Raw genomic sequence first — 69,589 nt, 5'->3', positions numbered from 1 at the left:
TGCACTTGCAAAAAAGAAGGGGGGGCTTTCATGCATATAGGAGGAAGGCAGCAAATCTGCCCGGCTCCGTTCCATCCGGCTGATAGTGACCCACACTTGCCATGAAACTGACTAAGCAGCCTCACTTGCAAATGCCATCCAGGGAAGGGGTTGGATGAGGGGGACAAAGAAGCGGGAGAGAGAAACGAGAATGGGCTTGGGAAGAAAAACCCAAAGTGACAAGTATGCACAGGACCGGCTTTCGATTTGGGACTGAGGCAGACTTTAAATCTGTGGTAAAAGGGCATCCTGAAAAACATGGGGGAATTGTGAGGGGAGAGCAAAGTGACTTCTGAAGGTCAGAAAATGCATGCATAATTCCAACAAAGCCCCCAAAGCCTAGCTTGAAACGTTCCGCAAACTGTTCCGGATCCCGCCCTATGCCGCCGGGAAGCACAGAACGCTGCCGCCAGGACAGTCCTGGTTCCTGTGGATTTCACTCCGACCACGGCGACGTCGGCCGACGTCGAGAAGATACTAACTCCTGAATTCGGTCCTGCCTCTGCGGATCTGGCTCAACAGGTCCAACCGCTGTTGGCCAGCACAAGAAAATCCAAATACTCTTGGAGCAAGCGGCCGAACCAATTGTGACAGCTGCCACCGCCGCCAAACTCAAGGCGGACCGAGCGCTCGCTGACCGGAGGCGGGCGGAGGAGCAACTGTTGGCGGATATGGCTGCCACTCGGGCGCAGGCAATGGCAGGAACTGTAGCGTGGTCGAAAAATAGCGGGGGACTGGACTGGTCTTTCCCCTCGTTTTCTTTGGGCTTCCCGGAACCTGGCCTGCCCCGGGAAGTGGCGCGCAGGCAATGGCTCACCTTTGCTCCTGATGTTCAAGAGTATTCGGAGGAGGAGGACTTGTATGCAGAGGAGGGCGACTGGAATATGAACTACCAAGTCAGCCAAGCCCGACGGACTGGGGGGGCTGAGGAGGAGATCCATGCCTTGAGGTTTCAAAACCGAGAGCTGTTGGATCATATGGCCCATATGCAGGACCAAATGGACATGTTGATGTGTGAGTACGGTCACCTACAGCGAGCTCAAGGGGCGCCTGCTCAGGCACTGGTCCCAGGCCAACAACCCCTGGGCCAGCAGCCTCCAATGCAGCCAGCTCTGGCGCAGCTGGCTCCAGGGCAACCTCCACCACAACCTCCTCCGACGGCAGGCCAGGGAGGGGGGAAGCCAGAGAAACCCTCCCAAACCTGCCGCTCCTCAGGCCCCGCGGAGGCCGGCTCTACCTCCGCAAGACCGAGCGTTGCGGTTTCAAAGGGGAGCCTGCCTCGTTTGAGGTGCCATGGGTCACTTCACTGCCACTTATCCGTCACGTCCGGGACTGCCGAGTCCCACTCCCCAGCCAGAGGGGACTCCTCGCGAGAGAGGACGCGCTCAGGGGAGAGGCACCGCAGCCAAGCGGAGCATCGTTCCAAGATGAAAAGTGCCCCCAGCTCTGCACGCCGGAGAAGTGAAAACGGACCTTTCGCCAGCGGACCCGTTGGGGTCCAGGATTACAGTTACTACTCCTGGGGAGGGTAGCTCCGCTTCTTCAGAGGAGGGTGACCACTGGAACTCCCCAGTCCTTAACTTGGAGTCTTCCCTGGAACAGCCAAAAAATGGACTGGGTCTGCGGAAGAAGGAGCAATACCGCAGACCTCTGCAGGTGTTCCTGCGAAACCCGAGGCTCCTTTCATGGTGAGTGAAGTAGAAGAGACTGTGTATGTAGATGTGATATTACGACATTATAGAAAAGGTCCTCAATTACAAGTTAAGGCCTTAATAGACTCTGGATGTGCCTGCTCGTTAATTAATGAAACCACCTTTAAGGCGCTCCAAGTGAAATCAGTCCCTTTGCCGGCACCTGTTCAATTTGCTCAAATGGATGGCAGTGATTTCAGGGGGGGCAGTAGACCGTCACACTGACGGAGTGGCGATGGGAATTGGCCACCATTGGGAACAAATCAACTTTACTATTGTGCCCAATGTTTGATATGCTGTGGTGTTAGGAGCAAATTGGCTCAAAGGACACAGTCCCACCATAGACTGGGAAGATGAGACTTTAATGTTCAATAGCCCGCTGTGTGAGTTACACCGATATGAAGTGGCCATTAAAACCATAATCAGACCAACTCCTGCCCTGGCCTTGGACACTTCCAGTACGACCCAAGTGCCGCCCGAATATCAGGACTTTGCAGACGTGTTTAATGTGCAGGAGTGTGATGTGTTACCCCACCACCACCACCGGACGGACTGTGCTATTGAAGTGGTGGGGAATGGAAAACTGCCAAAGAGTAAGATCTACCCAATGAGTCCTACGGAACGGACTGTGCTCCACGAATTCTTAGACAAGAACTTGGCTCGCGGTTTCATCCGACCCTCCACCGTGCCCTATTCGGCACCGGCTTTCTTCATGCGTAAGAAAACAGGAGATTTACGTTGATGCAGCTGTGAGGGCCAGAGGGCCCAGCATTCTGCTCGCCTTCACTACTAGTTTCTTCAGCTTGCTGCTTATAGGAATCTTCAGTTGGAGTGACATCCCTTTCAAATCTGGGTTCAGGTGCAGCTACCCATATCCCTCGATCTAGCCCTGATGCAGTCCAAGAACAGGCAGCCAGAAATAGTCCCTTAGGTTTATGTCCATTAGCCCTTTTGTGGAGTGGTGCCAGACAACAGTGACTTGGGGCAGAAGAGCCATGAGACAACACACCTTTCAAGCACGCCTGACTGTTTTGAATGGAAGTTGTTACTGAATCTCCTTGCTCTTCAACACATCTCCTGTTCCTCAGGGTTGGACTGTAGCACTTCAGGCACCTCCTTTATTTTCCACAGAGCAGTGCAGGAAGTGGATCTTGTTTCAAAGCCTTGCTCCTGATAGCCAGGCATCAAAAGGGGCCTTTGGCAGAAAGCTGATTCTCCTTTATTATATCTAGTGCCAGTTCACCACCTGTCAGGTTGCTATCTCGGTTTCGTTATTGCCTCTGTCTCTGCGCTGTACTGTCTGGCCCTCAAGGTCGCATACCTAGGCCTGGGAACTCAGCTCCTGGGAAACTGTGTTCAGCCTATGCTTGTAATCTCCCGCCTTTTCTGCTTTATATTATCTCCCAGCTAGTGAGTCTCTCATAGCTGTCATTTTATTCGTTTGCACTGTATGCCTATTTGACCAGTAAAAGCCATCTGCTTGGACTCTATATGACTTTGTGGTGATTTCTGGTTCTGTGGGCCAAGGGCTGACATTATGACAGCTATCTCTTCACCATTCTACTAGCCAGGCTGGAGCCCAGGAGGGTTCGCCTGCCACTTGGATGGGAGCTGTGCAGCTCTCCAAGTGATCTACTACCCTGGAGCCCTTCTCTGAGGATCCTACTCTGTTACAAGACTTAATCGCTGAACTTTTCCGGACTACCCTAGAGGTTTGCCGCTTGCGGAGACTGGTGCAGACACAGTGGCAGTCTCTAAAGGGGGTTCTCTGGATGTTAACTTTGGAAGCTACTGATACTCGTTTAGACCTTCAGGATTTTGATCAATTACTGGATGATGCCCGGTTGGCAACCGAGGATTTACAAGTACTGACCGAACTTTTGGACAATCTCATCTCTCGGGAGTCTCTCCCATCCAGGAGAGCTACGATGGCAGGAGCCGCGCCGGCAGGTTCTTCCCTGGTACCTAATGCAGCCGATTGTCAGGCTGAAGCCAAGCGGCTTGCCGTTCACACAGCTCTCCTCCTTGTGGACTGTACAAAGGACACCCCGGTGGCCACCTTGGCCCAACTTTTGACTTCAACATTCGAGGCAGACGCGCCCGCAATTGCAGTTCGGCTACAGCCACTACTGGGCGGGGGACCCGATCCCATACTTACACTTCTGGAAACGGAGCTATTGCCGCGCGTTACTGCAGCTATAGCCCAGAGACTTGAGGACGCCAAGGTCCTTGCGGAAAAGGACGCTGCTGCAGCAGCTAAGGCGGAGGCCGAGGCTCAGGCTGCCAGGGCTAGGGAACGGGCACTAATGGACACCCGTCCTAAAGACAGAACAGGGGGCCCGTTAGGTCTCTCTTTTTCCCCAATTTTTGCTCCGTCGCGCACAACCCAACGCACACGCCGTCTTGCTGACCGACGTCAGGACCCAGAGGAGTCTGAGGAAGAGAACCTTTACGAAGACACCTCTCAATGGGCCACGAGTTTTCGGACAAGTAAACCTCAACGCACTGGCGGCCCAGGTGAGGACGTTTACCTCTTACGTGCCCAAAACCGGGAGCTCTCCGACCGTGTCGATCAGCTCCAAGAACTAATGGAGCGTATGCTTCAGGACAATAGACAGTTACAACAAGCTCTCTTAGCCCAGGCGCAGCCCGCTCCACTCCCGGGGCCAGGGGTTCCCGGCCAGCCACCCGCTAATGTGCCTGTTCTGCCTCCACCTCCCGGAGCTCCCGTTGTACCGCCACCTGGACCGCCTGTTCAACCGGTTCAGCCTGCACCCGGACCTTGGAAGCAACTCAAATTGAGAACTACTTATGACGGGTCCCTCGAGACTCTACCTTGTTTTTTGCATCAAGTGGACAGCTATATGCGGGAACAAGGACAATTATTCCCCACAGAGGATAGCAGGGTGTGCTACGTGGCTTCCCTTCTAACGGGTAAAGCAGCAGAATGGATGGTCCTCCAATTCGACACCCGTTCCCGCTCTATCCGCACCCTCAACAACTTTATGACTGCTTTGCGAAGGAGGTTTGAGGACCCCTTTCTGGGGGAACGAGCCAAAGCGGAACTGTTACAACTCAGGCAAGGCTCCACTCCGGTTCGAGAGTTTGCCGATGAGTTTCAGAGACTGGCGAGTAAAATTGTGGGTTGGCCCGAGGCCACCCTAATTCACCATTTCAGGGAATCCCTACACCCTGATATTCTGAACTGGTCATACATGCGAGGGGATCCGGATACTCTTGAGGGATGGATCCTATTAGCCGAGGAAGTGGAAAGCCGCCGACGCTATATTTCCCTTGTCCGCCAAAAGCACAGGGAAAAAGGCACCCAGAAGCCTCAGCCCAAGGCGCCACCACCCATTCCATGGAATCCCACACGCACGCCCCAGGAACGGGAAGACCGATTTCTGAGGGGGGCCTGTCTTAACTGCGGAGGAATGGGTCACTTTGCAGCGGTCTGCCCGTATCGCCCGGAAGCATCTCGCCCCAGCACGACAACCCGAGCCAGAGGTCGTCCACCACGCAGAGGCACCGCGGCCACCCGCAGCGCAGCGCCGGGAAGACCCACACCCTCTGCACTTCACGTTGGAGACCCGACCTCCCTGCCTGCTACTGACGACCCTGCCGGGTCTCGGATTACAAGTGCCCCATTGGGGGACAATCCTTCCTCGGATGAAGGAGACCCATGGAATTCTCCAGCCTTAAACCTAGAATCTCCCCTCGACTTGTCAAAAAACGGCTTCGGTCTGTGGTGAATGGAGCATCTCCACAGACCTCTGCAGATTCCCCTGCTAAACCGAATGCTCCCACTAAAATCAAGGAAGTGGACACCACTGTCTACGTGGACGCAGTTCTACAACACCATAAAGGTGGTCCCCAATTGCCCGTCAAAGCACTCATTGACTCCGGTTGCTGTCGCACTCTCATAAGCGAGGCCACTTTTGCTGCTCTCAAAGCCGAATCTGAGGCTTTGCCAAACCCTGTCCAATTTGCCCAAATGGACGGGAGCGATTTCCAGGGGGGTCCAGTTGATCACCGAACCGTAGGGGTAGCGATGGGAATTGGTTCCCACTGGGAACAAATAGACTTCACTATAGCCCCTATCCGATTCGAAGTGGTCTTGGGAATTAACTGGATTAAAGGACATAGTCCCAGTATTGATTGGGAAACAAACACTATCTCCTTCGCTAGTCCCACCTGCGACCAGCATCGGCAGAACTTTGCTCTGCTATATCCGCCCGTTCCAGCATTAACCTCTACTGCCCCAGCACCACCGGTTCTACCTGCTGTATACCGGGACTTTGAAGATGTCTTCGACCTTAGGGAATGTGATGCCTTACCCCCCCACCGGGCCTCAGACTGTGCGATTGAAGTGGTAAAGGACTGCACATTAACCAAGAGTAAGATTTACCCTATGAGCGCTTCCGAGCGCACTGTCCTCCGGGACTTTTTGGACAAAAACCTCGCCAGAGGGTTCATTCGCCCTTCGAATGCCCCAAACTCGGCCCCCGCGTTTTTCGTCCGGAAAAAAGAGGGCGACCTTCGCCTGTGCATTGACTTCAGAAAGCTCAATGCGGTTACCCAGACCAACGCCTATCCTATCCCATTAATATCGGATATTTTGGGACAATTACAGGAAGGCCGTGTGTTCTCTAAGTTAGACTTGGTGGAAGCCTACTACCGAGTCCGTATCCGCGAAGGGGATGAGCACCTCACTGCCTTCTCTAGCTGTTTCGGAATGTATGAATTCCTTGTAATGCCGTTCGGATTAAAAGGGGCCCCGGGGGTCTTCATGCAACTCATCAATGAAATCCTACATGACCTTCTATATCGTGGGGTGGTGGTCTATTTAGATGACATTCTCATTTATTCGAAAACTATGAACGAGCATGTAGCTCTGGTCCGGGAAGTTCTGCAACGCCTGCGTGACCATCAACTTTTCGCAAAACTAGCTAAATGCGAATTTCATCAAAGCAAACTCACGTTTTTGGGATACATCATCTCCCACCAAGGTCTTCGCATGGACCCCGCCAAAGTCCAAGCCGTCCTCGATTGGACTCCCCCCACCAACCGTAAGCAAGTACAACAATTTCTGGGATTTGCAAACTTCTATCGGGGATTCATCCCTAACTTCGCCCAGGTGGCTCTACCCATTACGGACCTACTGAAAACTAAGGGAAAAGTAAGCTCGGCTGCCTTGCCCTCCGCAAAAATCCTGTGGACTGAGCAATGCCAAGCCGCTTTTCTGGCCCTCAAACGCCTCTTCACTTCGGAGCCGGTGCTACGGCACCCAGACCCAAATCAAATGTTCATTGTGCAAGTTGATGCTTCCGATGTAGCCATGGGAGGGGCCCTCCTCCAGCAAGGACCGGATGGTCTTCTTCACCCTTGCGCTTACTTTTCAAAAAAAATTGCGCACGCTCAATTAAACTGGCCCATCTGGGAGAAAGAGGCCTCAGCGGTTCATCATGCACTGACTCTATGGCGGCAATTCTTGGAAGGGTCTAAAGTCCCCTTTGAGGTTTGGACCGATCACAAAAATCTAGCTGCCCTCACGGGGTCCCATAAGCTGTCAGCGAAACAACAACGGTGGGCGGAGTTCTTTGCTCAGTTCCGTTTCACCCTGAAGCACGTCCCTGGGAAGCAGAACGTTCTCGCGGATGCCCTCTCCCGTTTACCACAATATCCGGTAAAACTCGAGAGACCCACCAACTCTCTGTTCACCCCTATGCAACGTGGGGCCCTACCTGTGCTGGCTGTGCAAACTCGATCCCAGCATCAGCACGCCGTACCCAACTTACAAGCTCCGCCAGCCCAACCGGCTGCCCAGCCGCCACCGCAACAGACCGGCGTTCCCGCCCTTCCTACCCCTCCGGCCGCCCAGCCGCCTGCAGTCTGCGCGCCGCCGCACGTAAGCACTAGCCCCATAACTGTTTCTAAGATCACCATGACCGACGGGGGGGCCCCCTCCAAAATCCCCATCTCCGAGTCCTTTTTAAATGTCCTTCGGGACCAGTGCCTTTTAGAACGCTCCGCTCATACCCTACCTCCTGGTGTTTTGGAACAGGGAGGGTCCTGGTACAAGGACTCTAAATTGTATGTACCCAAAGCTCTCCGGAAGGACGTTTTGCATTTAGCTCATGGAGCCAAAACAGCTGGGCACTTTGGGTTTCTGAAAACCCTTCACTTATTGCGCAGACAGTTCTGGTGGGGGGGAATGTGTTCCGACATTGACTCTTTCATCCGCAGCTGTCCCGTTTGTGCCGCTGCGAAACGATCGCAGGGCAAACCCCCGGGACTGCTACAACCTCTTGAAACGCCCAGCAAACCTTGGGAAGTGATTGCTATGGACTTTATGACTGATCTCCCTCTCAGTGGGGGTAAAACTGTGTTGTGGGTTGTTACTGATTTGTTTTCTAAACAAATACATTTGATTCCATGCGCAGGGATCCCCTCTGCTCAGAAACTGGCCCGCCTCTTCGTGACGCATATCTTTCGTTTACATTCGTTTCCGCGTAAGATAATTTGTGACCGCGGAAGTGGTTTCGTTTCTAAGTTTTGGAAAGCTTTCCTCAAGTTGGTGGGAGTGGAACAAGGGTTGTCTAGTGCATACCATCCCCAAACTGATGGTCAAACTGAACGTGTCAATGCTGTACTTGAATGTTATTTACGCTGTTATGTTAACTACCACCAGGATGACTGGGTGGAACTGTTACCTTTAGCAGAATATGCCTACAATAATGCCATGCATCAATCCACAGGTTTTAGCCCATTTTTTGCTGTGTATGGACAAGATTTCAGTCCTATTGCTCCTGCAGATGATGTAGAGGGGGAAGGGAACCCCGACATTGCCTCCTGGGCACACGTCCTCCGTACCACTTGGCCCTGGCTCGTTAGCAACCTCGACCGGGCCAAGCGTAAATACAAAGCACAAGCTGACAAACATCGCTCCCCCGGGGGTGATCTGCAAGTGGGTGCTTTGGTTTACCTTTCCACCAAAAATCTCCGTTCCACCCGTCCGTGCCATAAGCTCAGTGCTAAATTCATTGGCCCTTTCCCCATCACCCGGGTCATAAACCCTGTCACGGTGGAACTGGCTCTCCCCAAATCCTTGAGGCGTGTGCATCCTGTTTTCCACATTAGCCTCCTCAAACCCCATGTTGCTTCTCCACAGTGGCATCCGGATCCACCTCCTGCGCAACCCATCATGGTGGGGGGGGAGGAACACTTCGAAGTCTCCAAGATCCTTGACTCCCGTGTTCACCATGGCAACCTGCAGTATTTAGTCCGTTGGAAACATTTCCCCCCTGCCTATGACGAATGGGTGCGCGCACGGGATGTCTCCGCCCCCGACCTCGTCAACGCCTTTCACATTGCTTACCCGGATAGGCCTGCCCCCTTGCGGACTGGGAGGGGGCCTTGAGGGGAGCAGAATGTCAGGTTGCTATCTCGGTTTCGTTATTGCCTCTGTCTCTGCGCTGTACTGTCTGGCCCTCAAGGTCACATACCTAGGCCTGGGAACTCAGCTCCTGGGAAACTGTGTTCAGCCTATGCTTGTAATCTCCCGCCTTTTCTGCTTTATATTATCTCCCAGCTAGTGAGACTCTCATAGCTGTCATTTTATTCGTTTGCACTGTATGCCTATTTGACCAGTAAAAGCCATCTGCTTGGACTCTATATGACTTTGTGGTGATTTCTGGTTCTGTGGGCCAAGGGCTGACACCACCCCCTTGGGGTCTCGCATTCTACTAAGGGCACCAATGGGCCACTGGGGCTTCTTGAGCTCCTCTGTGAAGGAGGCGGCAGGGCATGGCCGGCACCGCTTGTGCCCTCCCAGCAAGCACTGCTACCACACAGGCCTGTTTTGGACCCTGCTGGCCATGGCGTAGACAGAGGGACCGTAGCCCTCTTATCAGAGTGTCCTGTCTCTTTATTAGGAGTCCCCAGGGATAGAGAAACCCCATGGCAAAGGTTGCTCAAACATGAGCAGAGCACAGATTCTGGAGGATGAGAACAAAGTTAAAGCTGCATTTCTGGGGTAAAAAGAAGGTCAAAGAAAAAGGCTTTGGAAAAGCCTGAATCAGGAACAGCTTTTAGCAAGCAGGTACCACTGCCTTCTCCGACTTCAACCAGCGATGGATCATATTACAGCATCTGGCCGGAAACCCCATCAAACAGAGTTTCCTCTGAGGGTCTGCACCTCATCTGGGTGTTGCCTTTCCCACAGAGGTCCACCACTCTGGGCCAAAAGCAGGGCTGGCGGTTAAGTGGATACGTAGCTAGTCTGAGAGAGAGAAAGAAAAGCTTCCTTTTATGGCTCGCTGCAAACCCCTGAGGTATTCCAGCGCAGTTCCCTCCTCCAATGTGGCTCTCAGCCATCACCAGGCTGTCTGTTTCCCAGGCTGTTTGCAGTCAGGAAATCAAAACCAGAGTTGTTTGAGGAGTCTCTGCTCCTATCGCCTTCGCTGCCACTGCTATGAACATGAAAACGGTTGTTATTCTCCTGGTCTTGGCTCTGGCCACCGTTTTTGCTTTAGTTTGTGTTTTGTTGACTAAGAAGGAGAAGGTCACGACTTGCGTCTGCTCAGAGCCAAAGAGTTCCCCAGAAGGTATAAATGATGAAAAGAGCAAGATATTTGCTGACTTGACAGCAGAAGAGATGACTCAAGTGGTAACATACCTCAAGGACAATCTTGGTGTCCATCTACAAGATGCCTTTCATGCAGAACCAGCCGATAACTGCATTTACTATCTGGATGTTTACCTCCCTGTGAAAGCAGAGGCATTGGGCTTCCTGGACCATGGAAGGATTCGACCCCCTCGGCAGGCATTGGCTGTGGTTTTCTTTGGAGGCCAGCCAGATCCAAATGTTACAGAATTCCTGGTAGGTCCTCTCCCAAATCCTACATACCATCGGGACATTACACTCACAAAGTTCGGCAAAAAAGTGCCATATCACAGCAGACCAGTGACTGAGAAGGAATACCGGGACATTGACTTGCTTATTTTCCTCGAGTTCTCCAAGGCCCCCACCTTCCTCAAAGAATGCTGTGAGTATCCTGAGACGAACTTGGCTACTCTGACTACAGCCCCCCGAGGTCTTGAGTCTGGAGATAGAGCTACTTGGTTTGTCCTTTTCCAGAATGTGTTTGGCAGCGGCTATTTTATCTACCCTGTTGGCTTGGAGATCCTGGTGGATCATAGCAGCTTGAACCGCTCTCAGTGGAAAGTGAAGAGCGTGTTCTACAATGGCCAGTATTATCAGGGCCTTGCACAACTGGAAAAAGACTACAAAGACAGGCTTGTAAAGGAGGTCAGAGTGAAGAGAGTCCAGACAGAGAATGATTTTGCATCCATGAAGCGGCCACCGCCACCGCCTCTTGCTCCTGCCAGCCCTCTGCAGTTTGAGCCCCAAGGGAAGCGCTACAGTGTAATGGGCAGCCATGTGGTCTATCAGTCGTGGAGCTTTGCCTTTGGGATGAACGTGAACACCGGGCCACGTCTCTTTGACATCAGGTTCGGCACAGAGAGAATAGTCTATGAGCTGAGTTTGCAGGAAGCCCTGGCCACGTATGGGTCTGACTGTCCGGGTGGAATGGTGACCAGGTACATGGACGGCAGCCTTGGCATTGGGAAGTTCTCTTTTGAACTGGTGCGGGGTGTGGACTGCCCCTATACCGCCACCTATGTGGACCGACACTACTTGATAGAGTCTGATACCCCCAAACTAAACAAGAACTCTTTCTGCATCTTTGAGCATGACATGGGGGTGCCTCTGCGTCGTCATTTCTCCAACATGGGCTCTTTTTATTATGGGGGTTTAGCCAAATATGCTTTGGTCTTAAGGGCGGTTTCCACCCTCATCAACTACGATTATGTCTGGGATTTTGTTTTCTACCAAAATGGTGCTATTGAAGTCAAGGTCCACGCCACAGGATACATCAGCTCCTCCTTCTTCACTGGCCAGGGAAAGGCGTATGGGAACAGGGTTGGGGAGCACACGCTTGGGACCATGCACAGCCATCTCATGAACTACAAAGTAGACTTGGATGTTGCAGGTAGGTCCTCCTTACACTTTTCAAAATTCCACAAGAACCACTTTGAATATGGCTGCATGCCCCCCTCTTAGCGTACCTCCCATTCTAAATATCATCCCAGGGAATCCAAATTTTGTATTTGAAATAAATATTGGGCATTCTTTGTATTTGCATAAATTTGCATGAATAATTAGACATCTCATAACAAGGCCAGAGTTGGTAGACGATGATGATGTGTGAGTGAGGCAGGCGATACAGAGATGATCAGGCAGGCGCTCCCTGCCCCCACTCAAGCTGACTCTTGAAAGCTCTGCCTGAGGCCCACTTCCAGGATTCCGGGGTGGGGGGTGGGGATCCAAAGTCAGGAGAGAGATCCATTAACAATAGATGTCTCTAAAATAGCCTTTAAAAAAAAAGTCCAAACAACCAGTCCCAAGACAGCTACAAAAGTAGAGAACTGTGTTTTTGGAAATCCCATTATGATTTGCAAGTAATCTGAGCCTGTCTATTACTGTCTGTTTTCACCAATAATTCCCCAATTCACCCCACAAAATCTAGACCCCCTCCTTCATGTGCCAAAAGCAGAAAACAGGCACCAACAGCGTGACTGTGGAGCAGCAGCTCCAGATGACTCGAGCAAATGAGCCAAGCCTGGTGCTGCAGGGGAAGTCCCAGTTCTGGAATCATAAAGGATATGTCCTTTCAAGAAGACAGCAAGTGGTGTCAGCAGTGAAGAGTTCGAAAGATCCAAGTTCTGGGGCAAGAGGTAGCATCCACGTGTAAATTCCGCGAACAAGAAATGTTCTGAAACCAAATTCTAGAAGCTTTACACTGACATAGTCCAAAAAGAAAGGCTGAGGCAGCAATGGTGACGTTGCTCTGGATAGTTTCCACAGAAATCCGCTGGTAGATGAGGCGAGCTCCGTCCCTCGTGAGCTCAGTCTCCAGTCTCCCCCTTGCCTGGCCACACCACCACTTTCTTGTCTCGTGGAAATGAAGAGCTGTGATGGAGTTGATGCATTCATTGCCTAGGATTGCCAGCTCCCCCACCCCCCACGGCCACTGACAGGGGATGGGGGTAGGGTTGCCAACCTCCAGGTATTTGTAAAAATAGCAGCATGAAGGCTCCAGGTATTAGCTGGAGATCTCCTGCTATTACAGCTGATCAGCTGACAGAGATCCGTTCACCTGGAGAAAATGGCCGCTTTGGCAATTGGACTCTACAGCATTGAAGTCCCTCTCCTCCCCAAACCCCACCCCCTCAGGCTCTGCCCCAAAAACCTCCCGCCAGTGGCGAAGAGGGACCCTGGCCACCCTATTGTCAGATCCAGGCTGGGAAACTCCTGGAGATTTAGAGATGGAGCCTGGGGAAGACAGGGACCCCAGAGGGGTACAATGACATAGAATTCACCCTCCAAAACATCCCTTTTCTCCACGGAACTGATCTTTGTAGTCTGGAGATGAGCTGTCATTCCAGGGAGTCCCCAGGTCCCACCTGGAGGCTGCTGGCATCCCTATTTCCTAGGTGCTTAGGAGAGGAACCAACAAGCCAATTGCCCCTAGGCTTAGGGTAGGGAACTGGTAGGAGCCACCAAGGTGCCAGGCAGACTGTGTAGGTTGAGTTGCTGCTTGTCATCTGCACAGTAATAATGCTTTCTATCCTGCAAGCTAGTGTGGCTCATTGGATAGGTGTCAGATTTTGGAAACCTGCAGCTAAGTTTCATTTCTGCCTTGTACCTGTGTCCTTGGGTAAGTCACACTCTAATTCCCCAGCTCCACATCAGTACACAATGACCTACTCTGCTGGACCATTGTAAAAGACAACACAACAATGGTCATAAAGCATTAATTTAAGGAGAAAAATTATAGGTCCTCCTACATAGTGGCTGCATGTGAAAAAATAAGCAAACCACAACAGTGCAATGAAGTTCAAACAACACAGATGTAAAGAGAGTTTCAGAGTTATTGGGCAGTCACTAAAAATGCTCTCTTGTTGCTTGAACGTAACACACGCCAAGAAGGTGCTCTGGGCTCATCTTAAGGCTTTCCACAAAGCCTAAGAAAGAAGAAGGTGGTCCCTAAGGTAGGCAGGGTGAACTACTATGACAGCACAGCAAGTAGGCCACTGTTACTCCCATGTAGCAGACCAGGAACTGAAGCTGAGGGGTGGCATCTTGACCAAGGCCAGCTGGTGATGGCAGAGATGGCGCTTGAACCCACCTCTTCCAGATGCGAGGTGATCTTCCTGTCAAGGGCCCATGGAGGCAGAGGTATGGATCCACTTGCATTGGTGAGGGCCTGTCCCCCAAGGTAGTATGCACAAAGCACGCTTTCTTGGTTTTTGCTTTTTAGGAACCAAGAACTCCTTGGTGGCCCTTGATATGGCATTTGAGACGGTGCAGGTGCCCTGGAGCCCAGAATACCAGATCCAGCGCCCCGTGCTCACAAGCCAAGACCTGGACAAGGAGGAAAAAGCCGCCTTCCCACTTGATGGCAAAGTCCCACGGTATCTGCACTTCACCTCCAGCCAGGAGAACCAGTGGGGCCATCAGCGTAGCTACCGCATCCAGATTGTCAGCTTTGCAGGCGAGCACCTGCCTGAAGCAAGCACCATGGAGAAGTCCATCAGCTGGGGCAGGTGAGTGGTGGCCGCTGACCTCTTCGCTCCTTCACTGAGGAGGAGTGTAATCCTGCTCAGTGTCAAGAACTGTTCTTGGAAGATTATCATGAAAGCCTAAAAAGAAAAATAGCAGGGGAGGAGGAAAGTTTTAAAAGGTCATCTCAAAACCAAAACCTCTCAAAGCCTCTGTCATGAATGGCTTTGCTACCTAGGGATGCCAGCAGCCTCCAGGTGGGACGTGAGGATCCCCTGGAATTACAGCTCATCTCCAGGCTACAGAGATTGGTTCCCCTGGAGAAAATGGATGCTTTGGAGGGTGGACTCTGTGGCATCGAACCCCACTGAGGTCGCTGTCCTCCCCAGGCTCCACCCCCAAATTTCCAGGAGTTTCCCAACCTGGATCTGGCAACCCTACCCCCCCCCCCAATCCCCTGCCGGTGGCCAGGGGGGCCTGGGCAACTCTACTGCTGCCCCTTCAATATGCCATATTAGTCAAAACTTTGGCTACAATTAAACAAAAACCAAACAGAAAGATATTTTAATTGCTAATCAGAAACATGTCACAAACTTCTTCACTGACAATATAGCAGTCATACTAGAAAACCCTTCAGGAATGATACCAGATCTATTAAACATTGAGCAAATATGGAGAGGTAGCAGGCCTCAGTGTTATTTACTTCCTTTATTTATAGCCTGCCTTTCTCACTGAAACAGAATATAAACGAATGCAATCAGATAGCGTAAAAAATCAATGAACAATAGAATAGGACTGAGATTACAGAATTAGAAAGCAATGCAAGTAACAAACTGCCTAAAGCAAGGTATAAGACAAACAATGGAGAATGTGGAATTATAAAGATAGAAGACAATGCAATAAAAGCAGGATGCTACATATAATAAATATTACAATAGACTCTAATCTTATTCCTTTTAAAAAGAGCCCTCCTATTTTTGTGCATTCTGTAGAATCATAAAAGTATGGGAACCTTTCTTATCTCTTGTGGCCATTCCACAAGAGAATGTGGATGAACAGGCAGCTGCCAATCTTACCCATTTGCAAGGTGGCACCTTCAGAAACTTTGCTTACATGAGTGAGGCTGTCACAGTGGAGCATGGTGAGGGGAGTCCTGCAGCGATATGGGTACAAAGCCATCGAGAGATTTGTAGGTAACATCCAGTACCTTGAATTGAGCCTGGTAATGGATAAGTAACCAATGGGGTGCTCGTAAAATGGGTGTGACAAGCAGGTGATAGTAACCAGGTTGTGGGTTTCCATACCAATTGGAGTTTCCAAGTTGATTTCAAGGGCAGAATCATGTAGAGTGCATTACAACAGTCTAATCTCGAGGTCACCGTGGCATGGATCCACATGGCTGAGTCAAGGTAGGGGCCTTCTTCTGAGCTAAATGAAGAAGGAAGATGACTACGGCACATCAGAAATACGTGTACTTAACAACATGGAAAGAGAAGCACACAATGTGCTGGAGAAACGTACCCGCTTAGGAAACGCACCATCAAGCATCAGAGGGCTTAGGCATCCCAAATCTACAACTGTATTTTGATGCATACCAGTTCAGACAGATGAAATCTTATCCGAAAAATCTAAAGAAAAATCTTGGGTTTCAATGGAATTATCTTCACTGAGATTCCCACCAGCATGTATACTAGGGTTGCCAGGTTCCTCTTTGCCACTGGCGGGAGGTTTTTGGGGTGGAGCCTGAGGAGGGTGGGGTTTGGGGAGGGACTTCAATGCCATTGGCCATTTATTCATGGTAATTAGCAGCGCATTCCAGGCTGAATTACCCTGCATATTTTTTTGAATTTTACATGCTGAACCGTCATTCCGGAAGTGACTGCGAAGCTGGAGCATGCCTGCTTTGCATTACTAAAGAGCTCACTTAACCAGATCTTTGGCGTTTGCTGGGAAGAATCCTCAAAGAACCATGCAAAACAACAGCGCACGTTAGCTATGCACATGCTAATGACTATGCTAAAAGGAACAAAGGAGCAGGCGAGTGGTGGGGGTGGAATTTCTCCTTTTGCTTCGGGACTGTGAATAGGCATTTTTAAAGTCACATTTTAAAAAAGAGCTTTGAGTGAGCATCAAAATTGACCATGGATAGAGTTTTTGCCAAGATGAGGGAGTTCCCATAGAGATGGCACTTCACAACTTTTGTGTAAATATAATGCTGGAGCTGCTATAATAATATAGGTTCATGTTTCCTTATAGAGTGTAGATGCAAAAAATAAATAACTGTTGAAAACTGATATATGATTTTTATATATACACATATATATGTGTGTGTGTGTGTGTGTACACACACATACACATATATGTTTGAAATCCATTTCTGTCTCTTGCCATCTCACATTCAACAAGTCATCTTCCATCAAGTGCCAAGAACCGATGGAAAGATGCTTGCTATAGTATAACCAATGCTCATACTTTGATTTGGAATGCTAAGCTGTAAGCCAAACTGTATAATTTTCATTACTTTTCCTTTCTCCCTCTCCTCTCCTTGGTGTTATATTTGGTTGGTCTGTTGCTATATGCATTTAATAGAGAATGAAAACAAGTAGATATGCAGAGGAAGGCACTGGCAAACCATCTCTGTTAGTCTCTTGCCTTGAAAACCCCATAAGGGATCACCATAAGTCAGCTGCGACTTGACGGCACTTTACACACACACACATAATTAAAAAAAAAAAACAATTGCTCTTGGGAAGTGGGATATGGAGCTGGTGGTGACTGCCTTGCTGTAAGGTCCGGCTCACCTTTAGAGCTAAATTCATTCAAGCAGAAGCTTGCTTGATTCAGAGTCTTTTTCATCAGACGTGTGACTTGTTCATCCATTAAGCTGAAGTATTTACTGTATACAAAGAGCTGCAAACAAGAGACAGCTGGGGAGGAGGGAGAAATGCTACAGAGAGCCAGCAAGCACTTCTATAGGAAGCTGATCTCGGTTTGTACCTGTGCAAGTTTTTTTCATGCGCTTGATGGATTTCGTTTTATGCTGTGTGGCTCAGAGCAGTGCCTTCTGTGACGATGACCTTCCAGTGACATTCGGAGCAGAGAAGTGTGTCCAAGCAGAGTCCCCTTTGCATGGCTTTGTGCAGAGATTCTGCTTCCTTTCTCCCTTCAGCCACTCTCCCACTTTTCTCACTGCCAATATTCTTCAGGTACAAGGTGGCTGTCACCAAGCGGAAAGAGGAGGAGATGACCAGCACCTCCATCTATAACCAGAATGACCCTTGGGATCCCTTGGTGGCCTTTGCCGACTTCATAGACAACGAGACTATCAGCAATGAGGTGAGTGCTGGCTACTCTCTGCAACTGATTACATGCCCCCCCCCCAAAAAAAAAGCAAGAGGAAAGAAGGCCAACTCATCTAGTGAGCAAAGCCAGGGCGGGGGCCACCTGGGGGAGGAAATCATGAAATGTTTTTCTGGTTGTGGTGCCAGATGAAGAACTGGATTATCAAGCCACTCCCCAGATTTGTTGAGCATGGGGCAAGGGGAGGCAGACATCCCTTAAAGATAGATAGCCAAGGTCCTTCTGAAGAACCAGTCTGAAAGCAATGATGGAGGGAGAGCTCTTCTGGACAAGATGGGGACCAGAAACAGAGACCCACAGAAAGCTTTCTCCCCTTAGGCCTCCTGGAGATGCTGTTCTTGACACACTCTTCTTATCAGGGTCTACATTGTCGTTTACAAGAAGTAGGGTCTTGTCAGTGGTGGCTTCACCTCTGTGGAACTTCTTGGCTTGGTTCCTCCAGGCCTTTAGGAAGCTAGCCAAGATTTCCTCATTCAGAAAGCATTTAAGGCACACTGTGTTTATGTGTGTGTGTGTGTGGGGGGGTATATTGCTTGGTTTGAAAGTGCTCCTTTCAGATATACCGTGCGCAACATAAGCCACATTGTGGGAAGAGACCAGAAGGCACTGTTCCAATGCCTTGCACACATCCCAGCGGGCACTGCTGCACACATGACCTACAGTGTGGCTCAGATCATAGAATCATAGAGCTGGAAGGGGTCACACAGACCATCTTGCCCAACCCCCTGCTCAATGCAGGATCAACCTAAAGCAAGAGAGCTGGCTGAGCAGTGCAACTATGCAGGATACGCTCAACTGATCCAGCCACAGTTGAGTCATCTGCTCCACTGCAAGAGAGCTGGGAGTATCTTCCACACCTCTTTGACCCAGGAAAATGTCACTTGTGACAAGATAAAGAGCCCTTTAACTGGCTGATTCCCACCTCTGTTTTCCCCTCCAGGATCTCGTGGCTTGGATCTCAGTTGGCTTCTTCCATGTGCCTCATGCAGAGGATATCCCCACTACAGTGACTGTGGGCAATGCGGTAGGCTTTTTCCTTCGGCCTTACAACTACTTTGGTGTCGACCCCTCAGTCAAGTCCCCGGATAGTGTCTACTTCACCATTGGCCAAGATGTTGACAAGTGTGACTTCAACCAGGCTGCCTGCTTGCCGAAGACAGGCTCCTGTTCACCCAGCCTCCCGAGTTTTGCTTTCACAGGCTTCCAGAACCTGACAGGCCCCTGACCAGAAGGAGACTGCACACTGGCCAAAACATGCCTCTGTTTAGCTAAGGAATGATATTGCTGAGCTTGAGCTGGGCCTAGCCTGCCCCCTCCCACAAACTGTCCCTTCTTCCCCTTCCCTTCCTTGCTGCCCCTTCTGTGTTCTCAACTGGAGTGGGGGTGACCAAGCAAACAGGACCCATGGGAGGTTCCAGCAACCATTTTGGATGTGATAAGTTGTCACATGATGAAACCACACTGTGGAGTATCTGGCATGTATGGAGGGTGCATCTTACCACCTCCCCCTCTTGGGAAATATTACCAGTGTGGGTTGAGGCAGGAGGTGGTGATGCTCTCTATGCATATTGGAGAAGGGCTAGAACCGGCTTGCCATGCGCTTAAAGCTAAACCTCTGATGGTCTCTCCTGCCACTCCCCCTCCCACAATTTTTTTTTTATTGGGAGGCCGTGACTGCATTCGCACACTCCGTTCCTTTGCTGGTTTCCTACTGGGCAACAGCTGTCATTCGGGGCTCAGAGAATGCTTGACAATGTGGCTGGTGCTGCAATAGTTGGGACTGAATATGCCCTTGTTCAAAGTTACACACTCATTGTGCACCACAAGGGGATATGAGATATGAACCACTACTTTTATTATTTTGGGGGGGGGGCAAAGAGGAAGTGGCAGTAATCGTTTAAGCTCAGAGCCCAGCGCTGAAAGAAAAGGGAGTCCGGAGGTTCCTTCTTCATGGCAAAAGCTTTCCTGGACCAGTGTGTGCTTCATCACACGCTGCATGCGGTGTATCCTCATGGACATATTGATGCAGCGTCTGAGGACGTGCGCTGTGGTCTGTGAAAGCTTTTGCCACAACAAATCCATTCACTCTTATGGTGCCACAAGAATACATCCTGTTGTCTTGTGTGTTTGATTTTCCACCCAGCTCTCCTACGGGAATCTCCTGCTGGGGGTGGGGGCACAACAGCTTAACAGAAGTGTGACACAACAGACTGGTGCCTCCCCAGTTTCAGCTGCCTGCAATATGAGTGTATCCTTGAGATCAGAGATCTGCAGGAGGAGAAACGGGCCCATCTTCCCCAGCAGTCTATACAGTGGTGGAGGGGAGCGTCAGGAAAAGGGCCACGGATGGAGAGGGCGGTTAAGCAAGAGGCGCAGGGCAAAATCAGGCCGGCCTCTCCTTCTGCACAGAAGGGGAATGCTGCGTGCTGAATTACTCTGCTCCGTTTTTTTAAAGCTCCTCCTCCTCCCCCCTACCCCAGTGGCACAAACTATGCACATTGTCCCTTTGAAGGCAGTGGATGAGGGAGGAAAGGGAAGGGCCCACATGTTGGGACTTTGGGGCCACCTGGGTCTTTGTTGTGGCACACCTGCAAGTACTCGGTGAGAGGCGGCTCCTTGCGCAGCCAGGCCAAAACAGGAGGAGGGTTAATATGTAACAACTGTATTGATCGAGAGGTTGGAAGGGGGTGAAGAGGGATCAATTGCCCTTGGCTTCGGGCACCTCTTGCCTGGCACAGCCTGCCTCATTGTCTGTGGTCAACAACGCCCCGTATCTGAGTGAACGTCAGGGAGCGCTGCCCTCTTCAACTTTGGACGGAGGCTTCTGTTACAAACTGTTCTGAGCAGCCCTGTAACAGCTGAGGCCGATGGCTCCCCAGAGCCTGTTCACGTGAGCGCCTGCTTGCTCTCACGGAGACTCTGACCCGAGGCACTCAGGGGCACAAGCACCCGCCTGGCCTCTCTTCCCAGGCAAACATGCCAGTGTTCACTGCCTCTCCAATTGACAGCCCACCTTACTCTAGTGCCCTTGGTGCCAGTTATACCAAACCCAAGATGATGAAATCATTGGGTAGAAGATAACCGCTGGCCTGCATCTTGGGCGCCAAAGTCAGGGGATGCTGCAGCCCCTTCCCTGTCGGCTTTAGAATCAAAGAGGGTGGGGCTGGGGGCCATCACGTGAAGGCATAAAAACCACCCTAATATTTGCCTTCCAGCTTAACAGAGCCCTGCGCTTGAGCATTACAAGATGTCGTCTCCCTGCATATGAGGGCTAGGCTGGCCACAGAGGACCCTTGCGTTTGCCATTGCCAGACTGCTGATTCAGAAGAGCAAGAGAGTGGAAGTAAAAGCAATCTTTGTCCTCCCCACCCCAATGGGAACACCCCCCCCCCCCAATTTCTCTGGGTCTGGCGACGCAGCCCTCCCCTATAAACAATCTCATCCCAAAATCCGAGTCATGAAAACAACATTGTCATTTTTGGAATGATATGAATCGATCCTCGTGAGGTAAGGGGCTTCACTCAGGCCGGGCCCTGTGGCCTCCCCCCGGTCATGTGCCCCCTCCTCCTCTGATCACAGGCTTTGGGCATTCCTCTGGCTGTTGCCCACAGACACCCAGGTTTAGTTGTGTCTGATGAAGGGAGCTGTGACTCTCGAAAGCTCATACGCTGAAACCCCTTTTGGTCTCTAAGGTGCAGCTGCACGCGAATCTAACAAGTTTAGTTTGGCAGCCTAAGGATGGAAATGCTATTTGCTACTAAGGATTCTGAGCTTGGAACACAATGCGGAGGTCGAAACAATCCGGAAGTATCCAGACACTGCTGCGCATGGATCACTCAAAGTGCTTTGTGAGGGTTACCAGGCTTCAGGTGGGACCTGGGCACCTCCCAGAATTACAGCTCATTCCCAAGAAGAAGAATTGGTTTTATACCTCACTTTTTCTCTACCTTTAAGGGAGACTCAAAGCGGCTTACAATCGCCTTCCCTTCCCCTCCTCACAGCAGGCACCTTGTGAGGTAGGGGGGGCTGATAGAGTTCTGAGAGAGCTGTGACTAGCCCAAGGTCACCCAGCAGGCTTCATGTGGAGTGGGGTATTGAACCCGGTTCTCCAGATTATAGTCCGCTGCTCTTAACCACGACACCATATTGGCTCTCCAGACTACAGAGATCGGTTCCCCTGGAGAAAATGGGTGCTTTGGAGGGTGGACTCTATGGCACTGTGCCCCCCCTGAGGTCCCTGTCCTCCTCAGGCTCTATCCTCAAATCTCCAGGAGTTTCCCAACCAGGATCTGCCAACCCTTCCCCCCATCCCCCACCCCCCTGCCATTGGCCAGGGGGGACCGGGCAACGCTAGGAGCTGCTTGCTTCAGTGGCAGGACTCTGCCTGGGAGCACAGGGAATCATCACCCACAGGAAGATGGCACAGAGCGTGTCCAGATTTCATAGGTGGCCAGCCGAGGGTTGCCAGCTCCAGGTTGGGAAATACCTGGAGATTTTGGGGGTGGAGCCTGAGGAAGGCGGGGTTGGAGAGAGGAGGTACTTTAATGATGTTTAATGTCATAGAGTCCTCCTTCCAAAGCATCCATTTTCTCCAGGTGAACTGATCCCTGTCGCCTGGAGATCAGTTGTGATAGTAGGAGGTCTCCGGCCACCACCTGGCAGTTGGCAACCCTCGGCCAGCCACCTCAGCCAGCGGCAGGTCTTGCCCGTGGGCCAGGCACCCAAGACAGAGGGCTTGACTTCCAGGCAGGCTTTTCCCCAGCTGAGCTTCTTGGGAGTCCATCTCTCCTCCTCGGTGAACAAGAGCCCGAATGCCGGGCTGTGGGGGGGAGGAGTGGGCTCTTCCCCATTGCCCCTTGTCCTCCTTGGCCCTCCCTTCCGGCTGGCCCCCTCTCAGACCAAACCTTCCTGTGCCAAGATGTCGAGCTGGAAGACATGAAGGCCAGCTGCTCCACTGGGAAAACCAGGGAGGCCGGCCGGCCGACTGGCTGCGGGGCTTCGTCGGGCAAAGGTTGGCCAAGGGGAGGAGCTGTGAGCACCACCGGGCCCGTTTCTGAGGACAAGACCAGAGCCTCCTTCTGCTGGCTTCTTTGCGCCAGCTGCAAATAGAGGTGGGCATTTCCTAAGCAAGCTGGGGGGGGAAAGCAAAATCCCTCCTCTGCCACCGACCCTCCAAAGGATAAAGCAGGGCAAGAAGTAGGAAAAGCTCCATATTGTTGTGTCCTCTGCCAGGTGGGAGTTTAGCCCCCCCCCCGCATGCCCCTCTGGGCGAGATGATAATAAGTACCCCCAAATCCTTCAAGCACCCCAACACCATCAGCTCCCTCCCTCTTCTACCTGCTCCTCGCCAGCAAGCCAGACGTGGGGGACCTTGGAGCAGGCAAGCGGTGTGGGTTGGATGTTTGGGCTGGGCGTGGATAGCGTGAGGGGGGCCAGGCCCAGGCCGGCAACAGGCGAGGGGGGAGGGGTGGGATGTGCTGCAAGGCCCTTTCCGCCTCCTGGCCAGAGGGTGCCAGAATCCCCAGCAGGGTTTTGTGCTTGAGTTCTCCTTCCCTGGCTTCATGGGTGGGTGGCATGGGCGGGGAGGGGGCTAGAAGAGGCCCTGCTGGGTGCAGAGGCTCCCCAGCACACAAACAGCCGCTGGAATGCTGAACGCGGCTGAGCTCAGCCTGCTGCCCTGACTCCTTGTCTGTTCTGCTTCTAGTTCTCGTGGTTCCTTTCAACTTACGTGCACTGATGCTGTTGGGAATAAGTAGGCTAGTTTTTAATTTGCAATGTAAAATTGGACTGTTCTAAAACACAGAACTTGGTTCATGGTCTTTCCCCCATTTTAGCTAAATTGCAATGTTTGGCAATGAGGAACTGTTAAATTTGCATTCATGTTAATAAATGTACACACACCAACCAGGCATGCTCATTTCTTCCCTCTAGTAGAAAAGGCCAGACTCTCCCCTCTTTGGCCCGTCCCTCCTTCCCTTGCTGGCTTGCCTTCTGTTTCCAGTTCCAACAATTGCGGACAGACAGGGTGGGGGGGAAGAGCTGCCGCTTCCCAGAGGTTGCTGGGTAAGACATTGCATTAGGGTTGAAACTCCCCAGAGCCAAAGTAGAACCAAAAGCCATTGAATACTGTTTATTCAGACCAAGCACAAAGACACAGCATGTGAGCTGTTGACTTCACCGGAACTCTTCACCAGGCTGAGCATTAAGGCGTGTGCGGCAGGGCGGGCAGTTCAGGTGATGATTCTGAGGTCCCTCCATCTCCATCAGCATCCTACGTGGAATGTTTTGCTGACTTCACTTGGGCACATCTGGTTGCACCCTTGGCATGCTGGGATCAACAGACAAAATTTTTTGGAAGCAATCCGATGGATTTGTGGTAGGGCTGCCAACTCCAGATTCGGAAATACCTGGAGATTTGAGAGTGGAGACCTGGAGGGTGGGGTTTAGGAAGGGGAAGGACCTCTGAAGGGTATAATGCCATACAATCTACCTTCCAAAGCAGCCATTTTCTCTAGAAGTTGAATAAATGTTTAAAACAATAAATAAATAAATAAATAAATAAATAAATAAATAAGCAAGCAAGCAAGCAAGCAAGCAAGCAAGCAAGCCATGTAGTCTGGAAATCAGCTGCAATTCTGGGAGATCTCCAGTTACCACCTGGAGATTGGCAAACCAAATTTGTGGCTCCTGGAGCAGATCCAGGCTCTCTCTTTGTGTCCCCTCCCTTTATGTCAGGGATCATTGCGCTCTCTGACACCTTTTCTGGTGCCCTGCCAAGTGTCATTAGGAAGTGGGTGGGGCCAGGTAAGGCTTTTCCCAGCAAGGCTTCTATTGGAGATTTGATTGGCTGTGCAGATTTTTTAAAATGTTGCTTTGGCAGCAGCTGCCACCACAGCACAAGGATCTACACTGTTGCTGAAATTAAAATGGGGCAATCATTTTGCAGCTGGCTCCGCCTCCTACAGCAGTCATTTTGTGGCAGCCATTTTGTTGCTGTGCCCACCATGCCGGGTCAGAATTCCAAATGAACCCACAGGCTCAAAAAGGTTGGGGATCCCTGCTTTATGTATAGGTTAATTTACAGACCTGTTTCTCTGCACATTTGGGGAGCCCCGTAAGTGGACAGAAACCCACATTTTTTCCCCTGTGAGTTAATCACCAGGTATTTCCCAGCCCGGAGCTGGAAACCCTAATGGAGCTTGAGGAGGGTGGGGTTTGGGGAGGGGAGGGACTTCAATGTCATAGAGTCTAATTGCCAAAGCAGCCATTTTCTCCAGGTGAACCGGCTGGAGATCAATTGTAATACAGAGGTCTCCAGCTACTACCTGGAGGTTGGGAATCCTAGGCTCCATTGTGCTCTTTTAGGATTGTCATGGGATCACCCACTTAACTATTAGATATAGGTCAAAACCATTGGCTGTTTTGCCTTGCGATTCTCCCGCAAATGTAGCAAATCTCTGTTGAAACACATGATCATCTCCAGCCTGCAGGTCCAACCTACCTCCGTTGTGCAACTTCCTCTGGTTTTTCCGTCCCACTTTTTAAGCGAAAATAAGTTTTATGGCTATCATGGGTGCTTGCTGGTGCATTTCTCAGCACGTGGGTCGACTCCATTGCATTCTGACACGCCTCCAACAGACTCTCCCCCCCCCACTTCACTTCAGCCATTGCTCGCCAACACACACACACATACCTTTCTGCTGCCGGAAGGAACAATGTGAGAAGGAACGAGAGTAGGTCTGCCCCCCTCCCCGCCAAGAACGAAGAAGCAGCCCTCCTCCACAGCCTGCTGGAAGCCTCCCCACACACCCTCAGAGCTCTTTCACCGCCCCCCCCCCCGCCACCTCGCTGCACTCTAAAAAATTCATGATGCTGGGTGTTGTGTATGTATTTAGTAGGGTAGTAAGCAAGGGGAGACCCAGGAGCTTGAGCTCCGCACGAAGGATCCTGAACCCTCCTCGCCCGATTGGCTAAGCAAACGGATCCTATTGGCCCTAAGCCAGCATGTCCCATCGGTCACCAAGAGGGTATTCCCCCCCATCACGGATCGGGGGGAGTGGCCGCAGGTGGCCAGGGGGGCATATAAGCAGGGCACGTTCAGTGTGTAAGTTAGTTCTGTGCTGAAATCAAATAAAGTTGTGTTGGTGAACTCCATCTCTGATCTCGTGAATCCTTCCCACGTGGACTTAACAGTGGCGACGAGGACTGGAGAGCGACCCGGCTGACCTGCTGAATCACTCCCGCTCCGCCGTTCGTAGTGACCGCATCGCTGAATCACACGCCGGCTGTCCCACAGCTACCGCCTCGCTCCGCGACCTTGCTGTGTCCAGTAGGCAGCCCGGCCCGATTGCTGATTCACTTAGATTCTTGGGAGAGACGACCACACCGCACTCATGGCCACCATGGGTTCGTTGGAGGCATTCGACATCTCCAACCCTGGCGACTGGGAGAGCTACGCTTCCCACGTCTCCTTCTTCATGGTGGCGAATATGTTCACGGACGCTGAGTAGAAGCGGGCAGTTTTCCTCAGCGTCTGCGGGCCCCGGACATTCCAGCTGACCCAGACCCTCGTGGCCCCTGCAAAGCTCGAGGAGACCGCCTTCGACACCATCATGACGGTGCTGGGCGGCCATTTCACCCCTCAGCCCACGGTGTTGACCCGCCGCCATGATTTCCACTTCCGCAAACAACACCCTGGGGAGACCGCTGCTGAGTACCTCGCCGCTCTCCACCAGATCGCACGGTCCTGCGCTTTCTCAGCCCTCGACGAGATGCTCCGGGACCGGTTCGTGTTCGGCATCCAGGACGCGAAGGTGCCTAGCTGCACGAAAGGGAAGAAGGAGGCAACGCTGGCACTGGCCGTCGAGGAGGTGACTGCGGCAGAGTCTGAGGACCGTGACGAGCGTATTGGGGACCACGCCGCCGCCTCCTCTGCCAGGGGCTCAAGAGAGACTGCGCTCGTCCATTTTGGACACGCCAGCAACGGCGACTCCAGTGACGAGGCCCACAAAATGACTGCCAGGGCGCCCAAGCCATGGGGCCCGGCTTCTAGGGCCTGCGCCAGCTGCGGCGACCTCCATGACCGCCGTACGTGCCGATTCCGCGATGCTCACTGCAGGGTGTGCGGGTGTTCCGGCCACATCGCCAAGGTCTGCCGCTTGTTGAGGAAGCCGTCTCGCCCGGAAAAGAAGGATGGCACCGCCCGACTGGTCCACGCTCTCTCTGACAACAACGACTCCGGGTCCCCGTGCCGGGACCGCTGCGATCGCTGCCGCGTCCACACCCTTGCGCTGCACAAGGTCCACACCGTTGACAAGCTCTCGACCACCGTCTTCATCGAGGGGGCGCCCTGCGAGATGGAAGTAGATTCTTAACACTGGGTGAGGTGTTTTGGGGTTTTTTTTTGCGCAGGCAGGTAAAAACAGATTCAAGAGCAGGGGGGAGATGTGAAACCATGCTTGCAGAAAAAAAACGGATGTTTTATGTTTTATGTTGATGCGACGGTATACCGGCATTCCAGTATAAAAATTTTTTTGGGAAAAAAAAGAAACACTAGGTGTAAGGTCAACCCATTTCCAGCCTCAGCCAATCACAAAGCGGTGACGAGAATGACAACCACTCCCCAAGTAAACTCACGGTGCCACGCATGGGAACATCCCTCCCTGATCATTCGTGGGATTGATGCAGGGCGGAATTCACCTTGCATTCGTTTTTTTTAACTTGGAATAGAAAAGCGTGAGAAATTAGAGGGACAAACAAATGACATCATAGCCATGAGTAAACAATAGGGTTACCAGGTCCCTCTTCACTACCAGCGGGAGGTTTTGGGGGCGGAGCCTTAGGAGGGTGGGGTTTGGGGAGGGGAGGGACTTCAATGCCATAGAGTCCAGTTGCCAAAGTGGCCATTTTCTCCAGGAGAACTGATCTCTATTGGCTGGATATCCACTGTAATAGCAGGAGATCTCCAGCTACTACCTGGAGGGTGGCAACCCTAGTAAACGACCTTACTAGAAGTAAAATGCTGGTGGTGACTAATTGGCTTGCGCTGCCCCATTGACTTCATTAGTGCTGGTGGAGCGCTCTTCCCTGTGGACTGTGCCAAAAACACCCTGCAGAAAGGTCCAGATGAAGCCTGGTTAGAGTTTGCTCTTTTCCTTCAGTTATCTGACTTACAGGAACACCACCCCCTGTGACTCCTAAGAGTGGGTTTTGGCTTTGGATGGGGCACAGAATGAGCCGTGCGAAGCAGCTGGCGGGTGGGGGGGGGGAGGTCAGAGAGCGGCTGCTGTTGGACCTTCCTGGATTCCAGTTCCACGTCTGCACTGTCCTGGCCTTTGGGGACATGGCCGTTGCCTACGCAGACTGCGGTGGGTCAAGGGCCCCCCGCTTGGACTTTCGTTGCTGAGCAGAGATAAGCTGAGCCTTTTCACTGGCTAGCCACAAATCATTAACCCTGCTCGTCCCAGAGACACTGAGTGTGGACAACATCATGTTTTGGAGGGGAATGTTCGTTTGGATGCCACAGCCTGCAATGTTATCAGGGCTTCTAGGAACACATGAAGAACAGGCAGCACCAGTAATAAACAGGAAAAGGACATCAATTTTCCTCAGGAAGAGGAATTTGGATTCAGATACATAGTGACAGTCCTCACGTGCTTGCTTCCCAGAAGAGTAAGCCCAGGGCTTAGCTAAAATGAATTTTCCTTTCCTCTCCAACTTCTTGGCTCCAGGTCTTACAACACACACATGCACCCCACACCTAGTTCTGGCCTTATCTCAGGGTTCCCTGGGTGATTATTGGGAATTGCCCTTCACATGTCCTGCTGCCAACTCTGGGTTGAGAATAGGGTTGCCAGATCCTTAGGCTTACCAGGTCCTGTCGGTCCATGGGTGGGAGGTTTTCTGGAGCGCACGCACCCTGCGCGACGCACCTGCGTCACTTCCGGGTTTACTCGGAAGCGATGCGGACACTATCAATCTCAGCCGAAACTCTATGGAAACCATAGAGTTTCGGCTGAAGTTGCAAGAGCGTCCGCGTTCTTTCCAGGTAAACCCGGAAGCGACGTAGGCGTGCCACGCATGCACACGTGCACATGGTGCCCGCCAACCCTCAGCTGGTCGGCGGGCAGCCCGGTGTATTGGTGGGATTTTACCCACCACCACTGGGCACTTGGCAACCCTAGGTCCCTCTTCGCCACTGATGGGAGGTTTGGGGGACTTCAGTTAGGGTTGCCAACCTTCAGGTACTAGCTGGAGATCTCCTGCTGTTACAACTGATCTCCAGCTGATCAGTTTACCTGGAGAAAATGGCTGCTTTGGCAATAGGACTCTATGACACTGAAGTCCCTCCCCTCCTCAAAGCCTGCCCTCCTCAGGCTCTGCCCCAAAAAACTCTTGCCGGCAGCAAAGAGGGACCTGGCAACCCTAACTTCAATGCAATAGAGTCCAATTGCCAAAACGACCATTTTCTCCAAGTGAACTGATCTCTACTGGCTGGAGATCAGTTATAATAGCAGATCTCCAGCTAGTACCTGGAGGTTGGCAACCCTAGTTGAGAAATTCCTCTAGATTTGGAGGTGGGACCTGGAAAGGGTGAGATCTGAGGAGGGAACTCAGCAGGGTATAATGCCATACAGTCTCCAAAGCCACCACTTTCTCTGGGAGAACTGATCTCTGTCAGGAGACCAATTGTAATTCTGGGAGATCTCCAGACCTCACCTGGACACTGGAAGCCCCTGCTCACGTGCACAGTTCCCATTCCTACACAGTCTAATGAAACGATCTCTCCCCCTACCAGGGGACTTGGATTTGGGGTTCCTTAATCAATAGCTGCTGCCTGTCTTGGTAAAACCTGCTAACTATTTTGGCAAAATGAGGGAAATGTCCCATTAGACTAGTGGAACGGTCCCTGATCTTGTCTTGGTTATACTTCACCCCCTGCTTCCTGCATTTCACAGGTCTTGTCCTACTGAGAATCCATCACCTGTATTTGGGCTACAAAAGTTTGCGCCAGAATAAAATCAGATTAGAGTTTAAGGTGCCACAAACCTCCTGCTTGGTTTTGCCACAACAGATAAATGCAGCGGCCCCTCTGGAACACTGATCTCTGGGGCCACTGGTGTCTGGGGCGGTCTCTCCTCCCACGCCCCATCTCGGATTATTCACTTGGCAGGATGTGCTCTTTCATTCTCGTGGGGTACAAAGCAGATCCCGTGTGGTTGTGATGCTCTGTATTTTCCTAGACATTTCAGTCTGCTGAAGGTACCCCAAGTTCCTCTCCCTCACGCTAGCCCACCCTTGTCCTGGTATCCATCCTGGGGGGAGGGGAGTTTCAAGACTCTTGCAGAGTATGTTCATCACCTCCCGACATTTTCACTAAACAAATGGCAACTTCCTTAATTTTTAGGATTAACTTTTTTCCTACCGCTATTAAAAAAAAACCTCCAAAATGCAGCAAAACCTGCCTTGCGAAAGGTGTTAGCATGTCTGTGACATGGTGCTGCTCCAGTCTGCCGATGCCCACACCCGAAATGGCCTCTGTCAAGTAGCTTCAGTTGCTATTTCTTGCTGCGGAGATCAGAAAGTGACCCTCGGCAAGGCAGGATCAATGACGTCCCCCAAGACTGACTCAAGTCAGCATTGACTGTCTGGACCATGTGCAGGCGGTGGCCTGAGAGAAACTGCTTAGCATGAACTGGAGCCAAGAAAGGCAGAGCCCATCTGGAGATGAAGGGGCCCGAAGAAGGCTTGTGTGTGTCCAAAGCTGGGCTCTTCTCAAGAACGACAGGCCTCATCCTCTTTCACTGTTTGGAAATCTATTTTTTCAGAGAGATGCAGCAAGGAGACAAACTGGACATATCTTAGAACCAGTGCCGAGGGATGTGTGTTTCTCAAGGCCAGATGTACAAAGGCTGGCTGTGTTATCTGTTCTTAAGGAGAGATGCTCTCAAGACTGATGACCTGATTCAGGATGGCAGAAATCCAAGCAGGCTGCAGAGCTCTCTCAGCTTGGGGAACAGGCAATAAACTGCCAGGTGAGGTTCAGCATTAGGGATGCCAGCAGCCTCCTGCTGGGACCTGGGGATCCCCCGGAATTACAGTTCATCTCCAGACTACAGAGCTCAGTTCCTCTGGAAAAAAAAGGCTGCTTTGGAGGGTGGACTCCGTGGCATTGCACCCCACTGAGGTCCCTGTCCTCCCCAGGCTCCATCTAAAAATTGCCAGGACTTTCCCAACCTGGATCTGGCAACCATATCCCCCCCCCCCAATTCTCCACTGGTGGCTAGGGGGACGGGACCTGGCAACCCTATTCAGCTTAAGGGTCAAGTGATGCACTTTGGGACAAAAATCCCTAAACACAAACATACAAGATGGACTCTTACAAGCATTTCAGAGAGGGAGAGGTAAATATATGTCATTCTGGACCCTCAGACCTGAGCAATGTACAGTGATTGTGCTATAAAGAGGAGGGAAACCCCCCTCCCCATCTTCCACCCCCTCCCCAAGTCTTTGCAGGCCCTGCTGTTCCCTGTTGTGTTTTAAATGTCCATTAATGTTAATGACGTTTAGATAGAATTGTTGCAGCTGACTTGGGGGGGGGGGCGGGGGGGGCAGGGTAGCTGGGTTACCTCTCTCTACCATTTTAAAACCTGGAAAAGTATGCATCATATAACAAGTTGCCTCTATCTCCAAATGGGAGAGCATGCCCAGAAGAAAAGGTAATGATGCCTGTTTTTTAGTCTTTTTTTAAAACTGGGGTGGGGTGGGGGAATAGAGATTTAATGTTTGCATGATTGCGTCACTGCAAAGAGTTACCACCACCACCATGATGGCATCAGGCTGTTTGGGATGGCTGGTTTGTCCCCCTTACATAAATGACTCTAAACTTGTTTGTCCCAAGCCAGTGGGGGGAAGCACCTTTGACCGGGAGCTGTTTTGTGACCAAAGTGATTTTAGGTCCAAAGCTCAACTTGCCGCACACAATAGGGGATAAAAGGCTGTGAGACGGAGCCTGGGGAGGCGCTGTGCGGTTTCAGCCCAGACCAAAACAGGCGCTCAGTCACCGGCAGCATGGAGGCCGGCATGGACCTCCTTCACCACTCAGGCATCCAAGCCACACACTACCTCCAGGCTAGCTACCCAGGGTCCCAGGATTGGTTCCTCTTTGTCTCTTTTGCTGCTGACCTCCGAAACACCTTCTTTATCCTCTTCCCCATCTGGTTCCATCTCTGTGAGGCTGTGGGCATCAAACTCATCTGGGTGGCTGTGATTGGTGACTGGTTGAACCTTGTCTTCAAGTGGTGAGTGGCTTGCCCATTCAGCAGAGCTCTTGCATTTGCTCCAGGCTTCAGCCCCAGAATTTCAGCCCCAGGGCTCAGCCTTGGAGTGAGCCATGTTGTTGGCAACAGAGAATGCCTCTGGCATATGCAGAGTGCTTGCCTTCCCCACTGAGTCACCAGCTGTGGGTGTGTGTGTGTGTGGGGGGGGGGGTTTCAAGGCAAGAGACAATCAGAGATGGCTTGCCATGGCCTCCGTGTGGGCTGAGAGAGTTCTGAGAGAACTGTGATTGGCCCAGGGTCACCCAACATGTGGAGGATTGGAGAATTGAGCCCAGTTCTCAGCTCTTAACCACTACACCATGCTGGCTCTCACCAGCTAGCTCCTGCCTATTTGGGAACAGGAAGGAAGGTCTTCCACCTTGCATTCTGGCACCACTTTTTGTTTTTTACAAATGAACCTAGGGATGCCAGCAGCCTCCAGGTGGGACCTGGGGATCCCCCGGAATTACAGCTCATCTCCAGACTACAGAGATCAGTTCCCCTGGAGAAAATGGCTGCTTTGGAGGGGGGTCTCTGTGGCATTGCACCCCACTGAGGTCCTCCCCAGGCTCCATTCCCAAATATCCAGGCATCTCCCAACCTGGATCTGGCAACCCTACGCCCCCCCCCACCATCTCCAGCTGGTGGCCGGGGGGGGGGACACCTGGCCCAACCCTAACCATTGCAGGAATGGCCACACCATGCAGTTCATTCCAGCTGCTTCTTGGAGTATTTAGATCAGCTGCTAGGGTGGCCTGGATGAGACCAGATCTTCTGCCCCCCCCCCTTCATTCTCTCCCACCGTCTCTCCCTCCCCCTTCCTCCCTGCCCATTCAACCCCAGCCTGGTGGTCGGTTTTCCTGGGTCTAAAGGAGGGAGGAAAGGCCCTCAGTTGTCCCTGTTGAGACAGCCTCTTGGAAAAAGGAGGGTTTATTTCTCAGGCAGACTCAACAGGAAGCGGTGGGTCCTCGCTCTGCCCAAGGGGGTGCCTTGTCTAGCAAGGCTGTATGGCTGCCCTGGGGCATGAGGCTTTGTTTGGCTTTGGGCTCTAGCCACCACTGCTCTTGGGGAAGCCCCTAATTGTCCTTCTTCCTGCAGGATCCTATTTGGACAGAGACCCTACTGGTGGGTGCACGAGACCGGTTTCTACCACAACACCTCAGCCCCTTCAATCCAGCAGTTCCCTGTGACCTGTGAGACCGGCCCAGGTGAGATGCCAAAGCACCCACTGCACTGGGACGAGGCAAGATGGGGCAGAGCTGAGCCCAGGGAATGAGGCCCCACTTGGGTGGGGTGGGGGACTTGCTAGCAGGATACCTGTGATTAAGGGATGGAAGCAGTATTTTAGCCTGGTTACATTAGGCGTAGCTGTCAGCTGCCCAGAATCCAAGGGAGATGTTATCTCCCTTCTGCTGTTATATTCAGGATCCGTCTAGCCCAATCTTTTATCTCAGGCTGAGTACCTTTGCCAACTCTGGCTTGGGAAATTCCTGGAGATTTGGAGGGAATTCAATTTCTCCTAGTTTCAGAGGGCAGCCATGGGAATCTGCAGAAGAACAGCTGGATTCGAGTCCAGGAGCTCCTGAGAGACGGAGAAGATTTTCATTTTGGTCTCTAAAGCAAAAATCTTCTTGGTCTCTAAGATGCTACTGGACTCGAATGCAGCTGTTCTACTGCAGACCAACATGGTGTTAGGGCAAAATAGGGCTAGAACAGAGAGACCCTTCAGACCGGAGTTCGATAAATCAGTTTATTTGCAGCTGCAAATAAAGACTAAAGCAACGCCCCCCCCCCCCCATCAAATCAGGGCACTGTGTTGGGGGAGAAAGAGCCGTTCAACCCTTTCTCTCTCGATAGGTCTCTGCATGTTTGCCCACTGCAGTCAGATTGCAGCTCTCTCTCTCCTTCTATAAAATCAGAAAAACAGCACAGGAAAAATGGTCGTCCTCCACATGCCACTACCTTAATTTAGATCCCTCCACAGTTGCTTTGATCTCAAGAAAATGTTTTGAAGATGCAGGATTAGTCTGACCCTGAGATGCCTTTTCAAATTTGAGATGTCCGAGTTTAAACCTCAAACTTCCTGCTTGCAAAGCACATGTTCTGCCAACAAGCCCCAGCCCCCTCTGTATTTATTTATTTATGTCCTTGTTTAATTCATACCCCACTTTTCTCCTCAATGGGGACTCAAAGCGGTTTACATCATTCGCCTCACAGCAACCTTGTGAGGTAGGTCAGGCAGAAAAACTGTAATTGGCCCAAGGTCACACAGTGAGATTCCATGGCATGAGTGGAGATTTGAAGCTGTGTCTTCCAGATTCTAATCTGACACTCTTAATCACTACACCACGCGGGCTCTCTGACTCCCTCTCACCCTGGCTGCGTGTGCACGGGCACCTCTGCGTCAGTTGGTGGGTGGCTTGCATAGATTAATCAAGGCAGGGTCTCAAGATAATCCCCCGTGATTAACCTAGACCTGCCGTCGGGATGTGTGATCTCTCTGGGCCTGCTGCCCTTCCCAAGACGTGACAGACCCTTCTCCTGGGTAGTTTTGCAAGATTTCTTCACCCCCTTTTCCATTCCATTCTTTTCTGAAGGATCAATGAAAGACCTAAATTTTAAAAAATAAAAAGTATGAAAATCCAAATTTAAAAACAAAGAGCAATCAGTCAAACACCAAATTAGCTGCTTTCTCAGCCCAGTCTCAATTGTAATAAAATCTTAGCTAAACCTACATACCCCTCCCCTAATTTCTGTTGAAGCCCCAACATACAATATTTTTTTTGCTAAATGTGGAAATCTCTCAGATATTCCGCAAAATGCTGCTGAAGTTCTGTGGCATAGGCTTGCCAACTCCAGTTTGGGAAATTCCTGGAGATTAGGGGTGGAGTCTGGGAAGGGCAAGGTTTGGGAAGGGGAGGGACAGAGTCCATTCTTCAGAGCAGCCATTTTCTCCAGGGGAACTGTTCTCTGTGGTTTGGGAGACCAGCTGTAATTCTGGGAGATCTCCAGGCCCCACCTGAGGTTGGCAACCCTACTCTGGCAAGCCTCCAGTGGGAGAGAAGTCTACTACTGAAGTCCACACCTTTGGGGGAAAAGTAGGGGCCAACACCTCTTGACTTTCTCCCCACTGTAGGAAGCCCCTCTGGACATGCAATGGGTTCCGCTGGCGTGTACTACGTGACTGTCACAGCCATTCTCTCCCTCATTGTGGGGAACAAACAACCGTCCTGGAAACACCGGTGAGCGGTAGTATCTGGAGGAGTAACAAAAGATGCACTGTGAGCTGGAGGCAGTGGTGGGAAAGGAGACTCCGTCTCATGGTGCGAAACCGGGCAGTTTTGCTCCAGATGGCTGGCGGTGCTGGAAAGAAAAAATGAGGCTGGTTGCCCAAGGCCGCTGCCACTGTCAGATGTCTGGGCAAGGAAACAGCAACATCTCACAGGGCTGGATCCAGACTGTATTTCCATTAGCAGATGTTTCTCTCCCCCCTCCCCCCCCAGGCTCCCGGGGAAGTGGGGACCCTGAGGAATGGTATCATGAGGCCCTGAAAAGGACCGTCTCTGTGAGTTGGAAGCAGAAGCCCTCTGCGTAAGGTGTTGACTTGGGGCCTTGGGGGGCCCACCAAAAGACACCCTCCCTAATCTCCAGCACTGTTTTGCTTCCTTGTCCCTTTTAATTAACTGATAAATGGCCAGGGTTGCCGGGTCCCCATTTACCTTGGGCGGGAGCTTCTTATGGGCAGGGCTGGGTGGAGGGATTCCTGCCCACTCCTGATTCCACTTCCGGTTTCCTAGCCCTGCTGTGGAAGCGCTCCACAGAGCGTGGCCACGGCAGGGCTAGGAGGGAGGCTCCAGCCTCCCTTTCCACGCTGCAAGCCAGATCGGGACCAATCAGGCTTGCAGTATGGAATGGGAGGCTGGAGTGTTCCTGGGAGCGCGGGGGGGGGGGGGGGCAGCCTGGTTGATTGGCAGGCAATTGCACGCCACAACTGGGCAGTTGGCAACCCTATAAATGGCCCTTTTGAAAATAAAAAGGCAGAAAACCCACTTGCAGCTTGAGGAAAGGATGGAGAGGCAAGCCAAAGTTTGATTTGTTGGCCTGCACCGCTGACGTTTCAATTGCAAAGCCAGGAGGAAAAGCATGACGGCATGACAATGGATCAGGGCTTGGGGTCTCCCCTAATGCCCAAACCACACAGAAACCGAGCCGTTTGAAAGTGGCTGCCAGGGGGACTCACCTTGTGCCTCACGAGTGAGCTCAGGAGAGGCCGGGCAGAAAGGCATGCCTGCTGGCCAGATGGGTGCCCCCTACCCCTGCCCTCACCGTGCCATTTCTCTCCCTCGGCAGCTTCCTGCAGGCAGTGTTGTGGGCTGCATTTTGGGCCATCCAGGTCTGTGTCTGCCTCTCTCGGGTCTTCCTCGCTGCCCATTTTCCTCACCAAGTCATTGCTGGAGTCATCTCAGGTCAGTTCAGCTCCTGCCTATTTTCTCCCAATCCGCTAGAACCCATTCAGAGGCTGCCACAGCAGAGGGCCTGCACATTTATTCCTTTGCTTCGGTTTCTTCACGAGTACCTGCTGCCCACTGCAGAGTCTGGTTTCTGCCGTGCAGCTTCTTGTGATATGCAGAAAACAAGCTTGGTCTTGGCTATGGGTCAATGGGCGCAAGTTCCAGAATGAGGTTGGGGGAGCTGAGGGACACTTGTGGAAATTGGCTTCTCAGAGCCAATGCAGGACTCTTGTTAGCCTTGGAGAGACCAAACCTGTTTTACAAAGCACATCGCAAAATGCTTTGCTAGCCTCCCCCCCACCCCAAGAATGTTCAAGAGCTGGGAGCATGAATGACGTCTCTGCCCCTTCTCCCCCACACCAGGCATGTTGGTTGCTGCATCTTTCCAGGGTATACACGCCATCTACAACGCCAGCCTGCAGAGGTACGTGGCCACGACTCTCTTCCTCTTCTCCTTTGCCCTGGGCTTCTACCTCCTGCTCAAGGTTCTGGGTGTGGACCTCCTGTGGACCTTGGAGAAAGCCAAGAGGTGGTGTGAGAACCCGGAGTGGGTCCACCTTGACACGACGCCTTTTGCCGGCCTCTTGCGCAACTTGGGCATCCTCTTTGGACTCGGCCTGGCTCTCAACTCCCCGATGTACCTGGAGAGCTGCAGAGGGAAGCGAGGGCAGCGGCTGAGCTTCCGGCTGGGCTGCATCGCCGCTTCACTCCTGATCTTACACCTCTTTGACTCTTTCAAGCCTCCTGCCAAAGTGGAGCTGCTCTTCTACCTGCTGTCCTTCTGCAAGAGTGCTGCGGTGCCCCTGGCAGCTGCTGCCCTCGTCCCTTACTGTGTCTCCCAGCTGCTCAGCCAGAAGGACAAGAAAGCCGCGTAGCCATGGCGCGCTGGGCCGGCCTCAGCAAGGGAACGGCTCCAGTGCAGGACCTCAGAAGCCAACGGACGGGGCCCGTGGCTCTTGCCTCGTGGCTCAGGGCGAGGCTGATCCCTGTCTCCCGAGACGCTAATCAGTCCCCCATCCTCTGCCAAGAGCAAGCCAGCCCCATGCCTGGAGAAGGGCGACGTCCCTGCTCTGGATTTGCTCCACAGCAGCCAGTGGCCCGCCACGTTCCCTCAGGTGAGCCAAAGGGGCTCTTTGTTTGAGGACATGATGGGACGTTGTCGCTGGGGGGAGGCTCGTCTTCTGAGCCACACCGTGTTCTGGAAGGTTCCTCAAGGGAAGAACAAGGACATTCTTCTTGGCCAACACCTGTCCAGCCAGTATTATTCAATCTCTGGGGACACAATGGGCGGTGGCCTGGCCTCACAGGATGGCTGGCATTGTGGGCAGGGGGGGGGGCAGTAAAGCCCCAGGATCTGTCACAAGCTAGAGCCAGTTGTTTTTTTGTAAATGTCTACGCACCATATTTCTATACTTCTACGTAGATACTTTTGTTATGAATAAAGCACAAAGTCTGTTTGGTTAAGCAGTCATTTTCTGTTAAAAAAATTTAAATTATTAAATTATGTGTTTGTTTTAAAAAGTTCCGCATAGCACAGTAGTGTTCTTTCCTCATCTATTCTAATTAATCATAAATAAGCCTGTAAAACTGCTCTTCACCCAGGGGTGCCAATCTCTAGTTGGTCGTTGGAGTTCTCTGTCTCCAGGCGACAGAGGTCAGCTCCCCTCAAGACAATGGCCACTTTGAAAGGTGGCCTCTATGGCATTGAAGTCCCTCCCCTCCCCAAACCCCACCTTCCTCAGGCTTCGCCCCAGAAATCTCCCGGTATCTCCCAGCTCGGAGTGGCAGCTGCATCTTCACCCCTTTTCCTTTCAGCCCTGTGTTGTTTCTGACACACTTTGTTCATCCTGCCTGGAGGCTGCAGCCCGGCCTCCATCCTCCTTCTAGGCTGCAAAACATTCACGCAGCTGCCAGGCCCAGGCTGCCACCCCTGTAGAGCTGGCTGCCTGGAACCTCTTCCTCTAAGTGTCTGCTGGGTTGTTTTTCAGAAAAGGAGGTTGTAGAACTCCCACCGTGTTATACCAGAGTTCAGAGGGTCAGACCAGACCTGCATGTTGAAAAAGGTTTGGAGCGTTTTCAGGCACATGGGGACCTGATTCAGACTAGGTCTGCACTTCTGGGGAGTCTAAAAAAACCCTCCCTTTGTGGTCCAGATTCAAATTGGCAGCCCATGCTCCTGAATGTTGAGTTTCCAAAATTGCTAGGTGCTCTAAATATGGAACTCCCTGCACATGTCTGGCCTGGCCCTTTAAGACTGAAGATGAAGGGAGGCCATCTTTTCTGCATTTCCCACCCTCATGATGTGCCCCCCCATTATCATAGAGTCCAATTAGAACAATGAGGGCATGGAGGATGGTGTGAGCTTACGGCTTGCTTTATTGGCCAAGAAGTCATAACCGGGTGATCCAGGATCCAGACAAAGAGCTCCACAATCCTGTCACACCGAGGGAGGGGCAACGCAAGAGGTTTTATAGACATTTGACATTCCAATAACATTCGATGTTAGCTTGTCAATGCAACGTCATTCGTTTCTGCAGCACCTGCGTGAGCATTGCTACATTAATGAATAGTTATTGTTCCCTTGCAGGGTGAAGCGACACTTAAAGGAGGAATAGATGGGAGGAAGGCTGTTCCCTTATGTGAGATGAAAGATTCCAGCCTTTGGAATGTGTGTGTTTGCCTACTTGCTGAAGGAAAGGTGGGGTGGGGCCACTGACAAGCGGCTTCAGTGGGTATGCGTGTAGCTTGCGTGTCTGAATGTGGTTAGGTCAGCACAACACCCAGAGCTCTGCTCCTGTCTCTTCATTACCATTTTCAATGGCTGATAAATGATTCACTCCTTGTGTGTTTACATGGTGACCAGTTACTGTCTGCTAAACTTGTTGCCTCCAAACTGATTCGGTACTTCCAAAGCCTAACTACTAAGATTGCCAACCTCCAGGAGGTTAGCAAATACAAAATAGCAGAAAAACAAGCATTCAATAAATGCAAAGTATGTCTTTGTTCAATTTAGGCATATAGTTAACATACAATTATATAATCATTGTCTGTACAATATTATGCAGGATAAATTATAAACTACTTGTAATTACAAATATCTGAATCCCATTCAAAAAGTCTTTGTGCGAATATCTCGCTAAACTTGCACCAAGGAGACGTGGATATACTCTCAATAATGTCCAGACTTGGTAGTGGAAATAGCAGGTATCTTCTGTTGCTGCTGTTTGGAGTATATTGACTCCTAAGTAGAACAAGTGGCAATAGTAGATCACGTATATATAATACAGGGTGCCGGATATTCCCTGTTTCGACCACTAGAGGGGGTGGTCTTTTTCAGCTGCCACTGTAAAAAATCATTTTCATGTTGCCATCAATTGATATATTTTTTACAATTATACATACTAGACCTGATGTAACATTTACATTTTATAAGGTCATATATACCATAAATATGTATTGTGTTACAATATATTTGCCAAATGGATAGAAATCAATGCATGTCAAACAATATATAATATCATATCAATCTTCTATATCTTCTATATTTTTATATATATAAATAAAAATGTAAATGTTCGTTTGTTGAAAATCTTAAATCTCCTAAAGTTCTTCACCGATTGCTTTGAAATTTTGACACAATGTTGCATTCGAATACGCGCGTGTTTTTATATACCTATATTATATAGATGTCACATCTGTGACAGGTAAAAACATGCTTTTTTTAGAAAAACAGCGCCATCTGTTGGTCGTTAAAGCAACACACACTATACTAAATAGCCTCCCCTTTTGGTGTACTCATCTTCCTTTACCATAACATTCCTGGCTACAGGCCTGCATCTCCATAATATAATTACGTAGCAGAAATATATTGGAAGAATTCAATGTTGTTTCATCCATCATACACAGGATCAAGGCTGGAGATGGGCAAGTTCCCTGTCTCTCCTTGGATTCAAGTCAGCCTCATGCAGATCATGAATCTAAGAGCCAAATTATGAATGTCCTTTCCTCCCAGTTCAATGGTGCTCACTCTCTCAAGTACATTCACTGGTTTTGCACTTTCACTTACTTTCATATTTAGGAGAAGCTAAGGCAGATCAAGGAAAGGGAAACATTTGGGTTTCCTATCAAAGTCAAGCCTTTTCCTCCATATTCCTCCCTTGCCCATATTCCAGCAGGATCTCTCTAATATTCATGCATTAAAGGGCAAGCAAAGGAAAGGGAGGCTATCAGATTTCTTGCCAGACAGAAAAGCTCCCATCTCGTGCATAATGTGCACACATGAAAAGGACTGCTTTAGAGTTATTTATCAGAAGACCTCTTAAGTAAGTGTTAGCTGTCCTTGTACTACTTAAGTGTGGCAGAGCTCAGTTTCAAGCTAGAATGTCATATGATCAGCGGCATCTCTATTTGTTGGACCTGCATATAAAATTAGCTGCCAGGAACCTGTATTTAATTATTTCATTCTAATACACTCCATCTCACCATGAGCTTTCATGGCCTTCCGAAAAACAGTTTGCAGAATCACAGAGTTGGAAGGTACCACCAGGGTCATCGTCCAACCCCCTGCACAATGCAGGAAATTCACAACTACCTCCCCACCCCACATCCCCAGTGATCCCTACTCCAAGCCCACAAGATGGCAACAAATAGAAATCAGCTTTTTAACTTTTCATATCAGTTCTCAGTGCTATTACTTTTCTTCAATTTATGTAGAAGACAGAGAAATCTGAGGCAAGCAAAAGGAGTGGTTCAAAAGAGGTTGTGTACAAAGGTCTTGCCATCTTCTTGCGGGGGCAAATGTGGTTGGGATGCTCTCAGACTGGACCAAAAATCCACAAACATTATGCTTGACGTCAAGTCCTAGCTAGCTAGCTAGATTTTATTCCTCGGTTTATTTGCATGAGACCAGAGAAGTGGCAAACTGCAACTAGGAAATCTTGACAGGACCTTTCAAAGGTGAAGATGTCCTCATTCCTCGCATTCCTATGATTCCAATGGATATGCCATTTCAATTTAAGAGATTGCAATTCCCAATTCGATTGGCATTTGCAATCACCATCAACAAAGCTTAAAGCCAATCTTTACAATTGTGCGGTTTAGATCTAGACACGGATTGCTTCTCGCATGGACAATTATATGTTGCGTGTTCTAGAGTCGCCAAACCAGACAATCTCTATATCTGCACAGACAATGGAACCACAAAAAATATTGTATACCCACAAGCATTGTGAAATTAAACATCTTAGAAACGTGCACTTTCTCTTTTCTTTCTTTTCCATTTAACCAGACTGGGCCACAGCAACGCGTGGCCGGGTACCGCTAGTAGGTGTATATACTTCGTTTCTTGTTGTCTTAGAAGTAGTTCTATATCTGTGATGTCATGGTTACATTTAATATATCTCCAAACAATAAAGAAAGAAAAATCTGTCTCTGTGTGGTTTTTTTCTATAAAATGTTCTGTTAAAGGAGATTCCATGATTTGATTTCTTAACCTGGATAAGTGTTCTCCTATCCTATATTTAATTGGCCTGTTGGTTTTGCCAATGTACCAGGCAGGACATGAGCATTTAATGGCATAAATACAATTTTTAGTATTACAATTATTGAAGGATGTAATTTTAAATATATAGCCTGTTAATGGATTGGTTACTTCACGAACTGGTAGTAAATACTTACAATAGGTACAATGGCCACATTTATGATTGCCTACTGGTAGAGGTGTCTCTTGTTGATATGATTTATTAACATATTTATTAACCAAAAAATCTCGTATTGAGCGTGAACGTTTGTAAGCAAATCTTGGTGGTAGATTACATCCCGGTAAATTTTGCACTAAGTGCCAGTGTTTTCAGATTTTTCTTTCTTTATTGTTTGGAGATATATTAATGGATAACGTATAATATATTGATATGATATTATATATTGTTTGAAATGCATTGATTTCTATCCATTTGGCAAATATATTGTAACACAATACATATTTATGGTATATATGACCTTATAAAATGTAAATGTTACATCAGGTCTAGTATGTATAATTGTAAAAAATATATCAATTGATGGCAACATGAAAATGATTTTTTACAGTGGCAGCTGAAAAAGACCACCCCCTCTAGTGGTCGAAACAGGGAATATCCGGCACCCTGTATTATATGTACGTGATCTACTATTGCCACTTGTTCTACTTAGGAGTCAATATACTCCAAACAGCAGCAACAGAAGATACCTGCTATTTCCACTACCAAGTCTGGACGTTATTGAGAGTATATCCACGTCTCCTTGGTGCAAGTTTAGCGAGATATTCGCAGAAAGACTTTTTGAATGGGATTCAGACATTTGTAATTACAAGTAGTTTAGGATTTATCTTGCATAGTATTGCACAGAACAATGATTATATAATTGTATGTTAACTATATGCCTAAATTGAACAAAGACATACTTTGCATTTATTGAATGCTTGTTTTTCTGCTATTTTGTATTTTATAACTAACTGTATAGCAGGCTAACTTTTATTTACCTAAACCTCCAGGAGGTGGCTGGAGATCTCCTGGGGTTACAACTGATCTCCAGGCAACAGAGATCGGTTCATAGGGTTGCCAGGTCCCTCTTCGCAACCGGCGGGAGATTTTGGGGGTGGAGCCTGAAGAGGGCAGGGCTTGGGGAGGGGAGGGACATCAATGTCATAGAGTTCAATTGCCAAAGCAGCCATTTTTCTCCAGGTGATCTGATCTCTATCGGCTGGAGATCAGTTGAATTAGCAGGCGATCTCCTGCTACTACCTGGCAGTTGGCAACCCTATCAGTTCACCTGGAGAAAATGGCCACTTTGGAAGGTGGACTCTGTGGCATTATATCCCATCGAAGTCCCTCCTCTCCCCAAACCCTGCCTTCCTCAGGCTCCACCCCCAAAGTTTCCAGGTATTTCCCAACCTGGAGCCAGCAACTCTACTAATTACATTTTAGCCTCAGATCTACACAACAAGCATTGTGCATTCTGTCTTTAGGGAGGGAACGGATCCGTGCTGGAGGCAGTTGTGGTCATAAGAATTGTGTTTATTGGAACACAACAGGCAACTAACAGAACAGGCCACAACTGGGTCCCAGTAACTCTAAACTCCTCCTACAGTTATGGTCACAAGATCTGAGTGTTGTGCCTAGAAAAATGTTACCCCAGGTAGATCTGATCAAGGATAAAGCACTGGAGATCGGTTTCAGACAGGGGGGCATGAGACCCTCCAAACGACTCCCAGTAGGGGAGCCCAAATTCTGAGCCACAGGAAAAAAAGAGATAAAGCAAACAATGTTAATATATAATAGAATATAGGTACAGTCATTTGCTGAACATATAATGTATTTTTCACTCCATAAGACGCACCTGACCATAAGACGCACCTAGTTTTTAGAGGAGCAAAACAAGAAAAAATATATTCTGAATCAAATGGTGTACTGCCCCTGGAAGCCTGGTGGGGCAGTCTTTAAACTCCTCCATGCTGCCATCCCAGTCAGCGCAGAGCACTTTCAAGACCCCCCCCCCACAGAGTTCCAGAGGCATGTGACTCCATGGTGACCTGGAAAGATAGAGTGAACTTAATGTCTGCAGAGTGTAGCTGTAAAAGGAGAAAGGCAACGTGCACAGCAAGAGTCCTAGAGCCACACAAAAGTTCTGTCCAAAGGCAAAAGGTGGCTGAAAGTAAAACCTGAGAATCTCAAAAATCAATGAATTCAGTTTGTGCATGTAAAGAAAAAGATTTTCCACTATTGACATAAAACCTGAAAATCTCAAGTCAATGAATGCAGTTTGTGCATGTAAAGAGCAAGATTTTCCCCTTGTTGACATAGAGGGACTTCCCCCCCCCCTACTTTTCTTGACACACAGAAAGCAGTGACCATTTTATGCCCAAGAAAGCTTCTGACAGACTGAGTAAGACCTCAGAGCCTAATAAGCAGCCATTGTCACTTTTATCAAACCCTTGAAAATCTCCATTGCTTGCTTCAGGCCATCTGGAGAACAGATCCACAAAGAAAGAAAAGAAAACCAAAAGATGTTTCTTGCTGCTGTGAGGTGGCATTGTCTGCAAAGTTCTTGCCAAGCCTCGTTAACTTGCCAGGCCTCCCCAGGATGATTTCCCCCTTTTTCTAATGCAACCTGGCTGGTGCACAGGTCAGGGCAGGCGGCAAGCAGAGTTCTGACACAAAAAGAGAATTAACCAGAGGTCATCCATCAGGTCCTCAAGCAGAGGTTTCATCTCCCAAGTCACGAAAACCAAGTTTACGCCAGGGAGCAAGGAAGGCATAGATGGTAGCAGACCCCCCCCCCCTCTGCAAACTGGCAGGCTGTAATGAAAATGAGGAAACCTGCAACCAGGAAGTGGTTCTGCAGTGCCTGTGCATCTGGAAACATCTGAACTAGATGAAGGGCTGAGTACTCGGCAAAGCCAGGATCGCCTGTGTCCCACACTTCAGGATCGGTGGATGGAAGGCAGCTATCAAGACCCTCTGTCTGGCTGGACCCTCCAAGAAAACAACAAACATTTGGCTTTGATGCTGGGGAAAGTTGCAGCAACCCCAGCACTGACTGCTTTTGAGGCTTTTGTTCCTTGCACTGATTTTCCCCAAAGGCTTGGCTGGCCCCACTTTCTTCACCCTGGTTTCTGTCACTCTCTGCAATGTTCCTCTGAAGAGCTGTGGCAAACTTTCTCCCCTCTTTCTGTTCCCCAGTCTGCATCAGGATTTCAAACGTCTGAGCACTGGGGGCTTGGAGGCAGGCAAGAGCACTCTGGCCGATGAAAGCTGACTTTAGAGTAGCTGGACTGCTGTCAGAGGGAGAGCCAAGCTGCCAGCTTGGAGGGCTTTAAGAGGGGAGTGGACATATTCATGGAGGAGAGGGGTATTCATGGCTATTAGTTAGAATGGATACCGGTCATGCTGCATACCTATTCTCTCTAGAATCAGAGGAGCATGCCTATTATTTTGGGTGCGGTGGAACACAGGCAGGATGGTGCTGCTGCAGTCGTCTTGTTTGTAGCTTCCTAAAGGCACCTGGTTGGCCACTGCGTGAACAGACTGCTGGACTTGATGGGCCTTGGTCTGATCCAGCAGGGCCTTTCTTATGTTTTATGTTCTTAAGCTGATTGATTTCTTTTTGAAGTGGTGACTTGGAAGAGGCGGGGAGCGGGGCCTGATCTTCAGCCTTTCCGGCTGCAGGGCTGGATGCACTTTCTGGAGTGAAATCTGGAGCGGGTAGTGCTTGGAGGGGGCTGCTCCTGGTTGACAGCAGGAGTAGAAGCTGGGAGAGGGGGTAGTTGAGTGTTGAGTGTTGAAAACCTTTAATGGCATAAGTAATATTACAATTGTTACAAAGGTACATAAAATATGCAGTCATTAAGATAAAAACATAGGCCAGTAAATTCCAAAAGTAGAAATTACAAATTACAAACTTTGGGCTTTTTGAACTTTCATCACATCCACTAGAAAATTGGCAACATCTAAGGTAACCTCCGGATTGGAATCGTTTAATAAAAATTGACGTTTTGCTTGGGTAGATAGGTGATATTTGGAAAGAAGCCAATTTTTTAACCATTTCCCACGGGGTGATTCATATAAGGGGCAGACCAACAGAATATGATCAATTGAGTCCAGGGAATAGGCATCGCAGGGACAAGTCCTATCCTGGATTGGTATTTGTTGATACCTTCCATATAGCATCCTTGAAGGAAAGGCATTAACCCTAGCAAGAGAGAAGGCTCTGCGGAGGGGTGGGATGTCCAGCGTATGAAAATAATGGGGAATATTGTTGGTTAAATTCTTGAGGCCCAACATTGCTGGAGAGCAGACCAAGGGTTGAGTGGGGAGTAACGTCTGACGCTCCATATCCAGGAAACGCTGTTTAACAATTTTAAAAATGTGGACCTCACTAGTTAAAGCCAGGTCTTCCACATAGACTCCAGATGATCTTATTTTAGACAGAATTAAACAATTCCAGGAGGTATTATGAAGTTCTTTTAGCAGCAGAGACATCAGAGAACCACGCTCTGTTAAGAGGGGGTAGTTGCTGCTGAATGAGTTGGTGCATGCCAGCTGGAGCCAGGGACGCAAGAAGTGGGGATGAGCTGGGCTGCGGCTGGGCGGCAGGGACAGCTGGAGTTGGAAGCGCGCTGGGCTGGAGTGCGCACGGCTGGGGAGCGATATAAGGTGGCAAAATCTTCGGGGTTTGACACGAAGCAACAGTGTGAAGTCCATTTCCCTGGCTGAAAGATGGAGTTGTCCCCGGAGTTCCCAAAACAAAGAAACGTAACGTTTTTCACTGTATTTCCCTGTCCTGGTCAAAAAATGGTCCATGAGTGTGAGAAGAGAGTAATCAAGTGGCCATCTAGTCTCTCCATCAAACTCAAACTGAGGCCAGGCTACCTGGCAAAAGAAAATAAACTGCTTTTTGGATAACCCTTGTGCACTTCCCAATTTCTTCCAATATTTCACAACACATGTCATGGGGCTGCATTCCACACCTGATGCATGGCCCATACGTGGAGCTAGATTTTTTTCAATTCATCAATCGTGGAAAGAGGCTGCAGACCTGGGGCCCAAAGCACCTACAAAGGTCTGTCTCTTATAACCCCTCCCCCTTTGCCCGGAATCCCTGGCACAGTGAAAACCTGTCTGTCACCATGCAGGTCGGCTCATCATTCACACAGACAAGAAAACACAAGGAAAAGGGGATTTGGACAACAATCAGTAGCCATGGCTGGCTGGCTCCCTCACGGGATACCCAGATTCGCAACCACAACTTTCAGACAGCGCCTCCGAAGTGGAAGTTCACGCAATGATCACACAGCTGCCTCAATTTCACAAAGAATAGAGATATGTGCATGTCCCAGTATTTCTTATTACACAATATACTCACAAAATCCATTTCCCCCTCTGTCGTGCTGATCTCCAGTTGCTGGGCAGGCATTCGGGAGCCTTCACTGGATCTGCCATCCTTGAGGAAAAGCTGGATTCTCCCTGACTAAATGGTCCTGTTGCGCATGAGAATCAGAAATCCCCCAGGAGGTTTACTCCAGGAAGGATATGTAGCCAAAAGCCAGGGGAATTCTAAAAGCGAATTTCCCCAAAAAAACTTGTTTTGGGGAACAGGTAGAATCGGCTTACCTATGCCCCACCGTTAGGGCGCCATTATGTTGTGCCTAGAAAAATGTTACCCCAGGTAGATCTGATCAAGGATAACGCACTGGAGATCAGGAAGTACTTTTACAGCTTATGCTATTTAATGGTACCAAGTTTAACAGTACAAACTGGGATCAAAATCTCGCCAGCCGAAACCCAAAGAGTCAGACTGCAGAAAAAAATCACATTTTCATTGTGAATTGATCAAGCTTTATAGACTTCTAACAATAAGGATACTTTTCTGTTTTTCCCATGGCATCATTCTTGGCTATTAAAATCAACAAGCAGTTCTACAATAAGCAAGTTCTATCGCGAAGGTCCCTTTCACTAGATAACGAGCTAAATGCCGGTAGCTGTTTACTTGTTGCAGTTAGAGGAATGCGTGCATGGTTTTATGCAACTGAGTGAATTGAAAGCAAGACGAAAAGAGAGGAAGGGGGGCGGTTGCTGACACGCATTTATCTACACGGGTGTCATGTCTAAAAGGAGGATTCCTGCACCTGCTTATGTACACAGGGGTAGTTTACAGTGCCACAGGTAAAATACCTTTATTGTGGGCACTTCATGATCCTCTCCATTCTAGAGAGGCTCTGGGAGTTGTCCTTAAAGAAGTAGTACCAATATACCACAAGTTCTGTGCTGAGAATTTAATTCCTAAGCACATGGAGTGCCTGGGAATTAAGTTTCCAGCATGGAACTCAAAACGCATGCTCGTTCACACAGACACTGGAAGGACGCATAATGTGTAGTTAAACCCCTAGAACCGTGTTGGCGAACATATAGCACGCGTGCCACTTCCGGCACGCGTTGCCCTCTCTGCCGGCACGCGCGGTTCCTCCCAGCTGCTGGCCTTTCCGGCTCTGCCCCGCCCCGGATGGGGGAGGCTATAGGCAGGCGGCCACCCAGCTGGGGCGCGGGGGCTTTGAACCGCTCGTTTCAAAGCCCCCCCTTTCCTGGACTCCCTGCCGGATTTTTCCGCCCAGGCCTCAGTCCCGATCCCCCCCTGCCCGGAGCCGAGGGGGGGTGGAGAACCCCCGTTCCCCGCGGCCTCCCGCACTACTCCCGGGCCTGGCTGTGGGGGGAGAAATCCCTGCGGGGAGGTGTGGGCATCAAGGCCTCCCGCTGCTCCTTCCCCGGCCGTTGAGCCGGGCCTCCTCGCCTCTTGCCGCCCGGAAGAGGGGAGTCCATCGCCGCTTCCGCTCGCTGACCCTGTCCCGCCTCCTTCGGCGACTGGCGCCCCCCGCCCCTCCGGAGGGTGTTCCGCCCCGCCCGTGTTTATCACTGCTGGCGGCCGGCGGGGGCTGGAGGGGCCCACGCGCAGGAGTGGGGCGAGCGCGCACACACGTGTATTTGGGGGGGCTGGACTCCCAGCCCGCCAGAAGCCCCCCCATCCCTCTTCAGTTAGGCCGGTTCAGGGGCGTCTGCCCTTCTTGCCTTTGGGGAACCTGTGGGGGAAAGGTAAGTTGTGGGGGTCGGCTCCTGCCTGGGGGTGGTGTGGTCAGTGCTTCGCCCCCCCTCCCCCCCGTCCAGGCGCCCAACTGCGGAGCTTTGTCAGCGGGCGGAGGGAAGGACGGGCGGAGGGAAGGACGGGTGGAAGGGGCTTTTATCCTGCCGCCCTGACTCCTTTTCTCCCCACGTGTGTGGTGGCTAGCCCCCGCCGGTGTCTGGGAAGTCCCGAGGTGGCCCGGGGAGGCCTGGGCTCGGGACAGGGGTTATTGGCCATTTGTGAATGGGAGGTTTTGCCTTGGATTTGCCACTCAGATGCACATTTTCCCCATCCAGATTCTCAAAACTCTGCATGGGGAGTTATTGGCCATTTATGAATGGGAGGTTTTGCCTTGGATTTGCCACTCAGATGCACAACTCAACAATAAGCCCCCCTGCAGAGTTTTGAGAATGCAGATGGGGAAAATGTACAGTGTTTGTCAGTCATTGTCATGATTTAATTTTATGGATGCCTTACTTACTTTTTTCCCTCCTCAGAGGCCATGTCTACCCACTGGCTTTCTTGGCGGTAGACCTGGACTCCGAGGAAGGGAAAAAAGTCCCCCTTCAGAGGCCAGGTCTACCAATTGGCTTCTATGGGCCTCCAGAGACCAGGTCTGCTGCCAAGAAAGCCAGTGGGTAGACCTGGCCTCCTAATGGGACTCTGGATGGGGAGGGGGAAATGGCAGGGACTTACAATTTAATTTTTATCAATAAATAAGATTATTAAGTATGATATCAAGTTTTATTCAGTGTACCTACCTATATAGTTTAAGTTTAAGAAATTTGGCTCTCAAAAGAAATCTCAGTCATTGTACTGTTGATATTTGGTTCTGTTGACTAATGAGTTTGCTGACCACTGGCCTAGGGCTGTGCCGTGTTGCCGTGGTGCGCACTGGCACTCGGAGATAAATAAGTGGGTTTTGGGTTGCAGTTTGGGCACTCGGTCTCTAAAAGGTTCGCCATCACTGCCCTAGAATAAGTATCCCAGAAGTGCAAGCACCCTATAAAAAAACTCAGTAAATCAGATGGAGAGCTTATTCAGCTGGAACCTTATTGCCTTTAGCTCAAAGGGACATGGAATAAGGTGGCAGGGGTAAAGGCACAGAGCACAAGGATGGAAGGTACACATGGCTCGCACACGGAGTCACTTTTACATGTTGTGTGACAACAAACAGCAACAGACCTTGGAGGTCTCTGGCAGAGTGTTTGCTTTGTACTTACAAGATTTCATGTCCATCTCCTCACATCTCCAGGTAAAGGACATCAGGTAAGACAAACCAACAAAATGACCTGAGATAGGTCAACTTCTTACAACACTGGGTGAATTTCAAGGTGCTACAACTTGATCTATGTAAACGCAACTGCCTAAGGCTGATTCTCGGATGTGGATCAGGATTGTGCAAGTCACCAGACAGTTCAGTGAGCTCCGCATTGACATGTAACTTTTCATATGAACAAATCCAGACCTTCGGTGTAGGAAAGGATCAAAATTTCCTGAAAACAAGCAAGCGCCCTGCTCTGCCCCGAGAGTTAAACTGCATGTTGTCTGCGGACATCTTTTCTTCCAGCAACCAGGTGGCTTTATCACTCCTTCAGATACCAAGCCGAACGAGTTAGAGGCTGTTGCCCTCTGATCTTGCTTATCAAAGGACACGCATGCTTTCTGACCCTAAAAGGATCTACGCTAGGCCCTTTCCAGATAGTTTCCAAGAAAAACTTCCTCTTGGACCCCACAAAAGCTTCTGCTGCCATACATCACTCAGTCTTTAAGGCACCACAAGACTCCTTTGCGCTTCTTTTTTGCAACTGGTAATTTGAGGTCTGATGATGCCTCAGCTCTTCAAAGATTCAGAGAACTCTACCATGGACTTCACTCCCAGCTCTGAGCTTGGATGCTCGTTTCAAGTATGTGCAGTTTGGGACGGGGACAAAGGGGCCACATTTAGCACAAATGTTCACTGTCCTGCTCACAGCCGCACCAGCCCAGATCCACCACTCTGGAAACACTTCCCAAGAGAGTCACACTGTCCTGCCTTGGCTCTCAAGGCTTTCTTGCCCAGAGCAAAAACAAGTAGGATGACGTTAACTCCTTTGCCAAACTGACTTTTAAAAAAATTCCCTTAATCCAGTGTTTTTCACTACAAACCAGCTCCCGGTTGGGAAATTCCTGGAGATTTTTGGGATGGATCCTGGAGAGGGTTGGGTTTGGGGAGCGGAGGGACCTCAGTGGGTGTAATGCTGTAGAGTCCACCCTCTAAAGCAGCCATTTTCTCCAAGGGAATTGATCTCTGTATTCTGCAGAACGGAATCATGTTTTTTGCCCCTTCCTGGGTGTGGCCTTTTCAGAGTGTGCTTGTGCGGGATACAGCCTGTGTTGTGGGCCTGGCATTGAACTTGAGGAGGAGATCAGTTGTCATAGCACGAGATCTCCAGCGAGTACCTGGAGGCTGGCAACCCTAGGAAGACAGCGAAGGCAAAAGGGACTGGCGGGTAGAAACTCCTTGATTCCTCTCTGCAGCTGCAGCAGCCTGAGAAACTGGAAGGACAGTTTCTATGAATAGATCTGGGTTTTCTCCCAGGCGGAAGGCAAGCGGGGGTCACATTCCCTGATAAGCAGCCGTTCCTGGTCTATAAACAGCCCTCTAGATAGTGCTGCATTTCTAAAAAGAGAAGTGTGGGGCTGGAGCCTGCCCAAGGGGACATTCTTTGTTTGGTTTTAACAACAGAGCTTTGGGTGAATGCTAGAGTGTCCCCCAGTGTGATGATCTCACTTCCAGGTTGTGCTGGAAGTAGGGTTACCAACCTCCAGGTGGTGGCAGGAGATCTCCTGCTATTACAACTGATCTCCAGCCGATAGAGATCGGTTCACCGGGAGAAAATGGCCGCTTTGGCCATTGGACTCTATGGCATTGAAGTCCCTCCAGTATTCCAAGTGAGGTCTCACCATAGTTTTGTACAAAAGCAGTATGATAGCAGCAGTTTTATTCTCTGTTCCTTTTCTAATTATGGCCGGCGTGGAACTTGCCTTTTTCACAGCAGCAGCACACTGGATTGACATCTTCATCAAGTGATCCACTACCACCCCAAGATCCATTTCTCGGTCTGTTGCTGCCAGCACAGATCCCATCAGTGTATACATGAAGTTGGGATTTTTTGCCCCAATATGCATCACCTTACACTCACATTGAATCTCATTTGCCGTTTGCTCTTACCAGCTGTGCTTTTGCTTATGGAAAGTGGTAGCTGCAATTCCATTTAAGCAACAACAATAACAAACCCCACAAATGTGTCTGAAAAAAGACCAAAGAACAGCAAGGGCAATGTTGGGCTGCAGCCTGGGCCACCAGGAGCAGGAACAGGGGAGACAAAATTCCAGGGGCTCATGTGGATCAGGTTCTCTGAAACTGCAGCCTTCTTCATCATCATTTGTCTCTAGCCTTTTCCATTGTGGAGAGATGCCTTTCCCCTTATATCTCTGCAACAGAAAGGGCTAGTCTCTAGAGAGTTACTTTTTTAATGAAAGCGGGAAATTCAGAGAACCTGTTATAATATAATAGTAATATAATGATATTCTATTGCCAATTTTTTAAAAAAATTAAGGCCTATGGTGGTGGTGGTGGGGAATAGTCACTGCAGGAACAATCACGGAAAATCTGGGAGACTTGGCTAATGCCTCCTATCTATGGAGTATATGACTGACTTTTTATATCTCCCCAATTTTCCTTCCCCATTAAACATCTTTATATTGTTGTGAGCTTGCGCTTTTGTTTAGGGGGAGTAGAAATACTTTAAAGTATTATTCAGTTGTATACTTTTAGAACCTTTTTTTGGCCCTGCCCCACCTAAACATCTCTAAAATCCTGATCTCCCCCCCCCCCCCAGTTCTCCCGGTGAACCGATCTCTAACGGTCATCACACTGGGGGACACTCTCCCCTGGTGACATATGATTCTTATTATTCAAAAAGTGAACTCCTATTCATGTGGAGGAAGTCTAAAAGGCCATTAACCTGGTCTAAACAAGCTTCCAAAGAACATGGCATCCATGAAAGAGAAAAATAAAATAATGAAAGGACAGTTGAAGTAATTACTATACAATAAAATAAAAGTACCTAATAAATTCAAAATACAATTTGAGCTCACCTCAAGATAAGTAGACTAAAGTTAGTGAGATCCTTGTGCTTGATGCCTGCTGCAGAGAGATTTTATATTAGGCACCAATTTAGTCAGGTTCAGTCTCAAGTCTCCTCGTTTAGTGATATCCAGTCGATTTCTTCTCTTCAGTAGCAAATCATTTACAGCACTAAAGCCACATACAGCTAACTATGAAGATGGGAACAGCAACAACAGTTTTCTTGCAAAGTTGGTTGAATTTGGGTATTCAGTTTCTGTCTCATCACAAAGCCATGCTCTCACCACTCCTCTCGATTAGCGGGCTTTCCCCCTCTCCATTGTCACCAGCTGACTGCCGTGTACATTTTGATTTTAATTTTTAAAATGTGTATGTCACAATATATATTTATATACTGTATATGAGGCCCCTAGAACCATAAGAAATGCAAAAAATTCACTGTTAATAACTCATTCTCAAATTGCCCACTGTGGGGCGTGTGCCCCATGTTGGGAACCACTGTTTTAGAGAGAGCTCATTCAGTGTGGCTTATTCCCCTGTAGTTTGTGTCTCATTTGTATTGAATTTACAGAGCACTTCAGTATTCAGTATTCTGGTCCCCTGGATGAGGAGTCCTCCTGATTCTGCCTGTCCTTTTTTTGCGCATTGTATCCTATTGCAATCTGTACTGTGGAAACCATAAGTTAAGTAAAATCTATTATTTAATAATCCTGTCCCTTTTCCATTATTGTTTCTTACCTAATGAACACTTATTATTCTATTCATGGTGTCAGGAAGCCAAGGCCCACTTTTCACGGAAGATTTTGATGCTCTCTTGTTGCGGAGCAAAAAAAAAAAAAAAGGATTTAAATTTATTTTTCATGGGCTGATTTAAATTCATGTTTTTATGTCCCCGTCAATCCAGAAGTAGTTTTAGTTTTTCATGGGAACAAAGCAAGTGGTATTCTACAACGGTTTGGTCTGTCCCCTTCTGAAAAGCTCATGGTTTATGCCCGCCCCCAACTCCACCCCAACTCTGCCCAGCGGATTACCCAGTGCAGTTCACCTCTGTGCCTGTGGACACAGCCCCAGCCAAAAAAAGCACAAGTCCCTCTGGTTTCCTTATATAACTTTTCTATTTACCATGCTCCCCGTTTCCCCACCCCACCCCCGTACTTGGCCACCACCACCCTTTCCCAGACTTTGACAGACGGTCATCATTGTCCCCCCCCCCCCCCCACTTAGAGCTCCGGCCATCCATTGCCAGGAGCTTCCATCCAGATAGAGAAGGGAGACCCAGAGCAGACTGGCTGCCCCTCTTCAGAAGGGTGATAGGAGTTTTGGCTTGGATTTGCAGGAGGGAGATCTGTCCTGCCTTGGAGGGAGGCTGTCCCCGGGCTTGAAACTCTCCCAGCCAATTGCCGTTCACAGGGGAAGAGAAATTAGCCAACATGGGCGGGGACAATTGGTCCGAACCCAGGAAAGCTTTTCATGGAGCGGAAAAAAAAACGCGTAGCAACCACAAAGAACGGACCAACACAGGTTTGAGAAGACGTGGAGTTGACATGGTTTTTCTGCTAAAACTCGAAGGGTTCATGAAAAATTAAAAATTTGAAGCGGGGCAAAACAAAAGGCAAAACCGTGCCAAACCTCTGTGAAAAAATGACCCAAGTGATTTGTTTTGTTATGATATTGGGTTTGAACCTGGGTCCCGTGGGGGAGGCCCCAGGGCAGCTCCAGCGGTTTGACAGTGACATCCTGTGGCTCCTCCTGGTTAACTGCAGGCCTGGTGATTCTAGAGAAAAAGAACTGCAGAGAAGGGCAGGTTTGGTCCCTTTCCATACTGGCCTGGAGCCTGCCTAGTCAGTGAGGAGAGGGAGCGGCCATCCTCCAATCACCTTCCAAAACGCAGACGCATCTTGCTTTTCTTTCTCTGCAGAATGCCTGGATTGCCCCAGCAAGCTGCTTCCACACAAGGATTTCCCCAGAAAAAGGGAGAGTGCAGAGGACGTCAGGGCCAATCTGTGTTCCAATTGTCTGGCTCATACTCCGGAGAAAACCAAAGCCTCGTCTTCTCTGGCTTAAACCGCAGGGCAGCCGCTGATGGAGCATCCAGGTGGATTCTGGGCACTCCCTGGGAGTCGCTACCGGGAGGAGCAGAGCTAAGCTCTGTTTTCTGCATGGTGTGGGGCAACCTAGGGCCATGGGCCGTTGCCCTCCCCCTTTGAGCCTTTCAAAGGGTCCCTCTTCTTTCCCTGCAGAGACATTCCAGGGAAGAATGTTTAGCTATCTGTTGTCCCTGGAGTTTCGCAAATGCTGCTCCTGGGAACATACAGGAGGTCAAGAGGGGTCACCCCGGAGAACCCGTCCTGTTAGTGAAGCAGAAGCCAGTCCAATAGGGCAACTCCTCCCCCACCCCTCCTCTTTCTGCCAGTTTCTTGCCAAGAGCTAGCAGCCCTGGGGAAGGGAGGGGGACATCAATGGGGTAGAGAGCCCACCCTCCAAAGCAGCTATTTCCCCAGGGGACATGATACCTCAAGTCTGGAGACCAGTTGTAATTCCAGAAGATCTCCAGACCTCACCTGGAGGTTGGCAACCCAATGGCAGAAGGGCTGCTGGCCTGTTTGAACTGACGCAGTGGTGGCAGGGTGGTGCTTTTGGCTGGCTGTCTTCCCAGGGGCTTCTCCAAATGGCCGTGCCAGAGGATGCCTGCTGCATGTATACAGGCGCTGGTTCCCTGGGCTCAATTACATGTTGCAGTCTCCCATTTGGCATTTAGCATGCATGTTCTCCGCAGAAGATAAAAGGAGATGGGAAAGACTGTTCAGCACTTTCCACATCCTGCCTTGCTGAATCCTTACCAGGCTTTTCTCAAACCAGGAGCTTGCCCAGGCTCCTGAAGTGATGGCGGGTTTTGTCTGTGCTCCCTTCAGAAGGGCCTTTGGTCGTGCCCAGAGGCCTTGTGAAGTCCTAAGTGCCACCACAGAGAGATCTTGCTTGCCTGAGACGAGAGGACAGAGCCCTCCCTAAAAGGAGCAGCAGGACACACCGTCCTGTGCGGGGGACCTCACAGGGGAGCTTGTGGGAGGGAAAGGGAGCTTCAACCTTGACCACAGAGTACTGGTGCTGTCCTGATCCTGCCTGGCTGCTGTTGAGCTGTTTGCCAGTTCTTCGGTGCAGGGCAGTGGGGCCCCAACCTGTTCAGTACCTGGCTGCCTGCTCCCAGGAAAGCTCTGGCGGAGCCCCGACCTCCTTAAGTTGCTCGTTCTGATTGTGATGTTGTTCCCTCCTCAGGTGCTTTTCTGCTAGCCATGGCTGTTTCTACGGCCATCAAAGCAACCTCATGCCCCTCGTGGTCTTGGCACCCCAAAAGAGTAACTTTATCAGGCTGGGAAGAGTTCTCCCCCATCCCATTCTGGACAGCAGTGAAAAATTCTCTGGCACATACAGAGAGTCTTGGGCTATAATTTTTAAAATGTCGGGGGAAAAGGAGTCAATCTGCACCAAGGAAATGCAACCCATCCCCAAATATCTTTATAATTGACATATATGAGGAAAAAACGGTTCTCACAGTTGATTTGATGTCATTTATTCTGCTTCTAGAGAGCCAGCATAGTGTAGTGGTTAAAGTGTAGGACTAGGATCTGGGAAACCGAGGTTCGAATCCCCACTCTGCCATGGAAACTCGCTGGGTGACCTTGGGCCAGTCACACACTCTTACCCTCAACCCTGGCTAGTATTTGGATAAGAGACCTCAAAAGAATACCAGGGTCATGATGTGGAGGCCGGCAATGGCAAACCACCTCCAAACATCTTTTGCCTTGAAAACCCCACCAGGGGTCACCAGACGTCAGATGTGATTTGATGGCCAAAAAACAAAACAAAAAACAAACAACTGCTTCTGCTACTCATGAGCAGGGCTCAAAAACTAGCCCAGATGCAGAAGCCCTGGCTGCTGGAAGTGCACCAGCACTTTCAAGCCTGTCTTAAAGGCAAAAAACTTGCCCCTTTTGCAAAACAGACCAAGAGGCCATCTAGTCCCACCTCCCAGAAGCTTCCAAGTAGGGTCTCAGGGCTGCCTCTCGTGCACCAATAAACCCACAGATCTTGGAAGGAACGCATGGAGCAGGTATCACTTGTTTGCTTGTGTCTTGGCAGCAGTGTGCAGAATTCCTAACCAACGCTCATCTGTGGTCTCCAGGGTTTGTGAGGGGTTACCCATCTCACCGTGCTGAGGTACGCTTGTGAAAAGCTGCACCAATGGCCGAAGAAGCCTCTAAACAACCGTCACCCTAATGAGGCGGGTTCTTCTTGTGTGTGCTTAGCAATCCCCACTACTGCTCTGCAGTTCCATCTTGCTGGTGCCAACCAGAGGCCAGTTCAGACATTCTCCATGCAACCCAACGCAGCGTTACTCAAAACCTGGATCTGTAACTCTGCCCAGCATTGCACTCTAGGTTATCCAACTTACATTCTCAAGCTTTTCACCTGGAGATGCTTGGACACCATTTTGCCAACTTGGAACGGCTGGCTGTGAAGCACTTTGATGAGTATGTTTGAGCTCCCCCGTCCCCTCACAGAACCATGGTTCACGGTTCACAGGGTTCCATGGGGGAAAGGGCTGGTAGAAGAGTTGTTAAATGTGTGATGAATCTGGGCCTTCTGAAATGGGAGGAGGGAACAGACTCCTGCCCAACCAGGGCTTGCAAACAAACACACACTTTGCTTCGTGGTACAGCCTCTGTCAATATTTTTTTGGACAGGGGAGGAGGCTAAGGATCAAAGATCAGGGGTTTCAGATGTGATAAAGGCTGGGGGAAAGAGCAAGAGCCCCAGTGGGGGAAGCTGATCGCAGCCTGAGGTGCAACCATGGACCTCCTGCACAGTGTGGGGGTCCAGACCACCTGCTATCTGCAAGAGAACTTGATGGACTTCCGGGACTGGTTCCTCTTCATCTCGGCTGCTGCCGACCTCCGAACCACTTTCTTTGTCTTCTTCCCCATCTGGTTCCACCTCAAGGAGGCTGTGGGGATCCGGTTGATCTGGGTGGCTGTGATTGGTGATTGGCTCAACCTGATTTTCAAGTGGTGAGTGTGGATCCCATGGGGGCAGGACTTCCAGACTAGGGTTGTGGCTTTAATGGCGGCTTGAGGACCACTGCTTGACTCAGTTGCTTGAATATTCTTGGGTCACTTGCTCTGAAGGACTCCTGTGGCTTTACTCTTTGTCCTAACACACAGCCCGGGGGTGGGGGTGGAACTTACAGGTCAGTCTGGCAAGAGACTGGTTTTGTGCCTGGGGCAGAAGGTTACAATGAATTTACCTGTGGATCCTTTCACCCCTGTGGTTCTATGACTCTTCCATTTTTGTTGCAAGATGTGTCTTTAGCTTGCAGAATTTTTTTAAAAGTGTATTTAATTTAGGGATTAAATGATTGAGAAAAAAATGCCATGTAAATGCAGAGACCCTAAGAGTGCTGGATGTCGGGTGGAGAACATGGTCAAGAAGGTTCATCCCAGTCTGGTTCCAAAGACTTTGGCAGCTGAAGCTGCCCAGAAACAGTATTTTTGGTATTAACTCTAAAAACACGAGGGGTAGAAAACGGAAGTGTTTTTTAAAAAAAATCAAAGCTGAATTTAAGTCCTGGCACGTGCCAGGACTTGGCAATGCCCATTTCTTGCCATCTCCCCACCCCATTTTGGAGTCACAGAACCACCACCACCCCACATTTATTCTTCCCTTTACAGGATCCTCTTTGGACAGAGACCCTACTGGTGGGTATATGAGACAGATTTCTATGGCAGCGCGCCACCCCCGGTGATCCAGCAGTTTCCCATCACCTGTGAGACTGGTCCAGGTGAGGCTGTACTTACAAACAAGATCTTCCTTAAAGAATGCTTCCTTAAAGATGCTTCCGTAAAGCCCGTCCTTCAGCCCGTGACTCTTCTGCTTGTCCCCTCTAGGCAGCCCTTCCGGCCACACCATGGGGTCCTCTGGGGTCTACTATGTCCTGGTGACAGCACTGCTAGCCCAGCTATCGCCACTGCAGCAAAACACCTCGATCGCCAGGTGAGGCCTCCATCCCCACCTTTTGCATGACAGCGAGGGACATGAAGGTAAAGTCTCTGCGCCCACTGATCAGTGACAGAAGTCAACTCTGAGCCTTTCCTTGGAGCCATTCATTGTCCCACAGCCTAGCAGCGTTTCTGCCATGGGATAGACAGACTGGCCATCCACTCTGCCCCCAGACCCTTTAGACCCAGAACCCACCTTTCACTCCCAGACAGCAGCCATGTGACAGGAAACCACCGTTAGGGCCGGGAGAGCGGGCAGTTGACCAAGAAAACTAGGGACAGGAGACCAGGTGTGTCATAATAAGAAACAAGCCCCGTTTACTCTAAAAGGGAGGAATCCTTTCCATCCTGGAGCGACCCTGCCTCAGTCATTATGCCTTGCGCAACTTGCATCATGTCAGCAGAGGCAGGAAGTGTTGTCCTGGCCCTCTGGGCACATGCGCTAGCAGCAGACCTGTGGTGTGAAGTCAAGTCTCCTAGATCAAAGGACTGACCTGTTGATACTGAAGAACACCACCTTACATTTTTACTCAATGTACCTGAAGTATTTCATATTTTTAAAGCCACTGGGTGGTGCTGGGCACTGAAGATTCTGCAGGTTTAGATGGGGGTGTGGTGCAGATGCCCACCTTAGCAACTGCATGAACAAACCCTCCTCCTCACCCCCAGGTGTCTGCATGGCATCCTCTGGGCAGGATTCTGGGCTGTGCAGGTGTGTGTCTGTTTATCCCGAGTCTTCCTTGCTGCCCACTTTCCACACCAGGTGATCACCGGGGTTGTCTCAGGTGAGTTATTCCTTGGCTGGATCTTAATAAACATACAATCTTTGACTGAAATCATGGCAGCTCAACAGAAACCAACCATGAAGCAGACAAGGGCTTCTCAACCCTTTTCCCAAGTGCCTGAGAGAGGATGGTGGTCATTGTGGAATCCAGGTTGGCAGCACACGCCGGGCCTGGCTGACCTTTTCACACAGGTCGAACTGGTCAGCAATTCTCCTGGATGGCAGGGTTGGTTTTTGTTGTGCTTGTACAGTGTGCACCTTGGCTTGCTTGAAAGCCTCATGTAGCTATTGCCCCCAGCTCTGTACCCCGTGCCCTATTTGGTATGACGTTTCTGGCTTGCTTGGGTTTCCCAATAGAAGTAGCTGTGGAGCAGCCAGTCAACAGCCACTTAAATGGCCTATTGCTTCCTTCTGGATCACTGATTGCACAATGGGAGATATGTGTAGTCCAACATAGCGTGGCTCATCAATGCTGTGCTAGAGGACCTGACGGGGGCTTGCAAAGGGAGGTGCAACAGCAGGGCAGGCTGTGGTTTGCTGCATACATGCGAGAGAAAGAGAGAGAGAATTGCAGCTCTCACAAGTATGATAACTGTGCTCATGGGCATGAAAGATTTGCACCATGCTGGCTACTTCCTATCTTGAGTTCACAGGCTCCTTTCACACATTGTTAGATAGTGCGTTGCAATTGTATAGGGCACTGAGAGTGCATTATCCAACAATGTGTGAAAGCAGCCACAGAGAACTGTATCCAAAGCAACGCACAGGGGTTTTTTCCTGCATGCCCTTTGGTTCCTGGAAAGATGATGCCTGGTGTTGTGGGCCCCACATGGACAAAAACACATGTGAGAAGGATGAATCTATACTGAAAGGAGGAACATTGCACACATAGATTATTATATACCTTACACTCACTCACTGACTTCTCTTCTCTGCAGGGATGGTGGTGGCAGAGGTTTTCGTGCACGTCCGCTTTATCTACAATGCCAGTCTGTGGCAATACGTGGGCACCACCCTCTTCCTCTTCAGCTTTGCCCTGGGTTTCTACCTGCTGCTCAATATATTGGGTGTGGACCTCCTGTGGACCTTAGAGAAGGCCAACAAGTGGTGTGAACGACCAGAGTGGGTCCATATTGACACCACACCATTTGCCAGCTTGCTTCGCAATCTGGGCATCCTCTTTGGTCTGGGGGTCGGCCTCAGCTCTCCCACGTACGCAGAAAGCTGCAGAGGGAAGCGAGGCCAACGGTGGACTTTCCGCCTCTGCTGCATCTTTACCTCCTTGTTCGTCCTGCACCTCTTTGATTCCTTTGAACTACCCACCAGCAGGGAGCATCTCTTCTACGTTCTCACCTTCTGCAAGAGCTCCTGTGCCTACATCTGTGCTGTGGCCCTGATCCCCTGCGGCATCTCCTGGCTTCTACAGCAGGTGGAGAAGAAAGACTTGTAGGGAACAGAAGACATGGAGCGGAGCCACCCCAGCCAAGGAGTTCTCCACCCAAACTGTTGGAGGGCCCAAACAAATCCCACTTAAAAGTTAGCCAGGAAGGGTTGCTGACTCACGCATGGGAGATGGAGAAGGGCTCCCTCATACACTGACTGATGTGATCTACTACAGATTAGGATCATTAATTTTCAGTTCAATCTACCCTCACAGGATTGTTGTGAAGAGAAAATGGGAGGCAGGAGGCCCTATGTCCTCTGCCCTGACCTCCTCGAAGGAAGGGTGGGATAAAAATGAACTAGGTAGGCAAGCAGAAACACAATACTAGAAGGAAGTGCAGTCCAGGGCATCCCAGCCTTAGCTTGGGGGTGGAGGGTAACGCGCAATTGGGTGGGCTTCGTGAAAATTGGCTGGGGAGTCCAGATGAAAGCACCAGAGGGCTGAAGAGCTCCGTGAGCGTTAAAGGACATTGGAGCTGGTTTGGGGGCACAGAAAAAGCAACGAAAGGAAAGGAAGACGTGACTGAGATTTATAAAATTACACATGGAGGACAGCGAGAGAGCTTTCCCTCCCGCTTCTGTCACACTCGATCTCAGTCTGACCCTGAGAAATTAAGGGACAGCTGATTCAGGACACAGAGTAATAAAGGATGACTTCTTTACAAAACATGTAGATGACAGAACTCCCTACACAAGACACAGCCAGAGCCACCAGCTGGAATGGCTTCAAAAGCAGGTGAGACCCATTTATGAAGGACAGGCCTGCCAGAGGTGATTGGGGACCACGCCGCAGAGGAACCTCCTCCATGGGCCCTTCAGCACCTTGCTTGTGGGCCTTCTGGAAGCAACTGCCGATCACTGCAGGAAACAGGATCACGGACTACACAGAGCCGCCATCTGACCCAGCTGGACTCTTTAATTTCTTTCCCATACGTTAAATATGGCTGTAGTTGCCCTTTGCAACAACCCCCTCAGAAGGACATTTTCTCCAGATGTTTTCTGTTGTGGGCTCCTCAGCTGGGGCGCAGCATGTTTTATGGGCCACGCTGCTTCGACTGCATTGCCATGACTGGCAATGGAGATACAACACACAGCTAGATTAAGCTCCCATCCAAATTGGGAATTTACAGAGGCACGGCTGAAGTTACCAGAAAGAGAAAGGTACAGCACACCCGTAAAGTGCTGAATTTTGTAGAGAGCCCAGCCCCAGGAGGGACAAAGTCGTGAGGGAACATCCCTCTGTATACTGACAGAGCACCTTTCTAAATTACCCCTTCAACCAGGGGACAGCTGCCTCCAGAATGTGGCTTGTCTCCCCTTTCCTCCCTCACCTGTACAGAGGAGCGTCCCCGCTGGCACTGTCACAGGCAGCAGTGCCTCCCTGCACCATCAGAGCACACACAAAGCCATTTCACTGTTCTAATTTCAGGGGGGGTTGGGCTGAAGCGGCCTTCAGTGCTCTGAGCTGCGGTGGTGAGTGAACTCCCAGAGGATGGCCTGGACCGCTTCCCGCCGACTCAGGCGTGTGGCTTTGCCCTGGTAGCGGCCACGCTTCCCCGCTCCTTTCCCTTCCAGAAGTTCCGCCACCCTTAAGGGAAGAACAAGAAGAGAGGCTGGTGAGCTCTGCGGGCTGGTTTTTACACTCTGCAGCTCTACTTCATGAGACTCCACCAAGCTTATAGCCTGGCTGATTTGCTCTCAGCCCTGGAAGTGCCAGATGGATGCTCTCAAGTCACTCTGGCAGCAGAGGGACATTCTAAGGGTGGCCACACACACCAGACTGTCCCCCACCCACCAACATCCAGGGACCTCATGTCATTTCTCTGAGGAAGAAGCCACTCACCTGGGCCCCAGCTTGTCCACAGCTTCAGCAGGCCCCGCAAGCAGGAAAAGCCCGGCTGCCTTTTCATCTCCCACAGATAGGAAAAGGAGGGTTTCCTGTTGAAAGGACCAAGTTTCAGTTCATGTGAAAGACTCTATTGCTACACCCTCTGTATTTACTAGCCTTGAACTAGTAGAATATTTTCACCTCAGAATTGTTAACTTCTGTTAACTTTTGTAGAAGGCTGTTAACTTTTGCCCTCATCTTCTCATTTAATGCTATTATACGCCCTTCTGTATCTTTTGTAGGATTTAACAGAGATTACCGGGAACTTTTATTTTGTGTACTAAGCCTTCAAATACGGCTTCTGTTGCCAATTACCTTACTTTTAATTTCATTTTAATTTATGTCTTGCATGGTCTGAAACCTCAGTAAAGTTAAATACCCAGGATGGTCTGATTTGTAGGTGTCTTGACATAACTGCGTTACGAGGGTGGCCAAGGGAGAACCTACAGGGAGCCCACGGCCCTGGGCTCAAGAGGGAAACAAGCACATCCAGTCTGAAAGAGAGACTCACCTCCGTGCCAATTTCATTCGCCACGATGTTCATGAACTCAGAATCACCATCTTTCCTGCAAAGAGGGACAACATGTTCCAAGACTTCATTGCAATTTCCCCCAGCAACACATTGAGCAGACATAAACCTAAATATGCACAGCTCTGAAGTAACAACCCCCAGAGGGGATCGATCAGCTCCACTTGAGGAAGGCCAGCAATAACTGGAGTGATATGGTGATAATTAAGAGGCATGCTGTTCAAAATTTTACAGAGAATTTTTTAAAATAAAGATGGAACACATCTTTCACTTTAGCACTTCACACCCCACTATTTAAAAAGTTCCTCTGAATGTCTGGGAAAACCCAGGTTTGCAGAATGTCTGCAAATCTGCAAAAGTGTGAGCGTGCACGCGCACACACACACACTTTTGGTGCCATAGTAGGAAAGGGGGGGAGTGAGGGCCAGCAATGGGACAGAAGCAGAGGTAACGTGGAGAGGGGGACTGGGGAGGAAGAATGGGATTTCCCCTACCCCCAGGTCCTTGTGGGTCATCCTCGTCAGTATATATTTTGGGCCAAAAGATTCCCAGTATGCAGAATCTCCCCTCCTTTCAGGCATTTAGATTGTGTGGGGATGAAATCCAAGTCTTCTATTTCCATCACATACAAAGCCCACGTTGAGCTATCTTCATCCTTACCTATGTAATATGAACACGGGTTCCCGAGCTGGGTTGCTTTTGAAATTCTGAGCAATTTGGACAGCTAAATCCCTCTGCAGGTTCAAATTGTTCTGAAAGGAAAGAGAATGGCACGATGCCAACACCACCAGGCTGAATCCAAGAGGAAGGGGAAGTGGTGTGGAATCCCCAGCAAGGCCAAAGCGGAAGCTGGGCTTGTGAAGATCCACCAGACCAGCTCCCAGACATAGTAAAGGGTTGCGGATGGCCTTGCCGTACTGTACCTGTCACGAGTCTGGATATCAGGGCACAACCTCCAGGGGCCTTGGGGAGGCAGAGGTCTTTGCCAGAATAGAAAAGCCAGAGTGCTGGACCGGGCCTTCTCCCCCCTGCTCTTTCTCAGGACATCCCTGGCCCCACCTGGCTCTCAATCGGGACTTCTCATGGCTCAAAGGCACATGAAGCCACATCTCTCTCCAATATTACCTCTGCCACAGCCAGCCAGGCCTGCTTTGCTACTGGGAGGTCAGCTTCTGCAACCTGGCTTCTGTCCTCTGATTGTTGACCAACCGCTGGGCCCTCACAAGCTGCCTGTTGACAGCTGGCTTTCAGCTGCTTCCCATGTGACCCACAGATCCTTCTTTCATCTCCAGGTAAGGCCTAGGGGTGGATCGCACGGCCGCCACAGAGAAGCCAAGCTCTTGGCTGGTCTTAGTGAAGGACTCCTTACAGGTCCCACCAACTGTACCTTCTGAAGTTGTTTCAGAGAGTTCTGCAGCCTCTTCACAGCCTCCACATGCTCCTCAGGGCCATTCCTGAAATGGCAGAGATAAGACAGGGTCCCTCAAGGAGGGCTGCGGTGCCCCTGCTCACAGGATGCAGGCTGGGAGGGAGGACAGCAGACAGGGACAGGCTGTTTTGAATCGGGAGGGTGTAGGATGGAGTGGGTAGCAGCCATGGCTCGACTGTCATCTTTCCATTCAGCAGCCATCTTTCCATTCAGCTGGGAAACGTGCATTATCCATCTCCAGCCCTAAGGTATGCTGGGGGAAATGTCCCATTTATGTAAGCATGAAACAAATAGGTAAAGGAAGTGACATCACATCCCAATGTTTACTAGACAGTCTGTGTTTACAGGGTGGTTTGCCATTGCCTTCCCCAGTCATCTACACTTTACCCCCAGCAAGCTGGGTACTCATTTGCCGACCTCGGAAGGATGGAAGGCTGAGTCAACCTTGAGTTGGCTACCTGAACCCAACTTCCATCAAATAGCTACCCTATAAATCTCACCACTACCCTGCCTTAAAAAGAGAAAAATCCCAACCATCAAAAGTGTCTTCACTGAGGCCTCTGGGTGGCTTACGGGGCTGAGGGTGTTCTGTAGGAGAGAAGGAGCTGAATACTTGCTTAAGCAGTGCTGTAAGAGCCTTTTCGGTGGCATGACTCTGCGCCAGAGACTTCAGCACTCTGTTTCCAGCAAGGAAAACCAAGTTGGTCTTGTTCTTTTTCCCCTTCTCAGTGCCCAGGAACTTAATAACCTTGGGAACAAAGACACGTTTACTCTGAGTGGGAGATGCTAAGCAGACGGGGAAAGGAAATGCATCTCATCCAGTCTTTTCTTAGGGAAAGAACTTTGTCCTCACACAAACAGCACAGCCCCGTGTCCACACCTGAGCCAATGCCTCAAGCTCATGCCTCACCTGCAGGTCACTGAGGTTGGAGACATGTGTGCCACAACACATGGTTGCGTCCACACCCTCAATGCTGACTATTCGCACAGGGCCGGTGTGATCGTCTGGCAAGCCACGGCTCCTCACCTGCAAGGCAACACCAGGTTAGAGCTGGACCAGGGGGCAGCACCCTTCTTTCCCACCTTGGCCTGGACCCTGCTCACCTTGTCACCCTCAGCATCGCCCTCCGCCAGATGGCGCACCACCACAGGGATTCGGGCTCGGATCTTGTCGTTTACGCTCTGCTCAAGGGCCACCACCTGATCTAAGGTCATCGAGGGGGTGTCCAGCTCCACAGTGCTCTGCTGATGGCCCAGCTCCCTGCAGAGAAGAAGACGGGGCTGGCACAGGTCACATCCTCCAGAACATGGGGGGGGGGGCAGAAAGCCCTCTTGGGCAGTTCTACTCTTTGAGCCTTACTCTCAGGAAAGGAATGCACTGCAAAGTATTAACAGATCTTGCTAGACTCTAGGCTACGTTATGGTTTATTTTTGACCTTTGATCAAAGGTAAAAACAAGATTTAGTAATGCTAATTAATTTACAATCTGTAGTCCACAGAAGAGTTGTCAAAGGATTAAGATATTGTCAAAGGTTAACAAGAAAACAATGATGCAGCAGATAGTGAAAGTAACTCTGAAAGTAATTTCTCAGAAGGCTTTTGTGGGAAATGTTTCTCTCTCTCAACTATAAGCACCATCCAAGAGAGTTTCTTAGGATTGGAATACATGTCTGGTGTGCGGATTCAATTCCTTACATCTCTAATTAAAGGCTGTCAGGTGCTAGGAAAGACATTACACTGCTTGGAAATGCCACTAAGAGCAGACCATGTCAGATGAACCAGTGTTCTGGCACGACTATGTTTGGGTTTTTTTTTTAAAATTAAAATGTTTATACTCCGCCTTTCCCCACATCTCAAGGCAACTTAAAATACAAATTTTAACATAAAAACATAACACAGCCCCAAACAATCCCCCTCCCACTCACTTCCAAATTAGTGTACCCAACACTCCATTCAAAGCATTAGCAACTAAAATGGCTTTGCAGGGCATCTGATGAACTTCTAGAGATGGCATGCTCCCCCACCCTCTCAGGCAGCCCCTTCCACAGGGCAGGAAGGGAAATGGCATGGACTCTGGTCAATGCCAGGCAGGCCACCTTAAGCGGGGAAACAGCCAATCTGAGGACTGCCGGTGGCGCAAGGGGACATACTGGGAGAGACAGTTCTGCCACAGGGGCTTGGCCTTGGCCAATGGCCATGTGGGCCCTGGAATGGAGGAAGTACCTGTTTTGGGGTGACAAAGAGTCTCGAGCCAGCCCTACTTGAGGCTCAGAGTACGTACATATGGGGAGAAAGCAAATGAGGAAGAGCTATGTCGTGCTCACCACGATGTTGTCTTGAATCCAAACATCAGATCTGCAACAGCTGTGATAAGATGTTGCCCTATAAAAAAAAGGCCTGGGCGTTAGCTTTGTTTACTTACCCCTTTCCCTCCTGTTTTTTAGTACCCCACCCCAATTATCTGGGTGTTTCATTCACTGCCTTCTCACCTGAATGCTGCTGCATGTGGTCGAACCGCCGGTCCCAGTCCAGCACTAGCTGCACCTCACTGCCTGGCTCAACAGGTGTCTGGATGAAGTGCAGAGCGTCCGGGCCTCGTCGAGCAACCCTGAGCACGGGGATGTCATTAAGGAGCCCCCGGTCGTCCGGCTGGAAGGGAGACGGAAAATCACTCGCCATGCTTCTGGGGGACCCTGCCCAGCTACACCTCACTTGTTTCTCTTCAAAGGTTCTGGCGTCTGAGGCACAGTATTTTTTTTTGCAAATGCTAACCTTTCCATCCCCCACTAGCCTGATAAACCAAATTTATATTAACCCTGGAAGTTGCTGGGCATTGTTACACAAACAGGAATTCTGCAAGTCACTTCAAAACTTTCAAAGTAAAAAATAACATTAATTGTAGGCAGCAATTATTTCTCAGATTTAAATTGCCATACCAGAACCCTTAACACATGTTATCATTTTCATTGAACGAGAATAAGCAAAATAAAGGCTTCATAGCCACAACACAGGACTTTAAGAACAAACATAAAAACAGCACAGCTGCACCAACAGTCTCATCCAAAGGGAAAAGCTTCAACATTAAATTCAAAGAAACAAATTAAAAGATGCAGAATGTGATGCTGGCCCGAGAGCGACGGGTAGTACCTGTCCTCCACCCTCTGGGAAAAGAATTGTGTCTTCCAGGATGACGTGGAATCCTTGCAGAGCCTCCTTCTTTCCACCATTTCTGGTTGGTAACTGGGCAGGGCAGCAGGAGACCACCCTGGTTGTGAGCTGGGAAGGAAGAACAAGGGACTGGAGCAGGATAACGGGCACCCAAGGAAACCGAGAGCAGAAGGGTGCCTCCACGCTGAGGCCGCGGACCCAGGAGAGGCGGTGGGATACGACAGCAAAGCCGGGCACGTGCCCACTGGGAACTAGCGTGGGGCAGACGTTGGCACGGAACTAGAGCCTGGGTTCAAATCCTAATGAAGCTCCCTGAGCCCGTCGTTCTCCTTCAGCCTCATCTACCTCACAGGGTGGTCATAAGGACAACAGGGCAGGGCTGCCAACTCCAGGCTGGGAAATTGCTGGAGATTGTGGGGTGAAGCCTGGAGAGGAGGGTGGGGGGTCAGCGGGGACGCGGTGCCCAAAAGCCGACCCTCCGAGGCTGCTGTTTCCTGCACGGGAAGGGATGCCTGTCGCCTGGAGGCGTTTGGACGCTGGAAGATCTCCAGACGCCCACCTGGCAGTTGGCAACCGCGCAAAGGAGGAGCGGCCCGCCAGGTGCGAGCTCCTTGGGGGGGGGGAGGGGAAGGGAGGGGGCTGGCGCCCTGCTCGCCACGGGGAGCCTCCTGCCCAGCCGGGGCGGCTCTTGGCGGCGGGCTGGGGGTGGGGGTGGGCTGCTGCTTTTCCTGCCCCCCCCCCCCCGCCCCGCGCACCCAACTGCAACCGGGCAGGCAGATGTGCCCAGCCGGTCATGGCAGAGATTTTCATGGGCCGGGTCATGCCAGTGCCAATGCCGCCGCCGCCCCCACCTGCCGTGCCCAGCTGTCCCGCTGGCACATGAACGCCATGACGGCAACCGGCACCGGCGGAGCAGAAGGGCCGCGGCTGAGGCCTCGGCAGCAGCGACTTCCGCCCGGCCCTACGGC

At 50.2% G+C, this 69,589-nt stretch overlaps 4 protein-coding genes across 4 annotated transcripts; 3 read left to right on the top strand and 1 right to left on the bottom strand.

Annotated features, from left to right (window-relative positions):
- The first annotated feature begins 10,203 nt into the window (after positions 1-10,203).
- On the top strand, positions 10,204-18,943 carry AOC3 (amine oxidase copper containing 3). Its single transcript, XM_056863501.1, has 4 exons — positions 10,204-11,785; positions 14,117-14,402; positions 17,565-17,694; positions 18,659-18,943. The coding sequence occupies exons 1-4, from the start codon at positions 10,204-10,206 to the stop codon at positions 18,941-18,943; spliced, it is 2,283 nt and encodes a 760-aa protein (XP_056719479.1).
- A 12,845-nt stretch (positions 18,944-31,788) lies between these two features.
- Positions 31,789-37,422, top strand: LOC130490917 (glucose-6-phosphatase catalytic subunit 1-like). Its single transcript, XM_056864720.1, has 5 exons — positions 31,789-32,018; positions 33,135-33,244; positions 35,173-35,278; positions 36,387-36,502; positions 36,911-37,422. The coding sequence occupies exons 1-5, from the start codon at positions 31,789-31,791 to the stop codon at positions 37,420-37,422; spliced, it is 1,074 nt and encodes a 357-aa protein (XP_056720698.1).
- A 20,753-nt stretch (positions 37,423-58,175) lies between these two features.
- Positions 58,176-61,614, top strand: LOC130490015 (glucose-6-phosphatase catalytic subunit 1-like). Its single transcript, XM_056863808.1, has 5 exons — positions 58,176-58,393; positions 59,054-59,163; positions 59,270-59,375; positions 60,050-60,165; positions 61,103-61,614. The coding sequence occupies exons 1-5, from the start codon at positions 58,176-58,178 to the stop codon at positions 61,612-61,614; spliced, it is 1,062 nt and encodes a 353-aa protein (XP_056719786.1).
- Positions 61,615-63,059: 1,445 nt separating this feature from the next.
- AARSD1 (alanyl-tRNA synthetase domain containing 1) lies at positions 63,060-69,512 on the bottom strand. Its single transcript, XM_056864719.1, has 12 exons — positions 69,473-69,512; positions 68,601-68,729; positions 67,943-68,102; positions 67,778-67,835; positions 66,558-66,714; positions 66,364-66,480; positions 66,071-66,201; positions 65,412-65,478; positions 64,685-64,776; positions 64,007-64,061; positions 63,451-63,545; positions 63,060-63,195 (listed from the first exon to the last, which is right to left on the bottom strand). Exons 1-12 carry the CDS (start codon positions 69,509-69,511, stop codon positions 63,060-63,062), a joined length of 1,236 nt encoding a protein of 411 aa, XP_056720697.1. The 5' UTR covers position 69,512.
- Between the last annotated feature and the right edge of the window lie 77 nt (positions 69,513-69,589).

The sequence above is a fragment of the Euleptes europaea genome, chromosome 18 (assembly GCF_029931775.1).
Source record: "Euleptes europaea isolate rEulEur1 chromosome 18, rEulEur1.hap1, whole genome shotgun sequence".
Lineage (NCBI taxonomy): Eukaryota > Metazoa > Chordata > Lepidosauria > Squamata > Sphaerodactylidae > Euleptes > Euleptes europaea.
The sequence above is the reverse complement of the archived record's forward strand: the minus strand, read 5'-3'. Positions and strand labels throughout refer to the sequence as shown.

Excerpts from the sequence above, each read along its gene's own strand:
- AARSD1 (XM_056864719.1), bottom strand. The coding sequence starts at position 69,511 with ATGGCGTTCATGTGCCAGCGGGACAGCTGGGCACGGCAG. Across the intron at positions 66,481-66,557 it reads GCGATGCTGAGGGTGACAAG|GTGAGGAGCCGTGGCTTGCC; the intron begins GTGAGCAGGGTC and ends GTTGCCTTGCAG. Across the intron at positions 65,479-66,070 it reads GCTCTTACAGCACTGCTTAA|GAATGGCCCTGAGGAGCATG; the intron begins GCAAGTATTCAG and ends CTGCCATTTCAG.
- LOC130490015 (XM_056863808.1), top strand. The coding sequence starts at position 58,176 with ATGGACCTCCTGCACAGTGTGGGGGTCCAGACCACCTGCTATCTGCAA. Across the intron at positions 58,394-59,053 it reads CTCAACCTGATTTTCAAGTG|GATCCTCTTTGGACAGAGAC; the intron begins GTGAGTGTGGAT and ends TTCCCTTTACAG. Across the intron at positions 60,166-61,102 it reads GATCACCGGGGTTGTCTCAG|GGATGGTGGTGGCAGAGGTT; the intron begins GTGAGTTATTCC and ends TCTTCTCTGCAG.
- LOC130490917 (XM_056864720.1), top strand. The coding sequence starts at position 31,789 with ATGGAGGCCGGCATGGACCTCCTTCACCACTCAGGCATCCAAGCCACA. Across the intron at positions 35,279-36,386 it reads CAACCGTCCTGGAAACACCG|CTTCCTGCAGGCAGTGTTGT; the intron begins GTGAGCGGTAGT and ends CTCCCTCGGCAG. Across the intron at positions 36,503-36,910 it reads CATTGCTGGAGTCATCTCAG|GCATGTTGGTTGCTGCATCT; the intron begins GTCAGTTCAGCT and ends CCCCCACACCAG.
- AOC3 (XM_056863501.1), top strand. The coding sequence starts at position 10,204 with ATGAACATGAAAACGGTTGTTATTCTCCTGGTCTTGGCTCTGGCCACC. Across the intron at positions 11,786-14,116 it reads AGTAGACTTGGATGTTGCAG|GAACCAAGAACTCCTTGGTG; the intron begins GTAGGTCCTCCT and ends TTTGCTTTTTAG. Across the intron at positions 14,403-17,564 it reads AAGTCCATCAGCTGGGGCAG|GTACAAGGTGGCTGTCACCA; the intron begins GTGAGTGGTGGC and ends AATATTCTTCAG.